Source organism: Callospermophilus lateralis, chromosome 20 (genome assembly GCF_048772815.1).
Source record: "Callospermophilus lateralis isolate mCalLat2 chromosome 20, mCalLat2.hap1, whole genome shotgun sequence".
In the NCBI taxonomy this organism is placed as follows: Eukaryota; Metazoa; Chordata; class Mammalia; order Rodentia; family Sciuridae; genus Callospermophilus; species Callospermophilus lateralis.
Window position 1 is genome coordinate 1344742 of NC_135324.1, and position 60973 is coordinate 1405714.

At 49.6% G+C, this 60973-nt stretch overlaps 1 protein-coding gene across 6 annotated transcripts; it reads left to right on the forward strand.

Moving 5' to 3' along the window:
- Nucleotides 1–23086: 23086 nt before the first annotated feature.
- On the forward strand, nucleotides 23087–58706 carry Kbtbd12 (kelch repeat and BTB domain containing 12). Of its 6 annotated transcripts, XM_077106204.1 has the most exons (8): nucleotides 23087–23254; nucleotides 26864–26949; nucleotides 27034–27158; nucleotides 31725–32858; nucleotides 35183–35453; nucleotides 36123–36273; nucleotides 43547–43744; nucleotides 57640–58706. In XM_077106204.1, the coding sequence occupies exons 4-8, from the start codon at nucleotides 31789–31791 to the stop codon at nucleotides 57828–57830; spliced, it is 1881 nt and encodes a 626-aa protein (XP_076962319.1). In that variant the 5' UTR covers nucleotides 23087–23254; nucleotides 26864–26949; nucleotides 27034–27158; nucleotides 31725–31788; the 3' UTR covers nucleotides 57831–58706. The 6 variants fall into 6 exon arrangements, with proteins under 6 accessions (XP_076962319.1, XP_076962318.1, XP_076962321.1 ...); XM_077106203.1 differs by lacking the exon at nucleotides 26864–26949; XM_077106206.1 differs by lacking the exon at nucleotides 26864–26949 and having other exon boundaries at nucleotides 27040–27158.
- Nucleotides 58707–60973: the final 2267 nt, after the last annotated feature.

Consider the following 60973-nt stretch of genomic DNA (forward strand, 5'->3'; position numbering starts at 1 on the left):
TTTCAGAGATGTCTCCAGGCCCAAGACTGGGGACCCAGAGGCAGGAACGTGGTGGAGAGAGCTGATGATGGCTCCTGTCCTTCCTCTGACCTGTTAAAGTCGCTTCTCTGGGGTCGGCTTCCAACAGTGGCCTGATAATTTTCACTTCTGCCAGTCGAGATAAAGGCTGGCCCGGCTCTTGCCAACAGTCATTCTCAAAGTGGCTGTTTTTTACTCGACGTTGAAGCACCAGGGTCAGGCCTCTTGGGCAAAGCTCACTCAGTGCCATCAAATCCATCAGGACAGCCAGGTGCCGGCAACTCTGCACGCCTGTCGGAGGCCGAGGCAGGAGGATCACACATTGGAGGCCGGCCTCGCCAAAAGTGAGACCCTGTCCCTAAATAAAATACCAAATAGGGCTGGGGATGGGGCTCAGGGGTGGGGGGCCCCTGAGGTCCATCCTTGGTACCCTCGTCCTCCAAAAAAAAAAAAAAATCTATCAGGGCAGCTCCTGGGGGGGTGCATCTTCCTCCTGGGGTTTTTGAACAAGATTTTAAAGAATTTTTTTTTTAAAGATTTCTTTTGAAATGGAAGCAGCTGACCTCATTCTTTAGTGTGAGTTTTTTTTTTTTTTCTTTTCTTTTTTTTAAGGGAAATGTGGTGGTGGTTATGTTTAAACAGGGAAAAACCCAGAGACGGGATGAGTAACTGTAGAAACCCCTTCATAGGGAGAGTCATTTCCAGAAAATCTGGGCAAGGTGCAGAGGAAGGGTGGGGGGTGGGGGGTGGGAGAGGAGCAAACCAGGTACCTTTTCTGAATCACAGCAGTATTTTCCGGGGCTACTGTGCTTATTTTTATATTTAATTTTTTAAAAAAGTGACAAGTGTGTATTTTATCATTATGACACCATATTTTTAAATAAAATATATATAAAATATATATCTGTATATTTATGTATATATGTATATTTAAATGTACATATTTAAATAACATGTATATTTAAACATACATATTTAAATAATATATATATTTAAATATAAATATTTAAATATTTATAATATGTATTTAAATATAATATATTATATTAATATGATATTAATCTATATTTTAAATATGTATTTAAATATATAATATATAATTATTTATATTTAAATATAAATATATTAGAGATATATATATATATATATATATATATATATATATATATATATATATGAAGCTGGGCTGCTTTTTAAATTCAATTTAATTTCTTAATTTTTTATTTTTTATTTTTTGGTACCAGGGATTGAACCCAGAAGCACTTAACCCCTGAGCCCCGTCCCCAGCCCTTTTTAATATTTTTATTTAGAGACAGGGTCTCCCTGAGTGGCTCAGGGCCTCGCTAAGTTGTAGAGGCCGGCCTCCACCTTGCCATCCTCCTGCCTCAGCCTCCCCAGCTGCTGGGATTAGAGGCCCTGTGCCGCCCAGCCCCAGGGGGTGGATTGCTTTTTTAATTGGCAACTTGGGGGTCCCCAAGGTCCTGTGGTGTGTCTGAGTCAACTCTTGGACTTGGAAACTTGGTGACCTTGAGCGAGTTACTGTACCTCTCTGTGTCCTCAAGGGTCCGGGGAAGACACTATCTCCTCCTCTTGGGATCCTGGTGACAGGAGGCTGATCAAAGTGCTTGGGAACAATATGACGTGTGACCGCCATCTGCACAACTGGGCCCACGGTCCCCTCCAAACGGCCCCCTCCCGGTGAGCGCCACTCAACCTGAGCACCAGCGTCTCATCTCGTCGCCACCCTTCGTGCGAGGTCCGCTGTCCTCCCAATATCCCCAGCAGGCCACAGGGAGACGGGGTCAGGGCCGGAAAGTGGGGGGTGACATCATCCGGTGGAAACCAGCATTCTGGGGGTGCAGCGACTGAGGCCAGGGAGGCCAGGGGGGGACTTTCCCAGGGTGGTGAGGCCCGTTCCCCGTCTGGAGGCCAAGTCCAGAGGAGGACGATGGTCAGGCCTGTCCCTTGGCATCATGGGTACTGGTGACCGAGAATCGTGGCCAACAGATTCTGGGCATTTCAGGTAGAAAAAAGAAACCAGAGAGCGGACCCGCGGTGGCGCCCGCCTGTGATCCCAGGACCGCCTGTGATCCCAGGACCTCGGGAGGCCGAGGCAGGAGGATCGCAAGGTGGAGGCCAGCCTCAGCCATTTAGCAAGGCCCTAAGCCACTCAGGGAGACCCTGTCTCTAAATAAAATACAAAATAGGGCTGGGGACAGGGGGTCAGGGGTGAAGAGCCCCTGGGTTCAATCCCTGGTATTGCCAAAAAAAGAAGAAAAAAATCTATAACACAATTTAACTTATATGTGTTAAGCCACAGACCCCCCCTCCACCTCCTGCTGGGTTCCTGTAGCCCCAGGTGCCATTTTGCTCAGGGCGAGTCTGTCTTTAATTTGCATATTCATGAGCTGCTCCTGCGGAGGATGGGGCTTCCCTCCGCCTACCTGGGGCCACCCAATCACTAACGCCCTCAGGCACAGGATCCCTGCACCCAACCTCACTCTCCAACCTTGGACCTCAGCTGCTCAAATTCTGGGCCTGGCTGGATGGGTTCTGACCTGAGACGCCTCAGGACTCTTCCTGGGGCTGGGGCTGGGGCTCACTGCAAAGGGGACTCACTTAGGGTGTTTAGGCCCTGGGTTCCAGACCCAGCTCTCCCCCCCTCAAAAAGCCAACAACAAAACCCTCTTCCTTCTCTGACAGTCTCCTGTCTGTCACCTGGGAACAAGGAGAAAATCTCCACCCCGCCTGCAGATTTGATCATTCTCTGTTGACTCTTGGGAATTTCACAGGTGGAACAATAACAAAAAAAAAAAAAAAAAAAAAAAGATGTTCAAAAATGTAAGTAAATCCCTGTCATCCTAGGGGCTCGGGAGGCTGAGGCAGGAGGACTGCAAGTTGGAGGCCAGCCTCAGCAATCTATCAAGGCCCTAAGCATCTCAGTGAGACCTTGACTCTAAATAAAAAAAAAATAGAGAGGGCCGGGGATGGGGCTCAGTGGTTAAGCACCCCTGGGTTCAATCCCTGGTGCCAAAAAATATATATGCATTTGTAAATAATATATAAAAATTATATATATAGGACTGGGGCTATATAATATAAAATATATAAATTTATTATTATTATTATTGTTTGGTACCAGGGATTGAACCCAGGGGTGCTTAACCCCTGGGAGCCCCATCCCCAGCCCTTTTTATTTTTTTTTATTTAGAGACAGGGTCTCGCTGACTTGCTTAGGCCCTCGCTCAGTGGCTGAGGCTGGCCTCCACCTTGTGATCCGCCTGCCTCAGCCTCCAGAGCTGCTGGGCTCCCAGGTGTGCACCATCGAGCTTGGCAGAAATTAATTTTAAACAGCGTGGTCATAAGACATACCCATACCAACGGAGCAGTAGAACTGTTTTTTAAATTTGATAAACATGGCCCACGCCTGTCATCCCAGGGACTTGGGGAGGCTGAGGCAAGAGGATCGCAAGTTGGAGGCCAGCCTCAGCCACTTCATGAGGCCCTCAGCAACTCAGCGAGACCCTGTCTCTAAATAAAATATTTAAAAGGGGCTGGAGAATGGGGCTCAGGGGTGAAGTACCCCTGGGTTCAATCCCTGTTACAAAAAAAAATGCAAATCAAGTCGGGCAGAGACGATGGTTCTAAACACCCTGGATGTGCCCAAATGGATCAGGAAAATATTCTTTTTGGTCCTCAAACCAGCCCTGGCTCACCTGCCTGGGCAGCCTGTGCAAGGAGACGGTGAATTTCCATGACGTGTTCGAGCTGAGTCTGCAGCGCTGATTGACAGCGCCCCTCCTGGGCCGGGGGAGGGGCCGCTGCTGGACTACATTTCCCAGACGCCCTCGGGGCTCCCGGGCTGAGCGCTCTGGCCAATGGGGAGGAAGGCGCTCCACAGCCCGACCTGAGCTCCCTTGGGTCTGCCCATGTCCCAGCCCGGGGAAGAGGGAAGCATTCCTAGGAGATGGAGTGGAGGGAGGGATGTCTCTGAAGGACGTCCCTTAGAATGCCCCAGTGTCCCCAAGAATAAGGATTGCCCTGGGTTTGGTGGCAAAGGAGACATGACCTTTAATGAAGTCCTTTTGCAGGTGGCTGCCTGACTCGCTGGGACCCAGAGGGTCTTTGAAAAACCCTTGTAGCCTTTGAGCATCTCTGGGTGGTTCTGCCTTGCCCCCCCACCCCAGTCTGTTGGTGACATGTCAATCCTAGAACATGCAAATAAACGTGTAGCTGGAGAGCCAGAGACACCCCCACACACAGCCCCCCAGGCTACTTGCCTTGGAGGACAGGAGAGGGGTGGGAGGACCTGGGCATGTGACTTGGCAGAACCAAATGCTGGGAGAGAGAGAAAGAGAGAGAGAATTTTGGCACCCACAGGGGATCTGTGTCACCTGTTGGGATAGGAACCCTGGGTCTCCTCTGCAATAGGCAGACTGTCATTTTGGGGAGGGGGTGCTGGACAAGGGATGGAACCCAAGGGTGCTTTCCTAGTCCTGTTTATTTATTTATCTGTTTTTTTTTTTTTTTTTTTTTTGAAACAGGGTCTCCCTAAGTTTTGTAGAGGCCGGCGGCCTCCAACTTGTGATCCTCCTGCCTCAGCCTCCAGAGTCCCTGGGATCCAAGGGAGTGTCCCTGCCCAGGGCCGAGGGGTGACATGGTAACCACCTTTTTTTATGAAAGGGATGAGTGTGGCTTGGCCAGCTCCCTGAGGACCAATCAGGGGATTGGGAAGTGGCCCTGCCCTCCTCACCCCAGCAGATCCAATAAGCCACTCAGTGCCGCGCAGCTGGAGGAGGAGGGGACATTGGAAGAGGAGAGGCTTGGGAAAGGAGGAGGAAGGGAAGGACGTCTGAAGGTGCTGTTTCAGAAAAGAAGCACCGCAGGCTGGTCTGTGGCAGCCCACGGGCACCCACAGAAGGCTCCCTCCGTAAACAGCCCTCGGGGGTGGCTTCCAGTGGTCCCTCTGCCGGGGACACTGTAAATGTCACCTGAGTGTTCAAAAGGGTGTGAAGCCCTGAGCTAATCAGAAATGCAAAGACAAGCTGGGTGAGTCAGGTTCCCCGGGGGAAGACGAAAACCCTCCAACTGTCTAACCCTAGAGAAGAAACCATAGCCCATTTATACTCCCTCTTTGAAAATGCAATCACCACGCAGATGAAATGATACACTCAGCTCTCTGTATCCGTGGGTGCTGCATCCACAGATTCAACCGAGGATCAAAAAAATATATATATATATATTTTTTTTTTTATATGACAGGGCTGCACCCCTGTCATCCCAACGGCTCAGGAGGCTGAGGCAGGAGGATCGCCAGGTGGAGGCCAGCCTCAGCCACTTAACAAGGCCCTGAGCAACTCAGTGAGACCCTGTCTCTCAATAAAGTATTTAAAAGGGCTGGGGAATGGGGCTCAGGGGTTAAGCGCCCCAAGTTCCATCCCTGATACCAAAAAATAAAAAAGAAAGAAAGAAAATTGTACATGCATTTAGATATAATGCATAATAATATACACAGAGAAAAACTAACCTCAATGATGCTTCGATTTGAGGAGAGAGAGAAGAAGGAACTTTTTTTTTTTTTTCCAAACTACTTTGTTCCTGTTATCTTTGCTATTTTGTTACAGTGAGCTTCTACGGCTGTTGTAAATACCTGGGTTTTATTTTTATTTTATTTATTAGTTTGTTTGTGGTGCTGAGGACATATGATTTTGGGGGGGTGGGTGGGTACTGGGGATGGAATGCAGGGGCACTCAACCCCTGAGCCCCCTCCCCAGCCCTATTTTGTATTTTATTTAGAGACAGGGTCTCCCTGAGTTGCTCAGGGCCTCACTCAGTGGCTGAGGCTGGCCTCCAACTTGCGATCCTCCTGCCTCAGCCTCCCTAGCTGCGCGGATGACAGCCGTGTGCCACCACGCTGGGCCATCTGCTTTTAATTTTACTGACGTTCAGGAAGATTTTATATCAAGGAGCCAGGTAGTACACATCTCCTCTGTTTATCTGTAACGGCCAGATGCAATGCTCCTGTTGGAAATTTTAAGTGAAAAGTGCAAGATTGTACCCAGAAAAATGAATCCAAGCCCCCATAAATATTCATAGAAAACGACTAGAAAGAAATCCAGTAAATGTTCACAGTAGGTGTTCCCAGCAGAGAGATCGTGAATAATTATTTCTTCCTTTCTAGTTTTTAATACTTCCCCATTTTCTATTATAAGCATGCATTCTTTATATAATTGAAAAAAAAGCACTATATATATATATTTTTTTTTTAATTTTTTCTAAATGTAATTGCCAAGTCTCTGCCAAATTTTCTTCCCAGCGGGGGAAGCCAGCTGAGAAAATGGTAGCAATCCAAAGATGCCTGGGTGACACTCAGACACAGTGTCAATTTTTTTTTTTTTTTTTGGATCCAGGCAAAGAAAGGGTAGGGAAGCTCAGTGGTTAACACCACCAGCTGGACCCTGGAGTGTCAATCAAGCCAGCCCGCCATGGTGAGACAAGTCCCGCCAAGGGACCAGACACGCAGGAACAAGGCAGGGGACCCCCCTCCCCAGATGTCCTTGACACCTGCTAATGAGCTGCTGTTTTCCATATAGATTCACCCCCACCCCACCCCGTGTGTCTAAGATCATCTACTCCTTCACCCACCCCTGGGCCCTGGGATTGTCTGTCTGGCTTTGGAGGCTGGTGACATATTCCATGAAGGGCTCTTCTCACCCCTTGGGAGAATGAGCAAGGAACCAACTCAGCCCTTGCTCATTCTCCCTGGGCAGTCCCTTCTCTGGAGGCTGAGGCAGGAGGATCCCAAGTTGGAGGCCAGCCTCAGCAACTTGGCGAGTTGCTCAAAAACTCGCCAAGTTGCTGAGGCTGGCCTCCAACTTGAGATCCTCCTGCCTCGGCCTCCTGAGCCCCTGGGATGACAGGCGTGGACCACCGTGCCCGTCTTCCTATAGTTTAATTCTCATATCAATCATGAGAATTAAATTTATATGAGGACTAAATAGGAGGGCCCAGGTGAGGCCTATTTTAGGGTCATCCGCATTTCTTTTTCTGAGTACTGGCAAAATGGCTTATTGGGGAGTGACCTCATTTTGTCCCAGATTTCTATAGGGACTCTTTTTATATGAACCAGATGAGCCCTTTTTGGCTGGGCGATGGGGTGCTGGTATTTTCCTAAGTGCATCCTCTCTCTTTCTGAGCTCTTTATTTTGGAAATTTCCAAGCATTTACATAAGTCGAGAGATAATGTAATGAATTCCATGTCCTCCGCTCCCCAACTTCAGCAATTACCCAAACATGTCATCTCGCTCTATCTGTAATGCCAGTCACTCCCACCCCCACTCAGATTATTTTAAAGCAGATTCCAGCCAGAGCCTTTCATCCGCAAAGAGTCCAGTAGATATCTGTGAAAGATTTTATTTGAATCTCCTTAAAAAAGAAAAAAAGAAAAAAATAGGCCGGGTGCGGGGGCGCACACCTGGTCATCCCAGAGGCTCGGGAGGCTGAGGCAGGAGGATCTCAAGTTGGAGGCCAAAAAAAAGCTGAATAAAATAACGAATCAGAAGTCTCTGCCTGATGATATCTGAACCATGTGCTTTTTAATCTTCCTTAATGAGAAATGAACCATTTCTAATTTAAACGGATAATCACGGGTAGACAAGAGAATCTCTTTGCATGTCACAATAAGAAAAAAGAAAACCCTGATATTTCAAAGGAGATGTGTCTGAGCCATTTTATTTAAACAGAGAGAGCACACAAACATATATGAAGTGGGAAAGTCTAAGTCAGACCAAGTCAGTCCCAGGTTTTTGATCCATCAATATCAATAAAATTGACCCAGGGACATTCAAATTGGTTGGAAAGAAGAAGATAGGGCTTATATATACCCTTTCATTACATATGACAATCAGCCTGGGGCAGTGGCGCACACCTGTCCTCCCAGCAGCTCTGGAGGCTGAGGCAGGAGGATCCCAATTTAGAGGCCAGCCTCAGAAACTTAGTGAGGCCCTCAGCAACTGTCTCTAAATAAAAAATAAAAATAAAAAGAGACTGTGGCTCCGTGGGTTGGCACCTCTAGGTTCAATCCCTGGTACCAAGGGAAAAAAAAAAAAGAGTTAGGCATTTGAAAAACTAAGTTAAAATACTATCTCGTACCATGTAACATAAGAAATCTCTCACACTTTAGAAATTTGAGACTTTTACAAAGTGGAAGGAGAATAAAGAGATAAAATTATAAGAGATCTAAGTATTTTTTTATGATACTTAAAAAAAAATGGGAAATTCACATTATAATTAGATTGATGACTTGTTTATGTATAAAAAACGCCCAGAAAAAAAATATTAGAATCAAATATGAGGGCTGGGGTGGTGGTCCCGTGGCAGAGTGCTAGGACCCAGGGTGTCCCAGGTCCCAGTCCACAGACGGCGGCCCCACTCCTGGGCCGAGGGGAGGCAGGACATCATGGAGGAAGAGTGTGGGGAGGGAGCAGGGACTCCACTCTCCGGGGGCCAGAATTTTCTTTCATGCAAGGCAACAGCATCTGCCAAGGCCCAACCTGACGAGGTCTCTCTCCTTCCAAGGGGGTGAATTCTTGGCTTTAAGGTCACCCTGGGTGATTCCCATTTTTATGCTCTGGGCCTGGCCAGTTTTCTGGCTGCCAGGAACACACATTCAGCTCTTATTTAGAGACAGGGTCTCGCTGAATTGCTGAGAGTCTTGCTAAGTGGCTGAGGCTGGCCTCCAACTTGCGATCCTCCTGCCTCAGCCTCCCGAGCCGCTGGGATGACAAGTGTGGGCCACGGGAATGAGCCCACCCTTTTCCTGGTAGGGTTGAAAGGGGGTGAAGTCAGGGGCTGGGTGGTGGAATTCCAGGCGGCTGGGTACTTGGTCTGTGTTGCCATTTGTCCTTGAGCCCAGAGTCTCTCGGGGAATGTGTGGAGAAGATGGATCCGGGGCTCGTTCTTTTTATAGCCCCATAATTGCTAAAGGAGAATTGTCTTTGTGTCAAAAACCGAGCTGAACATTTCCATTCTTCTATTTATGCCTCCTCGTGTGTCCTGGCACCAACGTCTTCCCAGAGGGACCTCAGGCCAGAATCTTTATCAGTCAAAATCTTAGTCTTCCTGGCAACATTTCTGAGATTTTTTAAATTTGGTTTTTTAGAGGGGGAGTATTGGGGATTGAATTCAGGCACCCTCAACCCCTGATCCCCGTCCCCAGCCCTTTTTAGATTTTATTTACAGACAGGGTCTCCCTGAGTTGCTGAGGGCCTCGCTAACTGGCTGAGGCTGGCCTCCACCTTGCGATCCTCCTGCCTCAGCCTCCCGAGCCCCCGGAATGACAGGTGAGCTCCACTGTGCCTGGCCCTTCCTACCATCCTTGGCACGGAGCTCCCAGAAATGTAGGAGACAGATACATGAAATCCTTGGAGGATCACCTTCTTTGAAGCAGCCGGACTCAGTTCTGAGAAATCATTTGCTTTCAAGTAAAGAAACCCGGGCCAGGTGATCTAAATAAATGATGTCCCTGTGGTCACACAGCTAGAGAGAGGCAGGGTTTTTAGATGGGAATGGCATCTGCTGCTTTCCAGGAAGAAAAAAAAAAAAAAAATGTTAACGTTTCTCCCACCCCCGCTCCTTGAATTTTCATTAGATTTAGAATCAGGCATAGATTGAGGTCATTGTGAGGTTTCAGATGACACATTTAAAAAAAAAAAAAATATCTTTTAGTTGTTGATGGACCGTTATTTTATTTATTTATGTGGTGCTGAGAATCGAACCGGGTGCCTCACCCATGCTAGGCGAGTGCGCTACCACTGAGCCACCACCCCAACCCCCAGAGGATAAATTTCTAATACCTCTATTTTTTTTTTTTTTAATTTTATTCTTATGTGGTCCTGAGGATCAAACCCAGTGCCTCAGACACGCTAGGTCAGCTCTCCACCACTGAGCTACAGATACATTTTTTGTTGTTGTTTTTTTAAAATTTAGAGACAGGGTATCCCTGAGTTGCTCAGTGCCTTGACTTTGGTGAGGCTGGCCTCCACCTTGAGATCCTCCTGCCTCAGCCTCCCGAGCCGCTGGGATGAAGGACCCTGGAGGTTCCTGCACACACGGGGGGGTCCTACTACAGGGCTGTAGCTCTTCAGTGTCTCATGCTACAGGAATAGACATCTGTCCCCTTATGCTGTGTACATGTCTCTCCTCCTTGGTGGGTTTTCCTGGGCAATATTAGCAGAGTGGACGTGCTGGGAGTCCCCTACGGCTGGGCTCACCATCTGTGCCTCTCCCACTCCCAGGAGAACCACCCTGGTGAGCTCACTGATCCCAGGAGCTGTGTGGAGCTGAGCCGCCCCAGCTGACCCACAAAACCCCAGGATGAGGCAGAGCCTCTGGAGCCACCACCCCCAGCCTGGAGCTGAGCCACCGACTGTGCCCAGGTTAGATGGACCCAGTCAACTGTGCTAGTCACGATTGCCTTGGTATTGAACCCAGGGGTGCTCCACCCCTGAGCCCCGTCCCCAGCCCTATTTTATATCTTATTTAGAAACAGGGTCTCCCTGAGTTGCTCAGGGGCCTCGCTAAGTGGCTGAGGCCGGCCTCCACCTTGCGATCCTCCTGCCTCAGCCTCCAGAGCCGCTGGGATGACAGGCCTGAGCGCCCTGTGCCCATCCAAGCAACTCAGCTGTGATGGGGTCTGTCCAGGGTAGTGTTTCTGTGCAGGGATATTTGTTGGGGTTGAGCGTGTGCCTACTGCTGTCCCTAGCTTCAGTGAAACCATGACCTACTTGCTGGCTGAGATACTGCCTCCCAGGCTCACACTGGCTCTTCGCCCTCCCACAACCGCCCACTGCGGATCGTGGAAAAGTGCCCACAGAGTGGCCAGGAGCCAATCTGAATTCTATGCACGGTTTCCTTGTGTGTTCCAAGTTTTCTTTTTTTCCTTACCACACCCAGACGGCCAATTTTTTATTTATTTATTTTACTTTATTTTTATTTTCTTTATTTTAATTTTATTTTATATTTTATGTATTTTTATTTTATTTATTTTATTTTATATTTATTTTTATTTATTTTATTTTAATTTTATTTATTTATATTTTATTTTTTATTTTATTTCATTTTTTATTTTTATTTTATTTTTATTTTATATTTTATTCATTTTTATTTATTTTATTTTATATTTTATTTTTTATTTTATTTCATTTTTTTATTTTATTTTAATTTTATTTTATATTTTACTTTACGTATTTTTATTTTATTTTATATTTATTTATTTTATTTTAATTTTATTTATTTATATTTTATTTATTTTATTATTTTATTTTATATTTTATTTATTTTTATTTACTTTATTTTATATTTTATTTCTTTTTTTATTTTTATTTTATTTATTTTTATTTTATTTTATATTTTACTTTTATGTATTTTTATTCATTTTATTTTATATTTTATTTTTATTTTATATTTTATTTATTTTATTTTATATTTTCTTTATTTTATATTTTATTTCATTTTATATTTTATTTCTTTATTTTTATTTTACTTTTTGAATTTTATATTTTATTTATTTTATTATTTTATTTTATTTTTGCAGTTAGCACAGAGCTGCGGCTCGCGGGTCCCCTTCCCACCCACTGTCTGACGAAAATGAATCCATGAATGCATTTTGCTTTTCTGGTAAGGGACCAAGGGCCCCTGGGAGATAAAAGGCCTGCGTTTCTCCTGCCTAATGCATTTCTAAATACACCAATGCCATTTGGCACCAAGAAGCAAATCCACCCGCATTCGATTTGGATTGCATCTCATTTAAAAAAAAAAATCAAACAAAACCGAGCTCTGGGGGTTCAGTATGGACCCACACGGGCCTGGGGTGGCTGGGGGCTGAGGAGGAGGTGAAAATTCTTCTATTCAATCCCTGGGGGTGGGGGGGACCCCTTCCAAAACTGGGTGTGCAGGGGAACTTGCTGTCTCCAAAGAAATGTGTCCCCTGGCGCTCCTCAGCTTGCTTAATTACTCAGCAGAATCAAAGCTGGACTCTGCCCTGACGCAGGGCCCTGGGGACTTTTAATATGCAAATGCACATTGTCCCACTCTCAGGGGGACCGAGCAGGGCCACACTGCCTAAGCCAACTTGGCCCCGGTTACCCTGAGAACTTTCTGGGCCGGAGGACATGGGTGGGGGTTCCTCTGGTCTCGTGTCCAGTGGCCAGCGAGGTCATGAATCATCCTGTCACCTACCCTGTCGGGTTCCAAGCCACCATCTGGGGGCCCTCAATGGCCTCCCACCCCCCCCACCGGTGGCTGGTCACCTTTTTCTGGTCAAAGCACATTGAAGGGAACTGAAAGACTCCCAGGCAGGAGGCAGAGGGGAGGTGACAGACACTTCCTGAGCCCCAACCAAGTCCCATGAGACTATTTTTTTTTTTTTTTAAATCCATAGTTATGTCACTGTGTCTTGCAACACTGGGTCTTTGACAGAGCTCACCAGGCCAGGGGTTGGAGCTCTGCAGAGAACCATGTCTTTGGCTCTGGTTTCTAGAACATTCCTTTGAACTCTTCTTGGCATGAGCTTGCTCTCTCTCTCTCTCTCTCTTGCATCTGGTGGTCTCTTGGGTGCTGTGGCCACATGGAGCGTCCCTTGTAGTAAAACAAGTCACAGGGGTGCAGCAATCTCACAGCCCACCTGTCCTCTGACAGCTCAGCCCCTAGGCCGGCTCTTGGTAACCTGGGGAGGAACCGTGGGTGGCTCAGGGCAGATCCCACGACACCAAAAATATGGAAATATCAGGGATTTCTTTTTCTTTTTCTGGGGTGCTCAACCCCTGAGCCCCATCCCCAGCTCAATTTCATATTTTATTGAGAGACAGGGTCTCACTGAGTTGCTTAAGGCCTTGAAATATTGCTGAGGCTGGCCTCCAACTTGAGATTCTCCTGCCTCAGCCTCCCGAGCCGCTGGGATGACAAACATGGGCCACAGCACCCAGCCAACACCAGGAGGTGTGTGTAGCAAATTGAAGGGGTGAGGCCTAGTTGTCAGTCTTGTGGTCAAGAATGGTGACTTTGAAGAGGACATTGGTACCCCTCCTTCTCTCCTTTTTCTTTCGTATACCTGGCTGTGGGGAGAACCGACCACAGGCAGAAATCTCCACAAGTGTGCGCCCAACTAAACCTTTTTGCTTTTTTAAGTCGATGCTCTCAGGCATTTTGTAACAGTAACGTAAAGCTGACCGAAACATGGAAAGCTTAGTGACCTTCAAAAGTCCATGTCTAGCTATTTTCTCCCATGGCTGTGTCTGCTACAGGGCTCCTCAGTGAAATGCACCTGCCCCACCGTGGGGCAGGTGAAGAAATCAGGTTGTGTGTAAGAGCTCATTTAACGAACAAGGATATTTCTCACACCACACCCCAACGTGTGAAGCAGAACCTACAGACAAGCCACAATAATAAAACACACAGGCCACACCCTTGTCTGCCCAGGTAGAGGGAGGCCTTGCCCAAGAGACGGGAGGATGGAGGGAGGATACACGACTAACCCTTTTAAGAGTCATTCATTCACCAGTGAGAAAACAAAACAAAACAGAAAGAACTGAGCTCAGGCAACACACACCTCTAATCCCAGTGAGTCTGGAGGCTGAGGCAGGAGGATTGCAAGTTGGAGGCCAGCCTCAGCCACTCAGCGAGACCCTGTCTCTAAATAAAATATAAAAAGGGCTGGGGAAAGGGGCTCCTGGTTAAGCACCCCTGGGTTCCATCATCAGCACCAAAGAGAGAGAGAGAGAGAGAGAGAGAGAGACTGGATTATGGATGGAATGTACATTATTGCAAAATTATCGTTTGCTCACCGACTGTTTTAGGGTGTTGGTATAAATCAAGTTGATGGTGTTGTTATTTTGTGATTCAAGACAAATTTACCAAATGATTTTTTCTTAGAAAGTGAGAGGAAATGTTTCTAAAACTGAAATAGAAAAAAAAAAAAAAAAAAACCAGACATATGAGGATAGCCAAGAAATTTTTGAGAAAGACAAGAAACTTCCTAGCATGTGTTGAAAAATATTAAATAAAGTGACAGTCATTAAACTATACTGCTAACGAAGACGGGGGAAAAAAACTGCATAATAGAAAAAAAAAAGAGAGCGCACAGATGGACAGAATAGGCAAATTTGTTATGAGAGAGAGGGAGATGATAAGTGTTTGCCGAGATGAAACATTTACCCTGATTTAAATATTATACAATGTAGATGCGTGTCAAAATATCATATGGTGCCTCCTATATGTGTGCAATTATTATGTTCTTATGTATTGGTTTTAAAAACCCATTTAAATTCTAAGAAAAGTTAAAAGTTAAGATGTCATATCAAAACACTCCAGTCGGGCACAGAGGCCCACACCTGTCCTCCCCGCGGTTCGGGAGGCTGAGGCAGGAGGATCGCAAGGTGGAGGCCAGAATTCAGCCACTTAGCGAGGCCCTCAGCAGCTCAAGGAGACCCTGTCTCTAAATAAAATAGAAAAAGAGGCTGGGGATGGGGCTCAGGGGTTAAGCACCTCTGGAAAAAAGTTCATTTCATATTATTTAGATCTCAAATCTGAAATAAATAAGAGCAAACACAGTTGATCCGCCACATCTGTAGATCCAACCAAAAATATTTTTTTAAAATTGTGTCTGACATCCTGTGATTGTCCCCTGAACAGCATGACAACTATTCACACAGCGTTTACATTGGACAAGGCCTTGTAAGTCATCTGGAGGTGATGTATACCAAAGGATGCATAAGTTCTGGGCAAAGACTTCACCATTTTTAAAAATATACATTTTTCTAGGTGTCAATGGATCTTGTCTTTTATGTATGATTTATTTATTTCTATGTGGGGCTGAGGATGGAACCCAGGCTCTCTGCCATGGAGCCCCAGCCCAGCCCCAATACTTAACCAGTTTACATAAGGCCCATCCAAGGAAGGCCCACTATAAAGCAAATCTATGAGAGGAAAATCAAAGGCGCTGAACAATAAATGTTACAAAAGAATACAGACGGCAAAAACCTTGAGGAAAGATGTTCCACTATATTAACCAAAAAATAAATAAATAAAAGAAAGAAAGAAAGAAAGAAAAAAAGAACAAAACATTTCTTTTTTTGTACCAGGGACTGAACCCAGGGGCGCTTAACCACTGAGCCCCATCCCCAGCCCTGTTTATTTTCTTTCTTATTTTATTTATTTTTGAGACAGGGTCTCATTTGCTTAGGGCCTCGCTAAGTATCTGAGGTTGGCCTCGAACTCACGATCCTCCTGCCTCAGCCTCCCAAGCCGCTGGGAGGATAGGTGTGGGCCACTGTGCCCCTCACCCCCTGCCCCCCAAAAAAACCCTTTTATATACTATATATAATATAGTATATATTAATATAATGCATAGATGTACACATATATTTACATTATATATGCAGAATATGTAATATTTATATGTTAATGTACACATATATTTACACTCTATTGTAAGATGACATATACAATATTAATATAACATAAATATACCCATACTAATACATAGTATTAAAATAATTCATAAATGTACACTTATATTTTATATGATTTGTTATACATTATATGTAATATAATATGTAGTGTAATATAATATGTAATGTAACATTATAATATAAGCTTATATACGTATATATAATATATAAATGAACACATGTACTCATATATCACAAAATAGTATATGATATTAATATATAAATATTTACATGTTTGCTATATATTATAATAGGCTGATATAATTTACAAATATACACACTACTTATATTATATATAGAATAATATATATTAACATATATAACATATATACACACATATTTATATATTTATTACAAAGTATATTTATTTACATATTTTATATATGGTATTTATATATTATACAGTATATGTAGTATTTATATATAGTATCTATATACTATAAAGTATATATTATAATATTAATTAATATATAAAACTATAGATATGTTCATGTTGTATATATTGTAAAATATATTAATATAACATAAACGCATTTCTGTTGAATATGCATGGCATATAATGAGTTGTAAATGTATGCACATATTTATATTGTATATAGAATAATATATATTAACATATACACATATATTTACATATTATAAAGTAACATAATATTAACTATATTTAAAACTATAGATATGTTCATGTTGTATATATTGTAAAATATATTAACATAAAAGCATTTCTGTTGCATATGCATGGCATATAATGAGATGTAAATGTATGCACATATTTATATTGTATATAGGATAATATATATTAACAAAACATATATTTTTATATATTATAAAATAACATATTAGAAAATATATAAAACTATAGATATGTTCATGTTGTATATATTGTAAAACATATTAACATAACATACAAGCATTTCTGTTGCATATGCATGACATATAATGATATGTAAATATATGCACATATTTATACTGTAGGATAATATATATTAACATAACATATACACATATATTTACATATTATAAAGTAACATAATATTAACTATGTTTAAAACTATAGATATGTTCATGTTGTATATATTGTAAAATATATTAATATAACATAAACGCATTTCTGTTGAATATGCATGGCATATAATGAGATGTAAATATATGCACATATTTATATTGTATATAGGATAATATATATTAACATAACATATACACATATATTTACATATTATAAAGTAACATAATATTAACTATATTTAAAACTATAGATATGTTCATGTTGTATATATTGTAAAATATATTAACATAAAAGCATTTCTGTTGCATATGCATGGCACATAATGATATGTAAATATATGCACATATTTATACTGTAGGAGAATATATATTAACATAACATATACACATATTTTTACATATTATAAAGTAACATATATTAACTGATATAGAAAACTATAGCTATGTCCGTGCTGTATATATTGTAAAATATCTCAATATAACATAAACGCATCTCTGTGGCATATGCATGACATATAATGATATGTAAATGTATGCACATATTTACATTGTATATGATCTATAACATAAATAAGGCTGATGGGCAGTTGGCCTGGCAGATGGCGGCGGCTGTCCTCGGCCAGCTCCAGCAGGGGCTACGGTGCCATCCTGTCACTTGCTGTCCCAGTGTCACCAGCCCCAGCCACCTCCTGGCTGCCTGGGGAGGAAACCTGAGCCCCTGCAGGAGGCCGTGGGCCAGCGCACACCCACGTGACCCCTCACACTGCGTGGCACCTGCCGGTGGCTCAGCAGGTCCTGGGGGACAGCAGAGGGCAGCTGGGGCTCCTTCCCGAGCGGGTCGCCTGTGGGTTCTTTGCCGCCGTCTTGATTGGGTCTGGGAGCCGGGGATTTGCAGAGCTGCAAATCTAATTGTGGCTAATTTGCACAACACACTGGAGGGACTTCCATTGCTTCCTGTTCTTCCAGAGGCCAGACAGAGGCTCCAGACTTGGAGAAATGCTTCACAGCTTCTCTTGGGATCAGCCAAAGGGGTCTTCACAAGCCCCCGTTTATTTTCAGCTTCACACTTTCTTACAGTCAAAGTCCACTTCCCTGCAGCCCCTTGTAATGACAGCTGGTGTTTCTGCCTCCAGAATGCTCCTGGCCTTGGGTCCCTTCCTACTTCAACGCGGCTGTGTGTTAATCATGTGTGATATGTTTTACGGCAGGGGTTTATCTTGTGCTGATGAAACAAACCTAAGTAGGTAAAACAGGCTGAGGCCGCACACACCTGTCATCGGGAGGCTGAGGCAGGAGGATCGCAAGTGGGAGGCCGGCCTCATCAAAAGCGCGGCGCTAAGCAACTCAGGGAGGCCCTGTCTCTAAATAAAATCCGAAATACAGCTGGGGATGGGGCTCAGGGGTCGAGCGCCCCTGAGTTCAATCCCTGGTACCCAAAATTAAAAAATAAAAATTTTTAAAAGGAGGTTAAGGCCCCTTAATGATATAACTCGATGCTGTTTCCTTTTTAGCTCCCAGTAAAGAGCTCTCTCTCTGCTTCCTACTTTGCCGCGAGATGGCACGGGGGACCTTCAAAGTGACTATGTAGTCACATCCTGGTTCACTGTTGCAGTCTCTGACCTCCCTGTGACATCTGGTAGTGTGACCTTCATGACCACTTGCTGCTTTGCCGGGTCTCTGCAACCGTGAAGTATCTCTTTTTGCTCTTTCTCAGGGTGTAGAAGGTGTATTCTTATCTCCCTCCTTCTCTCCTGGACCTCTTCTTCCTGCAGCTTTCAAAATCCCTCTGTTGGCTGTTCTTCGGTTCCTCTGAGCTTCTCTCTTGAACCTGCTTTCCTCTCTGATTTCAGGGCCTCTACCATCTCATCCAGACAGTCACTCAGGGCCTCAGGCCGATGGCAGCTCATCCATTCTCCCTATCTACAAATCTCCTGGACCTCACACCTGTGCCCCAGATCCTTATCCTGCAGTTACCTGGGGATTTCTTCACCCAAAGAGTCCCAGGCCACAGGGTGCAAGTGGCCTTAGAGAGAGTCCCTGGGCATGCCCTTGAAACTATTCTTCCTATTCTTCAGGTCACATCCCCCCAGCAAGAAATTTTTTTTCTTTCTTTTTTTGGGGTACCGGGGATCAAACCCAGGGACACTTGACCCCTGAGCCTCATTCCCACCCCTATTTTATATTTTATTGAGAGACGGGGTCTCCCTGAGTTGTTTAGGGCCTCACTTTTGTGGAGGCCGGCCTCCACCTAGCAATCCTCCTGCCTCAGCCTCCCGAGCCGCTGGGATGACATGCTATGGGCCACCTCACTCAGCTCCCCTTTCTAAAAATGGCTTTTTTTTTAGTGTGATATCACCCTATCCCGTCTCTTTCTATCCCCTTCACCCGTTTTCTTTTTCTTCAGAGCCTTATCACTGCTTGGGAATGTATTCTAATCTTCCTTGTGGGGGACCTCTCCCACCAATCCAGAAGGTCGGATTTTTTTTTATATATTTTTGCTGTATCATGAGGACCTGGAACAGTGCCTGGCAGGTAATAGGTGCTCAATAAAACTCTGTTGAAGGCGGTAACGCCCCAGAGTTGTGCTCAAAGTCACATAGTAAATCACAGACCTCAGACAGCAGGTAATAGGTGCTCAATAAAACTCTGTTGAAGGCGGTAACGCCCCAGAGTTGTGCTCAAAGCCACGTAGTAAATCATGGACCTCTGACCCCCTCTCCCCCCATCGGAAATCACTTTCAGCTCCCACAGTGTCTCAATATTCAAGAAGGGCTGCAGAGTCTCCTCCACTGGGTGACTCCATTTATATCACCGATCCCTTTAGTTTTCCCAGTTGCCCTGGTTGAAGATCCGGTTGTCTTTGACTTTTTACCCTCTTGTGTCTCTCATATCTCAATCTGTGGGTTGCCTTATTTCTGCTTTCAAAATGTCTCTTGGCTCACGGGGCCTCTGTTCCAACACCTGACCTCAGGCCTGCAAACATCATTCTGGTTGATCCTCCCGTTTTGACACCTTGGGTCCCCTACAAAGGATCTTGGTGACCTCTAAGGACCAACTTCACCCACTATTTGTAGAAGGAAATGTGTAAGAAACCGATGGTAACCCCTCTGGAGACGGGGGCCTGGGAGCTTGGGGGATCTGGGGTACCCTTTCAACTGTATATACCTGTGAATGAGATGATTTTTTTTTTTTTTTACCAGTTACACTATTTATCTTGCCGTTTTTTTAAAAAAAGTTTAAAGATTGTGTTTCATCCCCAGATTTTTTTTTTCAGGTTCCATTTTATTTGAGGACAGAATAAACCTCTTCCATCACCCAGGCTAAAGCTCTATGACATGAAATCACGGTCGGGGAGAGAGAATATTACAGTCCCAAGAAGAAGGTGGTAACCAAGTTTCCTGAGCCTAAGAAAAGGCCACTGGTTTTAACTGGGCCACTTGGGACCCATCCCCCACCCCAAGAGTGATTTTAGCACAGTGGTAAGCACAGACGCAGAAAGGTCAGGAGTAGTAAGGAAATGACCACCCACCAGCCCAGGTCACACATTTTAAACTTGACATTGAACAGGAAAGACGAGAATAAATTGTCAGGGAAGAGAAGCCAAAGAAGAAAGACTTTTGGAATAGTTTTTTTTTAAGACTAATAAGAGGTTTTCATATTTGAATGCAGAAGAGAGGGAGAATTGGCTGAGCGCAGTGGCCCACGCCTGTCATCCTGGTGGCTCAAGAGGCTGAGGCAGGAGGATCGCAAGGTGGAGGCCAGCCTCAGCCACTTGGTAAGGCCCTAAGCAACTCAGTGAGACCCTGTCTCTAAATAAAATATAAAAAGGGGCTGGGGACGGGGCTCAGGGGTTGAGGGCCCCTGGGTTCAATCCCTGGTTAACCCCCCCCAAAAAAAAAACTAAACCAGAAGGTTACAAAGAAGAGGTGTAAAACTTCATGAAAACGAACGTTCATGGGTTCATGAGATATAGATATACAGAGATATTGGCCACAGAGAATTAAACTGCATTTCCCAAGTCACAGCCCTGCAGCTGGATGTGGCAATGTGACTTCAGTTCGGCCCAAGGATACATGAGCAGAAGTCACACCTGTGACTTCCGGGCGTCCCCTTGGAAGGGAAGAGATCTTTCCCCTGGCTGGAGGCAACAGTGAGCCCATACTGAAACAGGTGGACGGGGCAATCCTTGAAGGGAAAGGTAGAGCCAGGAACAGAGAAGGGACCTCAAGAGTCTTACAATGCTCCTGTCCAGCCAGTTACGAAAAAGAAAATTCATTTCCTGCCGGCTTCTTATGTCAGTTAAAGAGAGATGAGGCCAAGCTACCTGAACCTCTGCCATTAGATCACATAAGATCACCGCATATAGGATCAGAAACTACCTGGATCCTGCCTGAAATAGGAGCTGAATTTTTATCCACCCAGGATTTGAGGATTTCCTTACTGCGGAGAATAAAACCATCCTGGAATCCAAACAGGGGGTGCTTCACCACAGAGCCCCATCCCCAGCCCTTTTTAAATTTTTTTACTTAGAGAAAGGCCTCTTGATAAATTGCTTAGGGCCTCACTAAGTGGCTGAGGCTGGCCTCCACCTTGCGATCCTCCTGCCTCAGCCTCCAGAGCTGCTGGGATCCCTCTAAAATGTTTTTCATCAATGTGAACAACTTCTAAAATGTCTTAAGGAAACTCTACTTACCAAGATACATTTTTTTTTCCCCAATGTGATACACATGTGCCGTGGACTATGATTTAGCCTTTAAAAGGAAAGAAATTCTAGACATAGGCTACGACAGACGAATCTTGAGGACATGCTAAATTCAACAATAAGTCATCAAAGGATAACTATGATGAGCTTCTGTTTATCCAAGTTCCCCTAGAATAGGTAAATTCATACCCAGAAAGTAGAACCGAGGTTCCTGGGTGTGTGGGGTGAGGAGGGAGAGATGGAGAGTTTATTTTTTTAAGGAGTACTAAGCTTCTGATTGGGGGGTGGTGAAGAAATTCTGGAAATGGATCCTGGCGATGGCTGTTTGGTGGGTCAGTTTCACAAGCCTATGATGAAACGCCTGAGATAAGTAACTTAGAAAGACAAAAGGTTTACTGTGGCCTAGAGTCTGGGAGCTTCCTGGCCATGACTGGGTAAACCAGATGCTCTGGGCCTCTGGTGGGCATGCTGGGTGATCACGGCAGGGGGACAATGCTGCAGTCCCCCTACTTTCCCCCTTCTGGGGCACACTTCTAAGGATTTCCCCAGTGGCCTCGCCTCCTAGAGGCTCCCCCACCTGTGAACAGTCCCACCTGGGATCTAGCCTTTAACAGATGGACCCTCTGGGGAATTTTCCTACTTAATGCCCTTAGGTGGGAACACTCCCAAGGATCCCATGGCAAATTGTTATTTGGGACACAGGACGCTCAAGAAGACATCGATGGCACATCGGGAACTTCGCGCTCCTAAGTCTCATCTGGCAACGCGAGCCTGGGCCATGCCCACTAAGGTCATCCAATCATTTTTCTTTTTTTTTGTCGTTTTGCAACTTTAAAAGATCAAATAAAAGATCTGTTACCTTAAAAGGCCACAATTCCAGACGCTCTTTAAAACAAGTGTCCTCATCCAGCTCAGGCCTGAACGGGAGTCCGCCATGGCACGCCCAAAAGCGCGGGAAGACCGTGCGCAGGCGCAGAGTGCTCCATGAGGAGCGTGTGTGGAGGCGTGCGCAGGCGCAGACTGGCTCACGGGACGGGGTGGGCGCCAGGAAATCAGCGCGGGAAGGCACTGCGCAAGCGCAGAGCAACATGTGGGCCTGGGTGCGAAGAAGCAGCGCGGGAAGCTGCTGCAGAAGCACAGGAGGGCCCACAAGACTAGGTTGGTGAGAGGAAATACTGGGGGGAGGCATGACGCCAGCTGCAGAGCAGCCCGTGGGACTAGGTGTGAGGAATCCACGCGAGAAGGCTCTGAGCAAGCGCAGAGCAGCCTGCGGGACTGGATGATTGCGCGGAATCAGAGCGGGAAGGCAGTGCGCAAGCGTAGAGCAGCACGTGGGTCTGGGTGCGCAGAATCAGAGCGGGAAGGCACTGCGCAAGCGCAGAGCAGCACGTGGTCCTGGGTGCGCCGAATCAGAGCGGGAAGGCACTGCGGAAGCGCAGAGCAGCACATGGGACTGGGTGCAAGGAATTTACAGAAGGCACTGAGCAAGTGCAGGGCAGCCTGCGGGACTGGATGGTTGCGCGGAATCCGAGAGGGAAGGCACTGCGCAAGCGCAGAGCAGCACGTGGTCCTGGGTGCGCAGAATCAGAGCTGGGAAGGCACTGCGCAAGCTCAGAGCAGCACGCGGGACTGTGGGTGTGAGGAATCAGCGCGGGAAGGGCACCGCGCAAGCGCAGAACAGCCCGCCGGCCGGGATTGGTGCGAGGCATCCGCGCGGGAAGGCACTGCGCAAGCGCAGAACGTCCCGCGCAGCGGAAGCACGTGGCCTCGGGCCACATCCACACCTGTCTTCTTAGAGTGGCGGCCACCACCCTCCCTCCCTCCCTCCCGCCCGGCGGGGCGCTGGCCCTCACGCCGCCTTCCAGGACCGTCTATTTATATCTCTGGGCCCACACAGGCCCTTATTGGGCAGTGCGGCCCCTCACGCCGTCCCGCCCGGTGCACGCCCAGCTCGGGGCGTCCGGCGACGTCCAGGCCAGGTCGCGGCGCCACCACGGGCGGTCCCTGCCAGGGCAGCAGCTCCGTAAGTAGGGGCAGAGCTTGGGAAATCGGCCCCGTGGACAGGCCCAGGGTGCGCTCCAGCAGGGCCGGGAGCCGGGCGCCCTTGCACTTGGCAGGGCCCCCGCTGCTGGAAGGGCACCGCCCTTGGGTCGCCATGGGGCCAGCTCCTGGCATCAGGCCTCGGCTGGGCATGGGCTTCCTCCTGGAGGTCATGGCTGCCCAGCCGGGGAGCTGTCTCTTAATCCACGGTGGTAGTTTTGCAGCCCCCCACTTAGGGGTGGGACGTGTCCTGGGGTCTGACTTGTGTCCTGCTGTCCTGCTGTCCTCCTGTCCTGGCAGTCATTCTAGAAGAGTGCCTGGCGCTGGGGGAAAAAAAAAATGAATGGTTCGTTTAAATTCAATCAACGTGGAATGTCTCCCAGGGCAACTCTCTTCACTCCAAAGCCAGGGAAATAATTGCCCCGCATTTTCCCCGCATGATTCTTAAGGGGAACTAATGAGCTATGATGCATATTAAAGCCCTTTTGCAAAGTAGCAAGCGCTGCGAGATTGCAAAACACTGTGAACCCATCAAAGAAAAAAGGGAAACTTGTCCTATTTGTCTTTCTCGTCCCTGTGCATCGCGTGGGGGATGGATTATGGCTATTAAGTGAATCAAGTCTTTATTTTTTTTAACTCTCTACCTTAGTGGGAGGCTCCAAAGGTACCTTTTGCGTGGTACAAGAGTCATTTTTCTACCAAGGCCTGCAAGTGTGGGATTGGGCGCAAGCGGATAAGGCAGAAACTAAACAGGATATGGGGTACTTAGGGTGTCAATGAGGGGTCCCAAACAAGTGGGCTGTAAAATAATCAAAATGGTCCAGGGGCCAGAAATGCAGTATCCTAGGACACACTCAGGGTGGGATGCTAGGAACTGGGCAGTTGGAGAATAGACGATCCATCTGCGAGGCAGCAGCTGGCTTTGGGGTGCTTGCATACTGTTGTCACTTGGGAATGAAGGGATCATTGTTGGATGATCTTTTGTTTTTTCAGTAGGTGCTGGAATGCTTCAACTTTGTGTGTTGACAACTCACTTAAGACACACGTGTCTACGCATGCGCACCTGCTGGTTAGCAGCCAGTTTGTGGTCCCTAGAATAAGGAAAAACCAATGCAGGCTTTGCTGTTCCCTAAAAGTGAGGTCCAAATCTCAAAGAGCAGACGATGAATTTATTTTGGAGAGTTAATTTTGAAAGTAGGAGTATAATGTACATGTCATAAGGCATCAAGCTATAGGCAAGGGAATCAAGTTAATAATTCTGGATGATTTATTAGACTTGGACAAACAGATAGCACCTTGGATCACTAAGCATGACTTATTTTTTATTTTTATTTATTTATTTATTTATTTATTTATTTTTGGTACCAGGGATTGAACCCAGGGGCTCTTAGCCACTGAGTCACATCTCCAGCCCACTTTTTAATTTTTTTTTTTTTTTAAGACAGGTTCTTGCTAAGTTGCTCAGGGCCTCACTAAGTTGCTGAGGCTGGCCTCCAACTTGCAATCCTCCTGCCTCAGCCTCCTGGGCTACTGGGATTATAGGTGTGTGCCACTGCACCCAGCAAGCAGGACTTTTATATGTAGAGAGAAATCTTCATGAGAGTGGTTTGCTGACATGCACTTAGGCCTTTGCAACAAACAGGTCATCATAAACTTGCAACCTGATTGATGCTCAACATAGCATTAATTTGATTGAAAGAAACATAGTGAGTGACTCTTAATGGCTAGGTAGCATCACAGAGCCGTTAAGGATAAGAAAGTGATCAAGATATAGTCCTTTACCCTTCAGGACCTTCTCATTAAAAGGCGAGGGAGGCCGTGCACCAATAAATTATTTTTTGTAACATTTTAAAAATAAAAATACTATCATTTGGAGGCAGGTGAGTGTGGATAGGTTCTTAATCCTTCCTGTGCATAATTCTAAAAGATAGCAGTGCTTCGTCTGTTTATTAAAAGCACTAACACTGTGGTATATATTTAAAATAAAAAACTCCCAAGTTTCTCAATTTTCCTTTCCATAGGATTTTTTTTTTATTAGAACTTTATGTTATACATAGTAGTTGGGTTCATTCCAACAAACTCGTACATACATGGAATCTGATTTCAGTTTAGAATCCCCCCTTTCCCTCCTGTCCTTCCTCCCCTCTCCCATTCTTCTCCCTATACTCTTTTTTTTTTTTTTTTTGCTTATCTGTTAATTCCTTTTGCTTTTATCTTAATTTATATTTGATTGGTTCTCTATGCATAAAGGTGAAGTTTCCTGTATCCTATTTATCATATGCACATAACATGATTTTTCTTTCTCTTTCTTTTGGTACTGGGGATTGAACCCGGAGGCACTCAACCACTGAGCCACATCCCAAACCCTTTTTTGTATTTTATTTAGAGACAGGGTCTCGCTGAGTTGCTTAAGGCCTCATCAAGCTGGGTATGATGGTGCACACCTATAATCCCAGAAGATCAGGAGGCTGAGGCAGGAGGATCACAAGTTGGAGGCCAGCCTCAGCAACTTAGTGAGACCCGAAGCAACTCAATGAGATGCTGTCTCTAAATAAAAATTTTAAAAAGGGCTGGGGGTGCTGGGGTTGTGGCTCAGTGGTAGAACACGTGCCTAACATGTGAAGCCCTTGGTTTGGTTCTCAGCACCACAAATAAATAAATAAAGGTCCATTGACAACTAAAAAATATTTTATAAAAAAGACAGTGCTGAGGAGGTGGCTTAGTGGTTAAGCATCTCTGGGTTCAATTCCTGGTCCCAAAGGGGGGAAAATAATAATTATTATTCTTCATTCATATTCCACTCTCTCTCTATGAATTCCTAAAACACAACTTTTTTGACTTTTTAATTTTGATATGATTCCAAACTTGCAGAAAAGTCCCAAGAATAATACAAAAAGCTCCTACCTACCCTTTACCGCCTTCACCGAGTTTATTTTGACAAAATTGACCGTTATCCTATGTCCTCATGTTCTGTGTCAGACTTGTTCATGGACACAAAATGTCTTGTCCAGTCTGCGTCAGACCCCCATGTGGATGAGATCCCCCCATGCCACCCGTTGATGTCGTCTGTTTTTTTCCTATTGTGCAGAATTCTTTTGATGGAAATACTGTAGTCCGTCCTGCTAATGGATATTTAGGTTATCCGCACGTTCTTGCTGCTATGAATTCAAACTAGTTTTATCTTCAGCCAAACATGGAGGAAATTTCATGGAAAAGAGGGCTTGGCTGTGTGTTTAGAAAAAAAAAAGCAGCAACGGTAAAGATAATGCAAAGATGATAAAATCAGACACTATGAAAGCAAAACATTTGTGGTATAAGGAAATTGCCATTTTTTTGCCCCACATTAAAATTTACAGCGGCCCGTTTCTCAGAACGCAATAGAATGGCCCTGGGTGTAACTGCATTTTGGACTGGCGAAGCAATCACGCTTTATTCTGTGGTTTGTATTTATCTCTGCTACTCATTTTTCCTCCATTATTATGGATACTATTATTGTGAATGCACCAGCTCAGTCCTCTATAAATTGGAACAGAGAATGACTTCCCATTGATATCCCTGGGAACATTTCTACAATTTTCTTTTGCTGATAAAGGAGAACACGCTCGTCTGCCCTCATTATGGGGAAAAAGTCGCTGTCAGCTCTCTGTGCAGGAGCTGTGTCTTTATCCGCAGTGCTTGGTACGTGTGCCCAAATATTCTTATGATTTGAAAAGTGTTTGTGCAGGTTTTACCAAGCAAATTTTTTTAATATGTATTTTTTAGTTATAGGTGGACACAATATCTTATATTTATGTGGTGCTGAGGATCGAACCCAGTGCCTCACACGTGCTAGGAGAGCGCTCTACCTCTGAGCTACGGCCCCAGCCCTACTGAGCAAGTGACGTATGGTACGTGCATGACCTTATTCAATTCTCCAAACTATTCCTTTTTTTTTTTTTTTCTTTTTTTGGGTACTGTGGATTGAACCCAGGGGCCTTCGAACACTGAGCCCCACCCCCAGCCCTATTTTGTATTTTATTTAGAGTCAGGGTCTCCCTGAGTTGCTGAGGGCCTTGCTAAGTTGCTGAGGCTGGCCTCCAACTCATGATCCTCCTGCCTCAGCCTCCCAAGCCTCTGGGATGACAGCCAACCACCACCATACCTGGCTCTCCAAGCTTTCCTATAGAATCCTCAAAAGAAATTCCAGGTGAGAACAACTATAAGAAATATAATACTCTAAATGGCATGAGCAGGGTCTCAAACCCAGACCTCAGTAGCCCCGGCCCAAATTCACGTACCTGACCATGAGCCACACTAATCTCCCTCATTCTAATGGCCAGGAATGTCCCTTTGCTGGGTGCTTGGATGCCAAGACTGATCTTAACACCCCCATTGTACAGATGAAGGAAGAAGAAAGGCTTTTTAAAAATTCTTTTTTAATTACAGCAAACAAGCAGCTCATTTGGAGTTCATACCCAGAACTTTTTCATGTCGGGTCTCCCATCTGCCATGGTGATATGGTCCATGTACCTTATGTAGATATCCAGGAAACAAGGCTGAGATGTTTTTGAGGTCTTAATGGTGACTGATTTAACTCCCCAGACATTCCTTAGGATTTCTATCTGTAAATTCATTTGATCTGTAAATCCATAGCAATTAGAGTAGCTTTCAGGAGGCCTTTTATAAAAGGCAGTTGGACGGGGCACAATGGCACACGCCTGTCATCCCAGTGGTCCAGGAGGCTGAGGCAGGAGGATGTCAAGTTGGAGGCCAGCCTCAACCACTTAGCGAGGCCCTAAGCAACTCGGCGAGACCCTGTCTCTAAATAAAATATACAAAGGGCTGGGGACGGGGCTCAGTAGGTTATGGCCCCTGGGTTCAGTCCCTGGTTTAAAAAAAAAGAGAGAGAGAGAGAAACAGTTGGGAGACTCAGATACTTAATAAACAGACGCCCAGTGAAAAAGTTCATCCATAACCATTTCTTCAGCGTGTTGCAACAGTTATTTTGGCTTTGTGGTCGATGTCTGTTGAAGCCAGTGTTGGAAACCAACATGCTCCCTCCCAGGGCAGATTTCTTCGAGAAATTGACTTAAATTTGGGGAATCTGGGGACAACCAGATGATCTTTTAACAGCACCACCGAGCCGCCCCGAAGCTCCTCAGCTGGGTTTCAGAGGAGAACTGGAGATGAGTCACCCGGACAGGGGCCTGTCTTACTCACAGTCTGGAGAATGGCTGTATTTATAACATCCAAGCAGCGGTGGCAGCCTGCCACTTGTCATTGTGTAGCCCGGGAGCCGAGGGGGAGAAAAAAAAGATGTCATCATTTTAAATGACTTTTAAAAACCCAAAGAATAACACCCCAGGCCCCTAAAAACAGAAGACGAAGAAGGATGGAAGTGGGGTTCGGCTTCCCCCCCCAGATCTGATTGATCCTGGCCAAGAGCCTTCATTTGCATTTTATTAAGTCGGAGTCGATGGCGGGGGCCGAGGCCATGTGGCCTTCAAAGACTAAGATCCTTACCGTCTGGCCCCCGTTTTCTGACCTCTGTGCTAGAGGAAGTGGTCAACTGTGCAGAGAGAACTGGGTCAAAGGGTGGCAGCCGGTTCCCAGGCCAGGGCACTTGGAGGAGGGACTTCAGGTTACCGTTGCTTTTTTACCACAGAGAAACAGAGATAAGAGGTTTCTATGGTTGTCATAAAACATAAGACTGTCACAGCAGGGATGCTGTATGTCACTATAGTGACCTCAGGCAACCTTCGCTAGTATTTCTGCAAATGGTATACCAGAAGGGACTCTCTTTATGGGATGGGGGCATAACAGGGGATTGAACTCAGGGGCACTTGACCACTGAGCCACAGTAGAGTTGGAAAGAGAGGCCTTGAAGCTGTATTTTTAGCTTGGAGCTGTAGTGGTGACTGGTTTGAGTTGGGCTTGCTGTTTTTTATAATGAGGAGTCTTGCTATCCAGGCCTAGGGGTGCATTCCTGTCATCCCAGCAGCTTGGGAGGCTGAGACAGGAGGATCGCGAGTTCAAAGGCAGCCTCAGCAACAGCGAGCCCCTAAGCAACTCAGGGAGACCCTGTCTCTAAATAAAATGCAAAATAGGGCTAGGGATGGGGCTCAGGGGCTAAGAATCCCTGGGTTCAATCCCTGGTACCAAAAAAAAAAAAAAACTCATTTCTCATGAGAGTCCTAATCCTTTACGGAGTTACAGAAACTTAGAAAGTGTCGACCCTTTAGAGCTGGTCAATCTTGTGTTCATGTTATTGAAATGATCGCTGATCTTTACTTTTATTTATTTATTTTTTTGGTGGGGGGAGGTTCTGGGGAATTGAACTCAGGGTCACTGTATCAGTGAGCCCCCTCCTCAGCCCTATTTTGGATTTTGTTTAGAGACAGGGTCTCCCTGAGTTGTTAGGGCCTCACAGTTGCTGAGGCTGGCCTCCACCTTGCGATCCTCCTGCCTCAGCCTCCTGAGCTTGCTGGCATTGCAGGTGTGTGTCACCTCTCCTTCCTTAAATCCCAGGACTGACTTCTCCCAGCCACATTTACTCCTGCTGCGTGCACCTTTGACAGCCAAGGAAGAACTAGTGAAGGACAGGGATTGGAGATCCTCCTGGGCTCCAAGTTCCTAACTCTGGGGCGTCCTTCCTTAGATCCAAGCAGCTAATTACCTTCCTGGAAGCCCCTTTCCGTTGCCCAAGGGAAGGTGAGGATGACAGCACCATTTCACAGAGACTGCTAATTAGACTGGTGCTTTTTCAAGTGGGAAGGGATTCCCGTCTCCCCACTGTGCAGAGGGAACAAAGAGAAGTTGAGCAAGGGGGAAGACAGAGACCGCAGAGCTCCTCTCCAGCCTCCGAATTCAGGGGGACTTAGTCGGAGTTTCAAAGACCAGGAATTTGCAATGAGCAGACATTTACCTGCGCTTTCTAAAACCCAGTAGAAGCAATCTTGATCTTACCCACAGTGTGGAATTGTTTGTCCCGTATCAAAGTTCGAGCAGAATTTTAGTGGCCTTTCCCCCCACCTCCATCATTCCACCTCCAGATGTGCCCCAGGCCCTTGGCATGAGTTGATGACCATTTCATTAGTGGTGCATTTTTGGAGGAAGGACTCAGAAGGCGTATTAACGGAGGGCCCTGCACCCTCCACCTGCAGGTCAGCCGGATTTGGGAACTACAAGTGGAATTGCAGACTGCCCATCCTGCCTCGTCCACACTGACGGAGGACTCCCAGTCCCAGCACCATCTCCGCGTTTCCAAGGAGGCTCATGGGGTGGCCGTCCCTGATGGGCCCTCACACACCCAGCAGATTCTCAGATGCACAAGGGCTTGTCCTGAGCTGCGCTGTTTGCAGAGAATATTTGCTCATAAATACTCAGGAGCACTAATGCTGCATCTTTCATCTACAGAGAACTTTTTAAAAAATATTTATTTTTTAATTTTCGGTGGACACATGTCTTTAGTTTGTTTCTACGTGGTGCTGAGGATTGACCGAAGTGCCTCATGCACGCCAGGCTATTGTGCTACCACTGAGCCACGTCCCCAGCCCCCAGAGAACTTCTTAATATTAACTTTTTAATTTGTCCTTTTTAGATATACAGGACAATAGAATGATTGGGGGCTTTTTTGTTTGTTTTTCTTGTTTTTAGTACCTGAGATTGAACCCAGGGGCCTTTAACCCCTGAGCCCCATCCCCAGCCCTATTTTTGCATTTTATTTACAGACAGGGTCTCCCTGAGTTGCTCAGGGCCTTGCTAAGTTGCTGAGGCTGGCCTTCAACTAAGGATCCTCCTGCCTCAGCCTCCTGAGTCACTGGGATGACAGATGTGCAAGACCACACCCAGCCGGTAGAGTGTGTTTTAACATATTGATCAGACGTGGAATCTAACTTATCCTAATTGGGATCCCATTCCTGTGGTTGGACCTGCTGTGGGGTGTCCCTGGTCGTGTGTGTTCCTGTATGAGACTTTAAATGATGCCGAATACCAGAGTGTCCATTCTTATCTAAATCGTATTTTTCTCTGAAACACTATCTAAAATTTTAACCTGAGGCCCAAGGTGTAATGGAGTTATATGAGGGTGGAGGTGGGAGAGAGGAGCTTAGGTTAGTCCTCCAATCCATCGCTAGGAAAGGATGCTGACTCTGGAGAGACCTGGTGAGTTGGGAAAGTGGTGCCCATTCACTCTCTGCCTCTCCCATTCCTGTTCCCTCCCTTCCCGTCACTCCCATGTCTCATCCATGAACTGCTATTCTCCCTTCACCCCCATTGTGTGTGAGCATCTGCATATCTCAGAAGACACTCATCCTTTAGTTTTGGGGACTGGCTTATTTACTTAGCATGATCGTCTCTGGTTCCGTCCATTTACATGCAAATGCCATCATTCCATCCTTCTTCATGGCTCAGTAATATTCCATTGACTATACAGAACCTTATGAGACAAAAACCATCTCTTTCCTTCCTGTCAGGAATCCCTAGCTCCTCAGGAATCGAAGCCGAAGTCAAAGGACCCTTAGAACCCGGGAGAGTGTCATGGAGCACAAGACGGAGGACAAGGACAGACAGCGGCACAGCCTGACCTTGCTGAACAGGCTGAAGAGCATGCGCGACTCGGCCGAGATGGTGGACGTGGTGCTGGTGGCTGAAGAGGAGCGCTTCCCCTGCCACCGCGTGGTCCTGGCCGCCTTCAGCCCCTACTTCAAGGCCATGTTCTCCTGCGGGCTGCTCGAGTGCGCGCAGCGGGAGGTGGCGCTGCACGATGTCCCGGCCCAGGGTGTGGCCGCGGTGCTGGGCTACATGTACAGCGCCGCCCTGGACCTCAGCCCGGCCAACGTGCAGGCGGTGGCCACGGCGGCCCGCTTCCTGCAGGTGGAGGAGCTCTTCGACGTCTGCCAGCGGTACATGGCGGAGCACATGGACGCCGCCAACTGCGTGGGCATCTACCACTTCGCCAAGCTGATGGGCGCCGAGGACCTGCACGATCGCTCCAGAAGGTTCCTGCACCAGCACTTCGCCGAGGTCAGCCTCCACGAGGAGATCCTGGAGGTGGACCTGCACCACCTGCTGGCCCTGGTGCAGTCGGACGAGCTCAACGTGACCCGGGAGGAGGGCATCCTGGACCTGGTCCTGCGCTGGGTCGGCCGGGACCAGGGCGCGCGCGCCCCGCACCTGGCCCAGCTCCTGAAGCAGGTGCGCCTGGAGCTGGTGGCCCCGGCCTTCCTGAGGGAGGCCCTGCGCAGGAACACGCTGCTCCTGAGCGACGCCGGCTGCATTGACCTCCTCCAGAGCGCCTTCAAGGCCCTCCGCGCGCCCCGCCAGCGCGCCCCGCACCTGCGCTACGGCATGGAGACCACCAGCCTCCTGCTGTGCATCGGCAACAACGCCTCGGGAATCCGCTCGCGACACAGGAACTACGGGGACGCCAGCTTCTGTTACGACCCCGTGGCCAGGAAGACCTACTTCATCTCCTCTCCCAAATACGGGGAGGGCTTGGGGACCGTGTGCGCTGGCGTGGTCCTGGCCGATAACACCCTGATCGTGGCTGGAGAGGCCACGGCCTCCAGGCTCTCGAGACAAAGGAGCAAGAACGTGGAAATCTACAGGTTTGTACCCAGCCACGGGCTGGGGTGTTTTGCTTACAGCTTAGCAACAGTAGAAGGGAGTACGGCCAAGAGTGGTCACTTCTTAAGTCCCATGGAGCCTGTCAGGTGACCCTGAAAGTCTCCCACCAACATTAGTATAAAAGGCACGGTGCAGTGGTGCACGCCTGTGATCCTAGCGGCTCGGGAGGCTGAGGCAGGAGGATCGCAAGGTGGAGGCCAGCCTCAGCAACTTAGTAAGGCCCTGAGCAACTCAGCAAGACCCTGACTCTAAATAAAATAGAAACTAGGGTTGAGGGCCCCTAAGTTCAATCCCTGGTACCAAAAAACCTATGTATAAGAAGAGTATGCAGAACCCAGTTTTATGTGTATGTGTGTATGAAGCCATAACTCTGAATGTAGCATATATAACATTCATTAGAAGTTTTCCACATTTTAAGTCTATTTTCTCTTCCTTTAATTCCGAAAAACATGATCAAATCTGCTAAGTCACATGTATTTTTGTTACGATTCAATTGTATTTTTCACTTAGCTTTTATGATCTATCCATATTGTGCATTTTGATGGATTTTTGTTGACCTTGATAGAACTTTAAACAATAAGAAAAGTTTATATCACAGACTTCTTTGAACTTTTTAAAAAATGACTCAGAGTAGTAAGTAATTTATTTTCTTAACCAGAAAGTTTTTGCGCTCTGTCCTTAATTTCTGCATCTTTTCTAAATCCTGATACTGATGAAAGCATGTGGCTTTAAGAATGGCTTCCGGCAGGACATAGTGGCCCACGCCTGTCATCCCAGTGGCTTGGGAGGCTGAGGCAGGAGGATCGCAAGTTGAAAGCCAGCCTCAGCAACAGCGAGGCCCTGAGCAAGTCAGAGAGACCCTGACTCTGAATAAAATGCTGGGGATAGGGCTCAGGGGTCAAAGGTCCTCCTGAGTTCAATCCCTGATACCCTCCCGACACCCCCCCAAAAAAAGAAGAAAAAGTTTTGTATTTGTAGCTGGGCATTTTTTCCTCCTCGTTTTTAGTTCTCAATGTTGAAACAAAAATGTGATCAGTAAGTCACTCAACAAACACGTGCTCTCCAACCTTCATAGGATTCATTCTGTTCCGAGCCTGTTTTCTCACAGTGTCTCAAAGGACCACAGCCACCTTTCAGCTCTACGTGGGTATCCGCCCCGTTGGGCTTCATCAAGGAGCCCTACAGAGACCCGGGTCCCCTTTCTGTTCCAAACACCCACACGATGCTGAAAGTGTCACCCTGGGATGCTCGGGACTTTGGTTTCCTGCCCAGAGCGACAGGGGTTTGACCATCCCTGCAGTCCCTGGGGACAAGCCAGGCACACACCTTCCAAGTGGCCTGTCCAGCCGCAGGTAGAATGTTCCTGATGGGAAATGTGGGAGTCGCCCGGACACAGCGCCTCAGAGAAACTTCCAGGCCTGACTGCCAGGTGTCGCGTAAAAACTGCCCTCGGTCCAGAACACACTTCTCCAGTTCTTCTTGTTCACGGAGGGAACTGGTTTCTGGGTTCCGGGTTGTCCTGGGTGGTGCCTTTGTGGTGTTTTGATTCTGGGTATCTTCCTGGGTCTTCTGAGACTTTGGATTCCACTGTGGCCGAGTACTTTGTCCTTCTCAGATCATGACTGGGAAGACGACTGTGTCACCCTGAGTGGGACAAGGGGTGGACATGGCTCTCACGCTCGGTGACTGACGGATGTCAGCTCTCTAGAAGGCCCTGAGAGACCCCAGGCCCCTGTCCCCTGCGACCCTTCTTAGATTAATCTGACCGTTCATACAAGAAGTCACCGTACCTAGTGGGCTAGAGTGTCTACCTAGCACCCAGGCCACGTCCTCAGATGAGCTTTTACGCCGTCCTTTGACCCCGTTTGAAGCCTGTTAGAACTACAGTCCTTAAAATTCTCCGTGTCCTACGTCAGACAGCCTGTTAGAAATCCTGAGTTGGATATTTTCAGATTCTCGGCCTGAAAACCATGATTTCTTAATGTAATTTTTTATTAGAAATTGAACCCAAGACAGGCTTCACCCCTGAGCCCCGTCCCCAGCCGTTTTTGATATTTCATTTAGAGACAGGGTCTCCCTGAGCTGCTTAGGGCCTAAGTGGCTGAGGCTGGCCTCCACCTCGCGATCCTCCTGCCTCAGCCTCCAGAGCTGGTGCGTATACAGGTGTCTCGTGCTGATCTTCTTTCCCCTCCAGTTGGGAGGGCCAGACCTCACTGTGCTCAGTTGGAAAACAGATGAGTATGTCCCTTGGGCCTTCTGTTTTCGGGTGGCGCTGATCCTGGGCCTCCTTTCTGCTGATTTCCAGGTACCATGACGGAGGGAGCCAGTGCTGGGAGAAGCTGGCCTCCACCGAATTCCGGGAGCTCTATGCTCTGGGCAGCGTCCACAAGGACCTCTATGTCGTAGGAGGACAGATGAAAGTCAAAAACCAGTACCTCGTCACCAACTGTGTGGACAGGTACTCCGTCGAGCGCGACACCTGGAAGAGAGTGTCCCCCCTCCCGCTGCAGCTGGCCTGCCACGCCGTGGTGACCGTGAAGGAGCAGCTCTATGTGATCGGGGGCTGGACCCCGCAGGTGAGAACGTTCTTTGGTTGTTGTCATTAGTCCTCCTTAGCTCCCCGTGACAGCAGTGAGCATCCTGCCATGTCACCTACACAGGTGTGGCTTCCCACTCCTGTGGCTGGACCTGCTGCGGGGTGTCCCTGGTCGTGGGTTCCTCTGTGAATATGGGAGTCACATAGGAAATGTCTTGGATAACTAATTGGCATGGCTCCTCTGTTGAAGAGGCCGTAGTCGCTGACACTAAGAGTCCTTCACCTACATTTGATAAGATGCTCTCTAAGCCGGGTGCAGGGGTGCAGGACTGGAATCCCAGAGGTCAGGAGGCTGAGGCAGGAGGATCGCAAGGTGGAGGCCAGCCTCAGCCACTTCAGCGAGACCCTGTCTCTAAATAAAATGCAAACAGGCCTGGGATGGGGCTTAGGGGTGGAGGGCCCCTGGCTTCATCCCCAGTCCCCAAAACATAAAATATAAAAAAAAAAAAACACCACAGTTTGCTTGGTTTGGATCCAGCCCCTCAGCCCCGAGACCACAGAAGGGGGGTTCCCGTGACTTTCACGATGCCTGCCACCCGGAGACCCAGGCCTGGGCTCTGTGAGGGACCACAGGCGCTCTGTCCCCTGGCTGCTGTTGATGGTGGAGACCGCTGACTGGTCTTGCTCCCTGGCCTCGTGTTTCACGCAGATGGATCGCCCCGACGAGGAGCCTGATCGGTTGAGCAACAAGCTCCTGCAGTACGACCCGGGCCAGGATCGATGGCGGGAGCGGGCGCCCATGCAGTACGCGAAGTACCGCTTCAGCGCGGCCGTCCTCAACGGCGAGATCTATGTGCTGGGTGAGCTCCTGGCCGACAGCGCGGCCATCTTTATTCTCCTGGCGCTTTGGCTCAGTCAACATGAAATATTCTCCCTTCTCCCGTCCCCTTCCAAATGTATCTGTGAGTCGCCAAAGTTCATCTCTGTCAGGAAGAGCAAGTGGCCGTCATTTTGCCTAATCCACCAGATTGATAGAGATGTTGCCCAATAATCTCCTCTGAATCATATATTCTGGGGGGCCCTGGGGTCGAATCCAGGGGCGCTACACCACTGAGCCATCTCCCCAGCCCCTTTGTATATTTTTTTATGAAGACGCAGGGTCTCGGGGCCGGGGCTGAGGCTCAGTGGTGGAGCCCTTGCCTGGTCCGTGTGAAGCACTGGGTTCAGTCCTCAGCACCTCAAATAAATGAATAAGATAAAGGTCCATTGACAACTCAAAAAACTAAAAGAAAAAAAAGAGAGATTCACTGAGTTGCTGAGGCTGGCCTCCAACTTGCGATCCTCCTGCCTCAGCCTCCCGAGCTGCTGGGGTTGCAGGTGGGCCCCTCCAGGCGCGGCCTTCTTTCTCATGTCCTGAACACGCCTGGTCTCGCACACATCAGCACATCTCAGACCCGCGGGGACAGGTAAGAGACCCGAGGGCCACAGACGGGGTCAGCCCAGTTCCAGCACGTTCTCCTGAGGCCTGTTCTTCCCTCCTCTCCCCTCGTTTGTGAGTTCTGCGCCCTGAGCGCCTTCCTGCTCCCTAAGGTCACCCCGTCACCTCCCTCCTCCCTGCGTGTGGCAGACAGGAAGGACGCCGGCTGCCCTGGCGCAGGGCGACTGTGCCCTGCGTTTTTTTTGGTCCCATCTGGAGTGAGGGACAACGGGCACACCCCTGGGGAAGGGGACGGGTTTTATTTAAGGACAAGACGCGGTGCAGTGTGACTTGTCACGGCCTTAGTAAAGCTTTTCCTCTGGGTACACATCCTGTGCTTTGCCAGGACCATGTGCCACGTCACAGCCCAGAGGAGATGGCACCTGAGCTGAGAGACAGGGACCCAGCTCAGCGCTGGGAGCAGCTGACCCAAGTCCTGGACGGCAGGAGCCTGGGAAGAGGAATGACGTCAGCAAGAGCAGAGGAAGCAGATGAGCCCTCAGGGACCCAGAGTCGAGAGCACTAGTGTAGGTACGGGGAGCCAGGTGACAGGCTGTGAGTAAGGAATCAAGAAACTCAGCCAGGTGCCGTGACACACACCTGTCATCCCAGCGGCTCTGGAGGCTGAGGCAGGAGGATTGTAAGTTGGAGGCCAGCCTCAGCAACAGCAAGGCCCTGAGCAACTCAGGGAGACCCTGTCTCTAAATAAAATACAGAATAGGGCTGGGGACGGGGCTCAGGGGTTGAGGGCCCCTGAGTTCAATCGCTAATCCTCTCCCCACCCAAAACTGGAATGTCTGCCTGGGAGTTATTAAGGTTAATAACGGATGAACAATCCCTGCAGCCCAAGCACGCGGCCTCATAACTGCTGCTGTGGGCGACTTTACGCCGTAGGCACTTTGTTGAATTCTTTGCATAAACAGTTTCCTTTAATGGTCATAAAAATGGACCAAGTATTCACTCTCCTCTGTGTGGCTGGTAGATATCCAGGCCGAGCCTCCATCTGAAAATATCTAACAATGTTCCATAAAGCACTTTTTAAGCTTCTAAAGTCTATGGTGCCAGTAAGCATTTAGCTAGCAAAAAGATAAGCGAGACCAAGAGACTTCCAGCTACAAAGTAAAATTGCCACCATTCTCTCCCCCGGAAGAGGATTTGGAAGGAGACACATTGTCAAAAAAAACCGTTTCAGATCTAGAAATCAATCAGAAGTTGGGTGGCGTGGCGCACGCCTGTCGTCCCAGCAGCTCGGGAGGCTGAGGCAGGAGGATGGCAAGGTGGAGGCCAGCCTCAGCCACTCAGCAAGACCCTGTCTCTAAATAAAATGTAAAAAGGGCTGGGGAAGGGGCTCAGGGGTTAAGTGTCCTGGGTTCAGTCCCTGGTACTAAAAAAAGTGTGTGGGACGAGCCATCTGTACCCACAGTGTGAAGGGTGCATAGTGATTAGACCCAGTGGGTAAAGGGAGAACTAGCCAATCAGGAGAGAGTCCTGAAGAATTGTCCAGGGTACAATACAGAGGGACGGAGATCATACACTGTGCACACTCGCACACGCACATCGCACACTCACGCACACACCACCTCCCTTCCCCGCCACCCCTCTCTCTCTGAACGGAAGAGAAGTTGGGGACGTGGGGGGACAGAGGAGAAGATGGGTGACGTTCAGTCATGTCCTGTAGAGGGAAGAGGCTGCTCTGCTTGGGGACTTTGTCCCGAGGTGACAGTATCAGGAGGTGGCCGGGCCTTCAGAGGTGGGACAGTGGAGGGTCATCGGGTCACGGGGCTCTGCTCTCTGCAGGGCTGGTGACGTTCCGCAGGAGTGAGCCAGCCACAGCGGGGGACCCGGCTGTCCTCCTAGTGACGCGGAGGCCCACGCAGGAGGCCCCATGTTGGAAGCCAGCCCGTGCCCCTGAAGAGAGGTCGCGCCTCCCACAGGAAGGGCCGGGTGTGGCTCTGGGACAGGAAGAGGGCAGAGGAAGGAGCCCAGTGCGGGCCCCACCCTGCCCTCTGCTCCCTCTTCTCCGTGTGACCCCTCCTGAGCCCCTGCCACCTGCGATGTCACCCGCCACAGGCCCCCAGAGGAGCAGGAGCTGGCTCTAGCCGTGAGCCAGGGCGGCCTCCTCTTCCTGGAGCTCCGAGCCTCGTGGGTCGTGTCACGGCCACGGCGGACGGGCAGGGCCAGGGACAGCGTCTGAGGGCTTCCTGGAACTAGGGAAAGACGGACGGAGCCTCGTGCCAGCACAGTGCCCAGCCTGGCGGCCATCAAGAGCCGAGGGCACAGGGACCTGAGGGACCCCAGAGGAACGCGGCCTTGACGCAGCTGGAGGAAAAGGGGCCGCAGGCTAACAGGTGGCCTCGCCCGCCACAGAGATGGGACACAGGAGACTGCAGGGCCGTCCGCTCCGTGTGCCACGGTGACAGGGACACCAAGCCTGGGAGATGGTCCTGCGAGAGCAAAGGAGACGTCCCACACAGACCAAGGGCATCCCCACCCGGGGGGTCCCCACCCGAGGAGCCTTAAGAACGTTCTTCAGCAAAAATAAAAATGAACAGGGACCCGACAGGGAAGGTCCGAGAGGCCAGGGGGTGTGAGGTGGCACGAAGAGCCCCCCTGTAGGCACCACGGTCCCCAGACGGGTGGAGAGCCCTGGAGTGGCCTAGCCCTGGGCTGATGGGACACCTGCCCGGGTCCTGGCATCAGAGACGGTCCCCACGAAGGGGAAAGGAGGAGCCTGGGGCCCAGGAGGACGGCCACCGTCACACCCCCAGAAAGCTCTGACCCCTCTCAGGGCGAGGACTGTGTCTCGTGGCATTTTATCAGGTCAAGGTCAGCGGGGCCCACTTCCCAACTGAAATCCACCGCGTCAGCAGTGCCTGGGGAGAAGCGGACGGGACGTGGGGACAGTCACCAGCCGTCAGTAGTCAGTAAGCAGTAAAGAGGGAGCAGGGTGACACGGCTGGGCTGGTGCGCAGGCTGTGATTCCAGGGGCTTAGGAGGCCGAGGCAGGAGGATCCCAAGTTCACAGCAGCCTCAGCCACTTAGAGGCTGTGTCTCGAAGAAATAAGGACGGGGTGCGGCTCAGTGGTCAGAACCCCAAAGAGAGAAGCCGGGTCATGTTGCCTCAGGCTCCAGGTGAGGGTGGGAAACGTCAGAGATGGGACAACTCGTGTGACAGTGAAGCCAAGTGTCACCCGCACTCTGTTGGCAGGACACAGACTCCACTTGACAATACGAGTCTGAGAAAGAAGCCCATTCGCTCTGGCTGCGCCCCCAAAACCTACGGGTTGCAAAATCCTTTTCTGACTTTCTCCGCGTCTGCCTGACCTCTGCTGCGCCCCTCAAGTGTGTGTGCCCAAGGGAGTGACCCGCAGCCACGTCAGTGACGTCTCCGTCCACCTGAGCCCAGAGCAGGCTGGGATACTCGTTAGCTCTCTGCCTGCCATTTGCCTGATGCAACTTCATAAGAAACCTGTGACGGCAAGATGACCATCACTAAGCCATTGATCTGGGGGACACCAGAAATTGAACCCAGGGGCGCTTAACCCGAGCCGCGTCCCCAGCCCTTTTTACGTTTTATTTAGAGACAGGGTCTCGCTGAGTTGCTTAGGGCCTCGCTAGTTGCTGAGGCTGGCCTCCACCTTGCGATCCTCCTGCCTCAGCCTCCCCAGCTGCTGGGATCACAGGTGTGGGCCACTGTGCCCGGAAGAAAGTGTTCAATTCCAAGGGCGATCTGAATTGCCATCAGTTAGAGGTTTAGCAAACACTTGAGAGTCGTCAAACATGAGACTTGAGCCACTTCAGCTCCTGCTGGTTTCCTTACGAACATCCTAGAACATGAAAAGGAACAAGAAATAAGACTCGGGTCACAACTGCCTCTCGCCACGTCACTTACCTGCAGTCCCTGAGAATCAGTGTCAAAGCTGCTGCAGGGACCCTCGTGAACAGGTGCCCAGACCACAAACGTGACCCCTCCCTGTCCCCCCCCCCCACCGTGTGGTCATCTAGTAACTCTGGCACCAATTTATGGAGTCAGTGTGACACCTTCATTTACAGATGACAAAAAGTGAACTGTTTTATTTGGCTACTTTGCTGCTGTGACATAAGACCCCCCAGCACCACTGCACGGGGGGACAGTGGACCTGGGGCTCAGGGTGTCCCAGGTCCCAGTCCACAGACGGCCCCACTCCTGGGTGAGGGGAGGCAGGACATCATGGAGGAAGAGTGTGGGGGAGGGAGCAGCTCCCATGGGGACCAGGGAGCAGGGACAAATAGAGACCCCAAGCTACAGCCCCAGGGCCACCTCCTCCCCTACACCCCACCTGCCTCCAGGGGCCACCAGGGACCCCCAGGGAGCCATTCATTGCCGGGGTTCAGCCCTCACACCCCTCACTCCTCCTCTGGACCTTCCTGTGTCACCTCCCACAGGGGACTCTGGGGACACTCACAGCCACAGCAGGACATGACACAGGAACCAAATCGACCACCTTGTCCAGGCAGCAAGTGACAAGCCAAGAACATGGAGCGGGCTGCGTCTTCCCAGCAGCCCACGTGGTGTCACCAGGGCACGGGGACACACAGGCAGCTGGGGACCTGGTGACTATCAAAACCTTCCTCCTGCTTTGGATCAGGCCCCGGGAGAGCAGAATGCGCCTGCCCCCTTGAGGCCACCTGCAGGCGAGGCACACGGGGCCAGCGCCTCTGTGTCCACGGCTCCTGTGTCCCCGGCCGGCTCCCGCCAGGCTCCGTGGGCAGAGAAGGCGACACCCAGGCCCCAGGCCAGCGCAGGAGGGAGCCTCCATCTGAAGGAAGGTGGGGAGCAGTGTCCCCTCCCGTCCTGGTCTCCGACCCAGGGTTCTGTTCTGCATCTGGGATGTTGGGAGGTGACTTGGAAAGAGCCTGTCTGTCCATCCGCCTGTTTTTCAATCAGAGTCAGGCTCACAGGTTCTGGGCACATGGACTAGACATTCAGAGGTGTCCAGACCCCACTGAAGCCCCACAGATGTGCCCGTCCCCCACCCCAGGATGGCTGTCGTGGGAGGTCTCCCTGGGAGGCCGGTGTGGCTCATTAATAAAGATGGAGCCTCTGTCTGATCATTCATCTCATCGACCTTCAGGGTGTGCTCTCTGGGTACGTCTGCTGCCCTGAGTCCTTGATGGTGCATCACACCCAGGGGGACACAGGGAGTGGGTCCCGCCTTTGTGGCCAGGAACAAAGAGGGGACACCCAGGAAGCCCCCACACACACCACCCCTCAAGTGGAGCCCGTGAACTGTCTATCAACCAGCGAGAAAGCACAGGGTCAGATTGTGGACCAAGGGACGAACGTCGTCATTGATACACTTTTTTTGGTGCCAGGGATTGAACCGAGGTGCCCTCAACCCCTGAGCCCCGTCCCCAGCCCTTTTTATATTTTTATCTAGAGACAGGGTCTCATTGAGTTGCTCAGGGCCTTACTTTGGCTGAGGCTGGCCTCTACCTTGCGATCCTCCTGCCTCAGCCTCCCCATCTGCTGGGATCACAGGCGTGCGCCACCGCACCCAGATGAATACACTTTTGGTAACAGGACAACAAAAGTGACATCGTTTGTTGTTTCCAAAAATTCCACAGGACAAGGTAACGCCCCATGTTTTCTGTGTCTGGTGGGGACAGCCTTTCCCAGGGGCTCTGCTGTGAAGGTTGTGAGTTACATGGAGGATGTGGGTGCTCTGTGGGCCTCCACCTGACCCCCCTGTGGCTCACCCTTGACCTGCTGGTCCCTGAGGAGGTCAGGATGTGAACCAGCGCAGAGCATCCCCGTGGCCCTTACGGGATGGCACAGCTAAGTCCCGGTGTCCCTCCCTGGGGGTGTCCAGCTGTGGCTGAAGCCCCGCCCTAGGCCTCTCGCCCCACAGGGAGGAGATTCCGCTTTGGGTGACGTTGAGAACCTTCTCGGTGCCTCCCTGAATGGGGGCCCGGGGACAGCAGCTGTGTGGTCAGCCGAGGCCAGAGTCGCCCTCCTTGGACTCAGCCACTCAGACTCCGCGTGGTCACTGGGCTGCACTATTGATCCAGTCAGGGAACGCCCCGCAGCCAGCAGCCTTCTGGGCTCAGAGCCTCCGTCCCTGGATCCCCACTGAGACGGGACACAGGCCAGACGGTCAGCAAAGGGGAAAAGGACTCATCTCCACAGCTGTCCCCAGCAGCTCTGGTGCCCAGGCTCAGCCCCGGTGGTGGGGAGACCAGCCCTCACCTCCAGCTCCGTGGACTTGCTGAGTACTGGGCGGACTGAGAGGCACGCCTGTCCTCCCAGCAGCTCAGGAGGCTGAGGCAGGAGGATCGCAAAGTGGAGGCCAGCCTCAGCCACTTAGCAAGGCCCTAAGCCACTCAGGGAGACCCTGTCTCTAAATAAAATACCAAATAGGGCTGGGGACGGGGCTCAGGGGTGAAGCACCCTGGGTTCAATCCCTGGGACCAAAAAGAAAACAAGTGACATTGAATTTGGCCATGAGCATGTGGCAGACATCACTGTTGCTGCAACATGATCTCAGAAGCAGCACCAGGCGGGAAAGGGACGAGCCACCGTCCTGGAGCCTGGGGGGCAGACCCCACTGGCCGAGGTGGCTGCCAAGGTGGACTCGCCCTTCCTGACCGTCCGTTTCCTGGGTCGCTCTCTGCAGGGGGAATCGGCTGTGTGGGTCGAGACAAGGGCCAGGTCCGGAAGTGCCTGGACGTGGTGGAGATCTACAACCCCGACGGGGACTTCTGGCGGGAGGGCCCGCCCATGCCCAGTCCCCTGCTCTCCCTCCGAACCAACGCCAGCAGCGCAGGCGCCGTGGACGGCAAGCTGTACGTCTGCGGGGGATTCCACGGAGCAGGTACCGCCCGGTCACACGGGTCCCCGCCCCGGAGCAGGGCCAGACTGGCATGAGTCAGGCTTCTGGAGCTCGGTGACCCTGAGCGAGTCCCTAGGCCTGTGCACTGGGGCTCCACGTTCACCTAAGGGAGTATCCTCACCCCCAGGTGTGGGCCACCCTCAGTGGGTCCTGGTTCCTCCTGTGGCCGGCACACGGCAGACACCAACCACACAGACCCCGAAGGGCAGCTTTGAACTTGAAGGGGGGGGAAATCATAGGAGGGGGAGAGATGTTAAAATAGGGAGAGCCAGGCCCCGAGGCTCCCGCCTGTCATCCCAGAGACATGGGAGGCTGAGGCAGGAGGATTGCAAGGTGGAGGCCAGCCTCAGCAATTTGGTGAGGCCCTGAGCAACTCAGCGAGACCCTGTCTCTAAATAAAAAATAAAAATGGCTGGGGTCGGGGCTCAGGGGGAGGGCACTCCTAGGTCCAACCCCAGTACTGCCACATAGACTAAGTGTGACCTCGCTGACAGCCACAGAGCTCCGGGCACTTCATGTTCTGAAAGAAAGTCGTCCTGCCCAGGCCGACACTGCAGAGCAGGGCCTCGTGCTAGGCCGACCTTTGTTTAATAAGCAAATAATACACAACAGAATAATGATAAGAACTTCAGCATAAAGCAGGAGAGATGCATGAATCAAGTGCCATGGATTAGCTCATTTTTTTTTAATATTTCCAGTTCTAGACGGATACAATACCTCTATTTTGTTTATTGATTTTTTCAAAAAAAAAAAATCTTTATTTTATTCTTTACGTGGTGCTGAGAATCGAACCCAGTGCTTCAAGCATCCTAGGCGAGCGCTTTACCTCTAAGCCCCAACCCCAGCCCTTTTTTACGTGGTTCTGGGGCTGAAACCCAGGGCCTCACACATGCTAGACAAGTTCTCAACCCCTGAGCCCCGTCCCCAGGCCTTTTTATAATCTATTTAGAGACAGGGTCTCGCTGACTTGATTAGGGCTTCACTAAGTTGAAGAGGCTGGCCTCCAACTCGCAATCCTCCTGCCTCAGCCTCCCGAGTCCCTGGGATGACAGGCGTGGGCCTCTGCACCCCGCTCTCTTTTTCTTTATCTGTTCTTCAAAGGACCAGGGCAGCAAGAAGCCTGGCAGAGCCGGGAGGCCTAACAGCCGCAAGCCCTGCCGGGATACCAGGATCTGAGCTGTCCAGGGAGAGGCCCTGCTGTCCGGCCCACTCGGCTGGCCTCTCCCTACGCTCTGGTCACCTCGATTCCTGTCCCTCCCCAGCTGCCCCACTTTCTCTTGACCAAAAAGAAGGCTGAGAATCCAGGAGAGCGGTCAGGCTGTCTGGAAGGATGGAGGTCATTAGTGTGGAGGGGCGGGAAGCCCGTCTGTTGGGCCTCAGTGACCGACTTGCCGTCCCCCACACCGGGCACAGTGGACAGCCCATGATAACCGGCCCCAGAGCCGCTTCTCCTCTGTGCTAGCCCATCATGCCGCAGCCATATTGGTCATGAGTAAGCCCCGAACACCTTAGTAGGAGTCCGTTCACCAGCCGTTACTCGGAGCACCAGGGACCCTGGATCCCAAGCGCTTTCCCACGTCCCTTCCTTCTATCTGGTGGGAAATGTGGGATCTTTAACTAACTGAATGCTCGGCCAGAGAAAGTTGCTAGACAGCCTTTTGTCACGATGCTTATGTGCTCAAGAGCATGGTCCAGGAACGTCCACGTCCCCTCCCCTGCAACGGACCACATGACAACTAGCGAAATGGGCAGGAGGATCGCAAGGTGGAGGCCAGCCTCAGCCACTTAGCGAGGCCCTGAGATTCTGCTCTAAATAAAATAGAAAAAGGGCTGGGGACGGGGCTCAGGGGTTAAGCACCCCTGGGTTCACTCCCCAGGACCAAAGAAAAAGAAAAATACCAAACAGTAATTAAAGTAAATCAGGACGTAGAAGGAAGGAAAAGTAAAAATTAAAAAAAATAAATCAACAAGACAGAGATAAGGCCAGAGCCCAGATGGCCTCCAAGCTCCTACACACTGGCTGTGGGTGTGGACGGCCTGTTTCCCTGCCACCTCACCAGAGACCAGTGCACAGAGGAGGGCGCGTCCTGTGTCCCCAGTGTCCCCTGCTAAGACCCCACGGCTGCGCACCTCTAACCAGGAGGAAATCTCTCCCTGGCCTCATGAGGACTGGTCAGAATGTCCTCAATAAAACCTTCGATTGACCCAAACAGCGAGTCAGCACCTCCCCAAGAGCCAGTCAGGGGAAAGCGGTCCCCAGGGTCCAGGGACGGACGCTCGTGGGGGGCACTGTCCTGGGCTCACTGCGCTCAGTGACACCACAACGAGGCTCACCAGCTTATCCCCAGGTGGCCCAGCAGCCTGAACACCCCGGCTCCGTCCCCAGGCAGCCGTCCCCGTGCCCCCGGGGGATCTCTGTGACACCCCGTTATTTTTTAATATGTCTATATTTTAGCGGAAGGTGCACACGTTGCCTTTAGCGGTTTATGTTCTACGTGATGCCGAGGATCCAGCCCAGGGCCTCACCTCGGAGCCCCAGCCTGGCCCTGAGCCCCCATCACTGACCCCCGACACCACGCGGTTCCTTTACCCATGATACACCGGGGCCGTCTTCATGGGGATTGTTCCAGGACCGCCGTCACCGGGCAGCAGCCCAGGGGTCCTGAGGAGCTCTGGGATCGCGTGTGAGGGTTTGGGGGACACTGAGTGAGGGGGAAGAGCCGGCGGGTGGGGTTGAGGCTATGGCCTGCCCTTGTCGGTGTGGTGACACATTAAGAACCTGAGCCCCACGTGAGCAGGTCGCCCCGAGGCCAGCCCTGTTCCTTGCTTATGAGTCCTCAAGGGTAAGAGTGGATAGAAGTGCCCAGCAACTCAGGAGGCTGAGGCAGGAGGATCGCCAGTTAGAGGCCAGCCTCAACCAATTAGCAACGCCCTGTTGCAGTTCAGGTACGAGGTGTCCCCAAAGCCCCTGTGTGAGCCTGCCAGGAAGTTCCCAGGTGGAGTGAGCGGGTCGTGAGCGTCTTCACTAATCAGCGCACTGTCCCTCTGACGGGTCACCTGGGCCTGACTGCAGGCGGGTGGAGGGTGGCTGGAGGAGGAGGGTCAGTGGGAGCAAGCCTTTGGCTGCATATTTTGTCCCTGGTGAGCACATTTCTGTTTCCTGGTGGCCGTGTCCTGAGCGGTTAGTTCCTGTCCCCCACCTTTCTGCCATCATGTTCTGCCTCACTTTGGGCCTAGAGCCATGAGGTCAGCCATCAACGGATTGAGACCTCTGAATCATGAGCAGCAAATAAATCTACGAGGCTCTTGTCATCTCCTTTGGCCACAGCAGTGAAAAGGCCAAGACACTGTCTCAAAACAAAAAATAAAGTTGGGCGCAGTGGTGCGCACCTGGCATCCTAGCCCCTGGGGAGGCTGAGGCAGGAGGATCCCAAGTTGGAGGCCAGCCTCAAGAACTCAGCGAGACCCTGTCTCAAAATAAAAAATAAAAGGGACCAGGGATTTGGCTCAGTGGGTAAGCACCCCTGGGCTCCATCCCCAGCACCAAAAAGAAATTTTTGAAAGAGAAAAGAAAAACTTGCTCAGTAAACACTCAGGTGACCAAAAGCCCACTGACCACGGTGGTTGGAGCCCCAGCCTGGGGTCATCTGAAGGACACCTGGACGCCTTCCCCCACTACACAGACCCGAGGGGTCACTGCCAAAGGACAGAGCCCCCAGCACAGCGTCAGTGAGCCGGAGAAGGTCACCTCATCTCCACGGTGGGACAAGGACGCAGCAGCCGCACTGAACAGTGACGTCCTTCTGCCCCCCTGGCCCAAGTCCCCAACCTTTCCTGCTGGGACAAGGCACTGGCTCCCGCTGGGAGGTGGCTGTGGGCGCCCTCCTCCTTGGTCCCTCGACAGACCCTGCCAGTGCTGGGCTGGCCAGCCTCTCACTCTGGGGACTCATGGGGACAACAGTCGCGTCCAGCAGCCACAGCAGCTGGCAATATGGAGGGACACGATGGCACTCTGGCCCCCTGCACCTGGCTTCCATCTGGAAGGTGCCTTCTTCCCAGTGGCTTCCGTTTTGTCACAGCCAGTGACATGGTCTCTGTCATCGCTACCAAGAGCCCTGATCCAGGAAGCACGACCCTGGGACAAATGTGAATCCACAAAGACACGTGGACTTTGAGGCGCTCAGAAACCAACAGACCAAACGGATAAGATGATGAGAACAAAAAGAGATTGAGAGCCAGGCGCCGTGGCCCAGGCCTGTCACCCGCTGGCTCCGGAGGCTGAGGCAGGAGGATCGCAAGTTGGAGGCCAGCCTCAGCACCTCAGCAAGCAACTCAGGGAGACCCTGTCTCTAAATAAAAAACAAAAAGGGCTGGGGACAGGACTCAGCGGGTAAGTGTCCCTGGGTTCCATCCCTGGGACCAAAAAGAAAGATCTGAGAACTGAGCCGACCAACACAACAGCCGTCTCTGTTTAAATACTCTAATTTAAGATGATTCAAATTAAATAGAATTTATCAATTCTTCCCAGCAGGCATAAGACACTCGGCCCCACAGGGGGTTGACGGTCACAGGGTGGGACAGCAGGTTGTGGAGTGTGGTCCTCCTGTTAGTGCCACCAGGAGTCACACAGGAGAATCACCAGGGTCAGCTTCACCGACACAGAGGACAACAGACTGCACACCAGACCCTCCCTGTCTGTCTCTCTGTTTGTTCTGGTGATGCCAGGGTCACACCCAGGGCTCCCCCATGCTGGGGAGGTGCCCCACCTCTGAGCCACGTCGACCCCAGCGCATCCCTTCCCAGTCCCTCGTGGGACATCTCCACCGGCTCACCCTCGCCGTGGGTCAGTGACGACAGCAGCCAGACAGGCCGCCCAGCGCCCAGGAACCCGGGAACCTGCAGCAAGATGATGGTCCCACGCACTCGCCTTCCCACTCAGGCCACCACTGTGAACAGGTCCTGGGTCAACACGCACGTCCAGCCTAAAGGGACGAACTGGAGAGATTTGAACCACACGAGGAACCTTCTGATCACAGCAGCTCAGTTCACAGTGGCCAAGCCGTGGAGCCAGCCTCGGTGTCCATCCGCAGATGGGTGGAGACAGAAACTGGCACATGTACACCGTGGAATATTACTCAGTCGTAAAAAAGAACGGCACGATGGCATTTGCCGGTAAACGGATGGAACTGTAGGCCATATGTGAAGTGAAATAAGCCAGACTCAGAAGGTCCAGGATCTTATGTTCTCTCTCATGTGTGGAGGCCAGAGAGGGAAAAGGAAAGATAGGTGGGGTCGGGGGAATCTCGTAAAAATCAAAGGGGCCAAGAACTAGGAGGGAGGGAGGGAGAGAAGGGGAGGCACGGGAGAGTGACATTGGCCACATCATATTGTCACATTGTGTATTGTGTGCACGTAAGAATCATTCTGTACAGCTGTAATGCACCAATAAAAAATGGGGAGGGGGAATTGGTACCCTCAGATACATAAGAAGACATTTAAAAGTGAAAATCAATCAGATCCTCCTGCCTCGGCCTCCTGAGCCCCTAGGCATGCACCACCCCACACAGCCCAAAAGGAATTCTACGTCCAACAAAAGAAACTCAAATATGTCCAATATTTCAGCTTGGCCCAAATGATTCTGTCTGTAGCACTTTCAAATTCTCCAGTTTCAGCCCTGCTAGTGTATGCATTGGGATATTTTAAAAATAAATCACATTAAGGGGCTGGGGTTGTGGCTCCGTGGGAGAGCGCTTGCCTAGCACATGCGAGACCCTGGGTTTGATCCACATAACAATCAATAAAATAAAGTTATCGTGTCCGTCCAACTACAACTAAAAAAATAAATATTTTGAAAATATTTTTTAATAAATAAATAAATTACATTAAAAGATATAAAGCCCTCTCCCCGTCCCGAAATCGAGAAATACATCAAGCTTCTGATTAGGATCATTGCTAACCTGTTGGCCCTTCCCAAGTTGATTTCTAAATTTAATTGTGCGGGTTGGTTTCTGTCTTCATAATTGTCACAAGATATTTATATATGGAGCATAACAAAATAATATAATCAAGACTATTTCTGTGATTTGGCCATTCTTGTCTTCTCTGGGCCTCAAACCTATTTTTTTCCTGGAGTATGTAAAAGAAATCCCAAAACCAGGCCACACCACCCATAAATACTGCAGCCTCCGTCTCTGGCGGGTGGATGTTCTGATCTGCCCACCCGTGCCTAACACAACTCACAGGATTTCTGATCACCATCTGGCACCCGCTCCAGATTCACACTCCCGAGAGCCTCAACGTCGTCTTTTCCACATTTTATTCAGATCCTGACACTGCCCCTCAGCAGCCATGAATCCTCAGGCCAGTTAATCAGCTTCCTTGGACCAGCTGAATGGAGAAAATGATCCATCTCTCTCAATGAGTGTTCAGAGAACTAACTGAGATACTGCTGTCAGAGAACTAACTGAGATACTACTGTCAGAGAGCTAACTGAGATACTGCTGTCAGAGAGCTAACTGAGATACTGCTGTCAGAGAACTAACTGAGATACTGCTGTCAGAGAGCTAACTGAGATACTGCTGTCAGAGAGCTAACTGAGATACTACTGTCAGAGAGCTAACTGAGATACTGCTGTCAGAGAACTAACTGAGATACTGCTGTCAGAGAGCTAACTGAGATACTGCTGTCAGAGAGCTAACTGAGATACTACTGTCAGAGAACTAACTGAGATACTGCTGTCAGAGAGCTAACTGAGATACTACTGTCAGAGAACTAACTGAGATACTACTGTCAGAGAGCTAACTGAGATACTGCTGTCAGAGAACTAACTGAGATACTGCTGTCAGAGAACTAACTGAGATACTGCTGTCAGAGAGCTAACTGAGATACTACTGTCAGAGAACTAACTGAGATACTACTGTCAGAGAGCTAACTGAGATACTGCTGTCAGAGAACTAACTGAGATACTACTGTCAGAGAACTAACTGAGATACTGCTGTCAGAGAGCTAACTGAGATACTACTGTCAGAGAACTAACTGAGATACTGCTGTCAGAGAACTAACTGAGATACTACTGTCAGAGAACTAACTGAGATACTGCTGTCAGAGAGCTAACTGAGATACTACTGTCAGAGAACTAACTGAGATACTACTGTCAGAGAGCTAACTGAGATACTGCTGTCAGAGAACTAACTGAGATACTGCTGTCAGAGAACTAACTGAGATACTACTGTCAGAGAACTAACTGAGATACTGCTGTCAGAGAACTAACTGAGATACTACTGTCAGAGAGCTAACTGAGATACTGCTGTCAGAGAACTAACTGAGATACTGCTGTCAGAGAACTAACTGAGATACTGCTGTCAGAGAACTAACTGAGATACTACTGTCAGAGAACTAACTGAGATACTACTGTCAGAGAACTAACTGAGATACTGCTGTCAGAGAGCTAACTGAGATACTACTGTCAGAGAGCTAACTGAGATACTGCTGTCAGAGAGCTAACTGAGATACTGCTGTCAGAGAACTAACTGAGATACTGCTGTCAGAGAACTAACTGAGATACTGCTGTCAGAGAACTAACTGAGATACTGCTGTCAGAGAACTAACTGAGATACTGCTGTCAGAGAACTAACTGAGATACTGCTGTCAGAGAACTAACTGAGATACTGCTGTCAGAGAACTAACTGAGATACTGCTGTCAGAGAGCTAACTGAGATACTGCTGTCAGAGAGCTAACTGAGATACTACTGTCAGAGAACTAACTGAGATACTACTGTCAGAGAACTAACTGAGATACTGCTGTCAGAGAACTAACTGAGATACTGCTGTCAGAGAACTAACTGAGATACTGCTGTCAGAGAACTAACTGAGATACTGCTGTCAGAGAACTAACTGAGATACTGCTGTCAGAGAACTAACTGAGATACTGCTGTCAGAGAGCTAACTGAGATACTGCTGTCAGAGAGCTAACTGAGATACTGCTGTCAGAGAACTAACTGAGATACTGCTGTCAGAGAGCTAACTGAGATACTGCTGTCAGAGAGCTAACTGAGATACTGCTGTCAGAGAACTAACTGAGATACTACTGTCAGAGAACTAACTGAGATACTACTGTCAGAGAGCTAACTGAGATACTGCTGTCAGAGAACTAACTGAGATACTACTGTCAGAGAGCTAACTGAGATACTGCTGTCAGAGAGCTAACTGAGATACTGCTGTCAGAGAGCTAACTGAGATACTACTGTCAGAGAACTAACTGAGATACTGCTGTCAGAGAGCTAACTGAGATACTGCTGTCAGAGAACTAACTGAGATACTACTGTCAGAGAGCTAACTGAGATACTGCTGACAGAGAACTAACTGAGATACTACTGTCAGAGAACTAACTGAGATACTACTGTCAGAGAGCTAACTGAGATACTGCTGTCAGAGAACTAACTGAGATACTACTGTCAGAGAGCTAACTGAGATACTGCTGACAGAGAACTAACTGAGATACTACTGTCAGAGAACTAACTGAGATACTACTGTCAGAGAGCTAACTGAGATACTGCTGTCAGAGAACTAACTGAGATACTACTGTCAGAGAGCTAACTGAGATACTGCTGTCAGAGAACTAACTGAGATACTGCTGTCAGAGAACTAACTGAGATACTACTGTCAGAGAACTAACTGAGATACTGCTGTCAGAGAACTAACTGAGATACTACTGTCAGAGAGCTAACTGAGATACTGCTGTCAGAGAACTAACTGAGATACTGCTGTCAGAGAACTAACTGAGATACTGCTGTCAGAGAACTAACTGAGATACTACTGTCAGAGAACTAACTGAGATACTGCTGTCAGAGAGCTAACTGAGATACTACTGTCAGAGAACTAACTGAGATACTGCTGTCAGAGAACTAACTGAGATACTACTGTCAGAGAACTAACTGAGATACTGCTGTCAGAGAGCTAACTGAGATACTACTGTCAGAGAGCTAACTGAGATACTGCTGTCAGAGAACTAACTGAGATACTGCTGTCAGAGAACTAACTGAGATACTACTGTCAGAGAACTAACTGAGATACTACTGTCAGAGAGCTAACTGAGATACTGCTGTCAGAGAGCTAACTGAGATACTACTGTCAGAGAACTAACTGAGATACTGCTGTCAGAGAACTAACTGAGATACTGCTGTCAGAGAGCTAACTGAGATACTGCTGTCAGAGAGCTAACTGAGATACTGCTGTCAGAGAACTAACTGAGATACTGCTGTCAGAGAGCTAACTGAGATACTGCTGTCAGAGAACTAACTGAGATACTGCTGTCAGAGAGCTAACTGAGATACTACTGTCAGAGAACTAACTGAGATACTACTGTCAGAGAACTAACTGAGATACTGCTGTCAGAGAACTAACTGAGATACTGCTGTCAGAGAACTAACTGAGATACTGCTGTCAGAGAACTAACTGAGATACTGCTGTCAGAGAACTAACTGAGATACTGCTGTCAGAGAGCTAACTGAGATACTGCTGTCAGAGAACTAACTGAGATACTACTGTCAGAGAACTAACTGAGATACTGCTGTCAGAGAACTAACTGAGATACTACTGTCAGAGAGCTAACTGAGATACTGCTGTCAGAGAGCTAACTGAGACACTACTGTCAGAGAACTAACTGAGATACTACTGTCAGAGAGCTAACTGAGATACTGCTGTCAGAGAACTAACTGAGATACTACTGTCAGAGAGCTAACTGAGATACTGCTGTCAGAGAACTAACTGAGATACTGCTGTCAGAGAACTAACTGAGATACTACTGTCAGAGAGCTAACTGAGATACTGCTGTCAGAGAACTAACTGAGATACTACTGTCAGAGAGCTAACTGAGATACTGCTGTCAGAGAACTAACTGAGATACTGCTGTCAGAGAACTAACTGAGATACTGCTGTCAGAGAACTAACTGAGATACTGCTGTCAGAGAACTAACTGAGATACTACTGTCAGAGAGCTAACTGAGATACTGCTGACAGAGAACTAACTGAGATACTACTGTCAGAGAGCTAACTGAGATACTGCTGTCAGAGAACTAACTGAGATACTGCTGTCAGAGAACTAACTGAGATACTGCTGTCAGAGAACTAACTGAGATACTGCTGTCAGAGAACTAACTGAGATACTGCTGTCAGAGAACTAACTGAGATACTGCTGTCAGAGAACTAACTGAGATACTGCTGTCAGAGAACTAACTGAGATACTACTGTCAGAGAGCTAACTGAGATACTGCTGTCAGAGAACTAACTGAGATACTGCTGTCAGAGAACTAACTGAGATACTGCTGTCAGAGAACTAACTGAGATACTGCTGTCAGAGAACTAACTGAGATACTGCTGTCAGAGAGCTAACTGAGATACTGCTGTCAGAGAACTAACTGAGATACTACTGTCAGAGAGCTAACTGAGATACTGCTGTCAGAGAACTAACTGAGATACTGCTGTCAGAGAACTAACTGAGATACTGCTGTCAGAGAACTAACTGAGATACTACTGTCAGAGAACTAACTGAGATACTGCTGTCAGAGAACTAACTGAGATACTGCTGTCAGAGAGCTAACTGAGATACTACTGTCAGAGAGCTAACTGAGATACTGCTGTCAGAGAACTAACTGAGATACTGCTGTCAGAGAACTAACTGAGATACTGCTGTCAGAGAACTAACTGAGATACTACTGTCAGAGAACTAACTGAGATACTGCTGTCAGAGAACTAACTGAGATACTACTGTCAGAGAGCTAACTGAGATACTACTGTCAGAGAACTGAGATACTACTGTCAGAGAGCTAACTGAGATACTGCTGTCAGAGAGCTAACTGAGATACTACTGTCAGAGAGCTAACTGAGATACTGCTGTCAGAGAGCTAACTGAGATACTGCTGTCAGAGAGCTAACTGAGATACTGCTGTCAGAGAGCTAACTGAGATACTGCTGTCAGAGAGCTAACTGAGATACTGCTGTCAGAGAACTAACTGAGATACTGCTGTCAGAGAACTAACTGAGATACTGCTGTCAGAGAACTAACTGAGATACTGCTGTCAGAGAACTAACTGAGATACTGCTGTCAGAGAACTAACTGAGATACTGCTGTCAGAGAGCTAACTGAGATACTGCTGTCAGAGAGCTAACTGAGATACTACGGTCAGAGAACTAACTGAGATACTGCTGTCAGAGAGCTAACTGAGATACTACTGTCAGAGAGCTAACTGAGATACTGCTGTCAGAGAGCTAACTGAGATACTACTGTCAGAGAACTAACTGAGATACTACTGTCAGAGAACTAACTGAGATACTGCTGTCAGAGAACTAACTGAGATACTGCTGTCAGAGAGCTAACTGAGATACTGCTGTCAGAGAACTAACTGAGATACTACTGTCAGAGAGCTAACTGAGATACTGCTGTCAGAGAGCTAACTGAGATACTACTGTCAGAGAACTAACTGAGATACTGCTGTCAGAGAGCTAACTGAGATACTGCTGTCAGAGAACTAACTGAGATACTACTGTCAGAGAACTAACTGAGATACTGCTGTCAGAGAACTAACTGAGATACTGCTGTCAGAGAACTAACTGAGATACTACTGTCAGAGAACTAACTGAGATACTGCTTTCAGAGAACTAACTGAGATACTACTGTCAGAGAGCTAACTGAGATACTACTGTCAGAGAGCTAACTGAGATACTGCTGTCAGAGAACTAACTGAGATACTGCTGTCAGAGAACTAACTGAGATACTGCTGTCAGAGAACTAACTGAGATACTACTGTCAGAGAACTAACTGAGATACTGCTGTCAGAGAACTAACTGAGATACTACTGTCAGAGAGCTAACTGAGATACTACTGTCAGAGAGCTAACTGAGATACTGCTGTCAGAGAACTAACTGAGATACTGCTGTCAGAGAACTAACTGAGATACTGCTGTCAGAGAACTAACTGAGATACTACTGTCAGAGAACTAACTGAGATACTGCTGTCAGAGAACTAACTGAGATACTACTGTCAGAGAGCTAACTGAGATACTACTGTCAGAGAGCTAACTGAGATACTACTGTCAGAGAGCTAACTGAGATACTGCTGTCAGAGAACTAACTGAGATACTGCTGTCAGAGAACTAACTGAGATACTGCTGTCAGAGAACTAACTGAGATACTACTGTCAGAGAACTAACTGAGATACTGCTGTCAGAGAACTAACTGAGATACTACTGTCAGAGAGCTAACTGAGATACTACTGTCAGAGAGCTAACTGAGATACTGCTGTCAGAGAGCTAACTGAGATACTACTGTCAGAGAACTAACTGAGATACTGCTGTCAGAGAGCTAACTGAGATACTGCTGTCAGAGAACTAACTGAGATACTGCTGTCAGAGAGCTAACTGAGATACTACTGTCAGAGAACTAACTGAGATACTACTGTCAGAGAACTAACTGAGATACTACTTTGGAAGCACCTCATAGAGTCCAGTTACTCGCCGTGGACATAAGAACAGAGTCACCTCCGCAGACGGGACTTCACTCCTCTCATCTTGTTGGATGATTTTGGTTTGGGTTTTTGAGACCAGGTCTCTGTGTTGTCCAAGGGCCTTGGACTCCTGGGCTCAAGCGATCCTCCTGCCTCAGCCTCTCCAGGACCTCAGACTACGGGTGCCCCCCACTGCACCCAGAATGTTCCTGTTTCAGATCAGTTATGTGGACCCAGTGTCACATCAGTCGGCAAACTAGGAAGAATGACACAGGAGGTCTTGCGGTTATCAGATAAAAATGGTGGATGTCCTCAGACCTGGATGCACACCGCGGAGGTGCCAGGGAGAGAAGAGACAAACGAGCCCCGAGTCTCAGAGCACTCCTGAACCCACTGGGCCAGCAAAGCCCAAGTGTCACCTGTGTGTCCCCAACCTACGTGGACCCACACCTGCTGCTACCCCCTTGCTGCGTTTTGGATCTGGACTGTCTCCCAGAGGCCCCTGTGCTCCTGAAGGCTTCTGTGATGCTCTTGGGAGACGGAGGCATCTCCAGGAGGTGGGGCCTAGCGAGAGGCAGTTAGGTCATTGGGGGCGTGTCTCTGACAGCGTTATTGGGACCCCCACTCCCCTCCTCTGTGCACCTCCTGCTGTCTCGAGGTGAGCAGCTTCCTCTGCCGCTGGCTCCCACCATGATGAACCTGCCACCCCAGGCCCAAAGCTACAGGGCCCACCAACCAGGGCCTCAAATCTCTGCCACCGTGAGCCGAAAGAAAACTTTCCTCTTCATAAGCTATTTATCTCAGGTATTTTGTTGCAGTGACCGACAACCAATTGGCACAGCTCTCCATCCCCACTGAACTAGGATTTCCATAGTAAAGTTGTCCCTGGGTATCCCCAGGGGGTTAGGTCCAGGACCCCCATAGAGACCTAAAACGTCACACGTTCAATTCCCTTCTGTACCGTGGCTAAGTAGGTGCACACCTGGTATCGCGGAGGCTGAGGCAGGAGGATGGCAAGTTGGAGGCCAGCCTCAGCCACTTAGCGAGGTCCTGCCCCTGTCTCTAAATAAAATAGAAAAAAGGGCTGGGGACGGGGCTCAGTGGCTGAGCGCCCCTGGGTTCAATCCCCAGTATCAAAAAAAAAAAAAAAATAGTGCTCCTCTTTCCTGTTTGGTTAATTTTTGGGTGGGCGCCATAACATGGCCTTCCTTAGCTTCTGTGGCTCTAGGGACACTGTGTCCACTCAGGGATCTTTACTCGGCTGTTAATTAATTTTTGGTGCTTCCTGCTTTGCGGGGAGATCCATTTAACGTGGGATGATGACACCTAAGCCCCTTGTCCCCGTGACACCCTGTCCCCCTGTTCTGCTGGCCTTCAGATCGCCACGAGGTCATCTCCAAAGAGATCCTGGAGCTGGACCCTTGGGAGAACCAGTGGAATGTGGTGGCCGTCAACGTCCTCATGCACGACAGCTATGACGTGTGCCTGGTGGCCAGGATGAACCCCCGGGACCTCATCCCGCCACCCTCGGACCTGGTGGAGGAAGATGGTGGGCACCGAGGCCCGTGAGGCTGCCTGGCCTCCGCTGGGCCTCCTGCAGATCACCCCGCCCTCCGGCAGCGGCAGCTGAGGGTGGCATGTTGTCGTGTGTTGCGCGCATAGTGACCTCTGTGCAGAGCAGCGTGTGCTGGGCGCCGGGAGCCGGAGGACGAGGGTCTTCCCGCTGACAGGGTAGAGGTAGGAGGAGGAAGAAGAATGGTCCCGCAGTGACGTCATGGGAAAGGCCGTGCAAAGGCCCTGAGGCAGGGAAGTCCAGGAACAGCCCTGGCAAGAACGATTCTGCCCGCCAGCCCCCACTAGGCTCCAGTGTGGGGACGTGGAATCGCCCGCTTCCGCCCACAGCGGAGCCCAGTGAGTCACCCCTCGAGTGTATTTTAGGGGTGACATTTTAAATGACACGGGAAGTCCATTCATTTTACTGCCATCCGTGTTCCTAGACGCCGGGCAGATGTGTCTGGGTAGCTGTTCCTCTGCGGCTCCTTCCGGCGCTGCCCAGGGCTCCTGGGTCAGTCAGTGACTTCCCTGGGGTGTTTTGGGCACAGGCACAAGTCAGGACCGTCCTCTGTGTCCCCACGTTCCAGCTGCTGGCCCTGGCAGGAGAGGCAGGCCCCGTAAAGGAGCCTGTTGGGAATCTGTTTCTGCCCCCAGAAAAGGGGGAGCCAGGAGGCTCAGTGTGGGCTGTCCCCCAAGGAAGACCCTAGGACGGCAGGGGCCAGGTCAGTCTCTTCAGGGTTGTCCCCAGAGTGTTGTAGTCCCTGACACCTGGGTGGATCTCTGGGTAGCCAGAAAGGGACAGCACTTCTAAGACACAGGGCTTGGTCTCTGAGTGGGTCTGTGACTCGAAATGAGCTCATTCTAGCCAGGCTGGTGGCCCACGCCTGTCATCCCAGCAGCTGGGGAGGCTGAGGCAGGAGGATCGCAAGGTGGAGGCCAGCCTCAGCAACTAGTGAAGCCTTGAGCCACTCAGCGAGACCCTGTCTCTAAATAAAATATAAACAGGGGCTGGACAGGCTCAGGGGTTAAGTGTCCCTGGGTTCAATCCCTGGCGCCAAAAGAAACGCCCCTTCTGCTCCCGACTGGAGGGTCACACTGTGCCACTTCCTTTTCTCCTGTGAGGCCGCCTGCTCCTTTGGTCAGTCTGGGCTGAGGATCAGCTTCCGAGGGCCTCCACACCCCCAGGTTCCCTGTCTGGGAACCCCTGCTCTTATCCCCCTGGAACATTCTGGAAGCCTCCCCTTGTCCTGGGTCTGGGAGGCCTTGCTGGAGGATCCTTGGTGCAACAACTCTGCTCAGCACCTGCAGTGGACAGGGCTCCCCAGGGTGTCCTCCTCCTGCCCTGGAGGATGGAGGGGGAGGCCGAGGCCACCTGTCGCTGTGTCGTCGCTTTTATTATTTATTTATTTATTTATTTTTGGTCCCAGAGATTGCACCCAGGAGTGTGTAACCCCCGAACCCCGTCCCCAGCCCTTTTTATATTTTATTTAGAGTCAGGGTCTCGCTGAGTGGCTGAGGCTGGCCTCCACCTTGCCATCCTCCTGCCTCAGCCTCCTGAGCTGCTGGGAAGACAGGTGCGCCCCCGCGCCCAGCGCGTTGTTCTTATTTTAATGAGCATTTCCCCAAAGTGTACACAGCAGGACCCGATGGGCCAGGGGATTTCTTAGGATTCCAGAAAGGGACCCGCATCAGAGATGGTCCTTGACTCCCCAGGACCTGGTGCTTGGCCCCCGGGGCTGGTGAGCAGGGTCCTCCTGTGGGAGAAGGCAGGGTGATGGTCAGTGGGCACTTTTGGGGGCGGCACAGGTGAGACCGTCCCCACCCGCGAGAGGTGGTGCAGTGCTGTCTCCAGCAAGGCCTCACCTGGGCAGCGTCACAATGGAACTTTCCAGAAAGTGCTGAGGGAAGACAGAGCGGGGTCAGTGCCCCCCGCCTGGAGGTCAGAGGGCAGCTGCCTGAACTGGCCAGAGGCAGAATCTCCCAGCCTTGTCCCACGGAAGCCCTGACGTCCCAACAGACCCGGGCCTCCTGGCTCCCCTCATCCCTGCTTGCTTGGCGCTTCCCTGAAGCCTGTCCTGCTTCTAGTCTGACTTCCATCCTGACATTAAAAAGCAACGCGCCCCTGTGCCCGGCATTGTCAGGGCCCAGCCTGGGCCTTCTGTGGTCCCGACCCCACAGGGCTCTTCTGAGACTCCTGCTCTTTGCTGGCCCTTTTCTTTGGGACACACGATCCTGGGACACACAGTGGGGACGTCATCTGAATGCTGGGGCGAACCCAAGCCCTGCAGCTGCCACCAGGTCTGGGCCCACCCACCGTGGTCAGGTGGCTTCAATGAGGGCAAATGCTTCAACTGCAAACGTGCACAATAAATCTGCTGGTGACAGACGCGGGCCTTTGGGCTTCACCGGGGTCCGAGTTTAATTTGAAGGAGGGCGAGGGGGGTGGGGGCAGCAGACTCCGCAGAGGTCTGAACCCAGACTTGGAGCCGTGGGCACTATAATCGGTAGATGGGAGGCTGTGGCTCTCTCCCTGTAAATTAAAATTAAGTTCCACCTTAAAGGACACACCCCAATAACCTAGCCTCCTCTCCCCAGGTCCCGCCCCAATAACCTAACCTCCTCGCCCCAGGTCCCGCCCCCTGAGGGTTCACTACCTCCCAGTGGCACCACAGGGCAGTGACAGAATCTTCAACTTCTCCCCTCTTTCCTCCCCTGCAGTTGTCACCAGGAGTCCAGGTGGTCATTTCTGTCATCTTAGGAACGGAGACGTCTCTGTGAGGCCCAGCTCAGGGCCAGAGGCCAGTTGGCACCTCTCTACAAACTACTACACTGGACACGTGTTTGTGAGAGGCTAGTCAGGGGGCGTCCAACAACTGGGGTGCCATTTCTTCCCAGCCAGTGGCCAATAGGACACGGTGACACGAAAACAGGGAGTTTACCCACCCTGAACTCTCTCGCTGACAGTCCTCAGATCAGCCCTGGTGAAGATTCCAGAAGGTCAGCTCAGACTTTCTGTGGAGGAGGAGGCCACTACAGGGGGACCAACTGTACAGGAAAATGGCCCAGAAAGTGGAGCTAAAAAGACATGAAAGCAGCTGGTTACTGTGGCCCGCGCCTGTCATCCCCATTACTCGGGAGGCTGAGGCAGGTGGATTGTA

Bases quoted from the DNA above. Each gene is read 5' to 3' on its own strand.
- Kbtbd12 (XM_077106204.1), top strand. From the start codon at position 31,789: ATGGAGCACAAGACGGAGGACAAGGACAGACAGCGGCACAGCCTGACC. The intron at 35,454-36,122 runs GTGAGAACGTTC...TGTTTCACGCAG, and splicing joins TCGGGGGCTGGACCCCGCAG to ATGGATCGCCCCGACGAGGA. The intron at 36,274-43,546 runs GTGAGCTCCTGG...CGCTCTCTGCAG, and splicing joins CGGCGAGATCTATGTGCTGG to GGGGAATCGGCTGTGTGGGT.